This window comes from Phalangium opilio, unplaced genomic scaffold, assembly GCF_054372755.1.
Source record: "Phalangium opilio isolate 3A_F unplaced genomic scaffold, DU_Popi_V2 ptg000061l_1, whole genome shotgun sequence".
Classification (NCBI taxonomy): Eukaryota; Metazoa; Arthropoda; class Arachnida; order Opiliones; family Phalangiidae; genus Phalangium; species Phalangium opilio.
The window spans coordinates 6,400,561-6,471,890 of record NW_028324178.1 but is presented as its reverse complement, the minus strand read 5'-3'; the positions used below and the strand labels follow the sequence as shown (position 1 = coordinate 6,471,890).

Below are 71,330 nucleotides of genomic sequence, written 5' to 3'. Positions count from 1 at the left end.
GGTAACATAGTTGCTTTGTAGTTACCTTGTCCAAGTCCAAAAACTAAGGGACCACCACGGTAACATAGTTACCTGTATTACACCTTGGTAAAAAATGGTTTCCGTTAATAGAGAGTTTAAGCATCTCCCAAACGCGTACCTATAGCTATGTTCGACAGTGTAAGGTACCAATGCTTTGTCGAATAGGGATGCTTAATCTCTCTAATAAACAGTTAGCAGGGGAGATTGTCATAAATAGGGGAGGAAAGGTGAAAGGGGAAAAGAACTACTAGTATAAAAGAGCCGACATTTCTTTGAACGGACTCATTCGCGTCGGTACCAGTCTAGAAGCAAGATGACAGAGTTTCTTGGATTAAACCCTTTTTTATTAAAGAACCTTGATTTGTATTGCACAAGAAAAGAATACGAAAATGAGCCGAAGCCTCAGCTAACCGGAAAGCGTAGCAAAACAAGGGAAGGAGAAGACGTTCCTGGAACATCCACAAGGACAGTTGAAAAGGAATTTAAGAAATATGAAAGGATGGAAGATGAAGAAAAGTATTAGTAATGTTATAAATGTAATTTTCTTTCTTATTAAAGAGACCATTTTAATATAGCGCTAAGAAAGCAAAGGACTATGCAACGAAGTCTCCATATCTAATTGGAAAGCTAAGTTAAACTAGAGGAAAAGAAAAAAATCAGCAAGCACTTCGAAAAGTTGAGTCGAAAAGGAATCTAAAAGACAGAAAGCTGAAGAAAAATATGGGTAAAAATATGTTAAGAAACATACTGGGTGTGTCTGGTAAGCAGGCCATAAATGGAAGGGCGTGTTCTTTGTGCAGTTTTGAGTCGAAAATACTTGATAACGTTTTGCCGTCTGCGCCACCGTCTTCAAGTTATTTCATTAAACCCAAAAGAGAAAATTATCGTTGAACATTTTAAACTCGAAATTGCCAAAAGAACACGCTCTTCAATTTATCACGTGCTTATCAGAAACACCCTGTTTAACTTATTTTATTCTCTTCAGATCATAAAGAAAACAGTTGTACGATCAAAAAGACGATAGTAAAATCCTAGAGGCCGTCATTACAATTAATGGAACTCCCTTTGGAAAAGGACTGATTGGATTGGAGACTTGAGGAAAAATTCTTGACTATTGCAAAGACCGGAAAAGTCTGAAAAACCTTACTGCAATGGCCTTGAGAACAAGATTTTTAAAAAATATCCAACCAAAATTGAAGGTTTGATAAAGGAACTTTTAAAACTTACAGAAATAGTACATAATTAATTTATTAGAAAGAAAAAGATGAAGAAGCCACGGCGGTAGCTCAATAGACGGTGAAAATATATCTTCGGAAGATGAAGAGATGGAAAAACCTAGAAAAAAGTAAGATATAAAAGTGTGCCTTGTATTAATTCGTACGGTAATGTGTTCGTTTTAATAAATTTCATCTTAAAATAGAAAAAGTAGAACGTACACTGAGAAAGACGACGAAATTTTATTAAACGCTGTAAAGGCAATTAACGGAGATCCTCTTGGACCTTGCATTACGTCAAATTGTTTATGGACTGAATTAGCAGAATATTGCAATAAGGAGGACAATTTCAAAGCGCGCTCTGCTTCAAGTCTAAGAAGTAGATTCTTGAAGCATATAAAACCGAGATTTATGGTCAGTCAACGAAACAAGTTCATTTTAAAAATTTGGTTTTGAAAAGAAATTGTTTTTCATTTTAGAACCATAAACTTATAAAGCATGACTCAGTAGCCGTTGAAGAAAATTTTACGAAAATGAAGGCTTGCCAACCAACCAAACAAGAAAGTTGGACACGGGAGCGACGACAATAACCAAGTAGAATTGTCGGAAGATAGTGTTTCAGATGATAGCATTGCCCACAATCCTCAACTGAAAGAACTTTCCGAGAAATTCAACAAACAATTGGGTATTAATTCTTCGAATGAAGCTTCGTTATACCTTATAGATATTGCACTAAAGTAAATATTATACTTTATTTACAAAGTAGCACAATTTGCAAACTAAATTTTGATTTTAGGTCGTTGCGGATATTTTATTCTCAAGCAAAAACGCTTGCGAAAGAACCTATTGAGAATACCTTTCTTCTACGTTTAAGTGGAAGTAGGCACTATATGCTTTCCGAAATTGAAAGGCATAGAGTACAGTAATTTTTACCTCTCCGAGTGACGTATGTCACGGAGAGGCTCTAATTTCGACGTGTCTGTCTGTCTGTGTGTGTGTGTGTCAGTCTGTTGTTATTGACTTACACCCCAGGGAACCGCGTTCGCAGTTTTCAAATCGGAGTAAACGTTTTCCCAAATTCCGGACCGCATTTACAGTTCCCGGAAATTTGAAAAATTGTATTCCACTTACAATGGCTATTAACATTGCCTATCTAACACCACTATCCTCAGGCCATTTGTCCATCTTAATGACTTCTATAATCCACCTTCATCTGCTCTTTGTCATCCCACATGGACACCAGTCTCTTCACATTGGCTTCTAATCACCACCATCTTCTGGTCATTGTCCATCCCACATGGACACCAGTCTGTACACCTGGCTTCTAAGCACCACCATCTTCCGGTCTTTGTTTTTGTCCATCCAACATGGACACCAGTCTGTACACCTGGCTTCTAACACCACCATCTGTTGGTCTTGGTTTTTGTCCAACCCACATGGACACCAATCTGTACACCTGGCTTCTACTCCATCATCATTAAGGTTGAGACGAACGCGGCGATCGGCTAGGGTTACGAGAAACGTCTAGCCTCCCTAAGGTGGGGCTTCCACCAAAGGTTCACGCAATTGCGCTGTTCTTATCCATAGCTGCGATTCGAAACCCTTATATATTACCTTTTTGAGTAAGGCGAAGGAACCGGCGTATGCTTCATTTCAAACGCCAATATTAGTCAAGTCTCTCAAGAATGTTTAATTGTTCTTTTTTAAAACGATATAACGTTTAATAAGGCAAATAACTAACGAAGAAAATATTAATTATATTTATTTTAATATTTAAGATAATCTTGTTTCTCAATTGAAAATTAATACGGAAAGAGTTAAAAAGCAGTCTATGTTTTTGTCTGTGTGTGTCCGTCCGTTGTTACACTAGTGCGCTGCGTTAGAAGTTCGTTTTGTTTTGATGTGTAAAGAAATCCTACAGAACCATAATATTCCCTTTATCCTTAATATAAAGTGAATATGTGGATATATTTTTCGTAAATATGATGCATTTAGTACTTTTGTAGCTATAAAGCTCTGTTTCATTTTGATATTCCAAAGATTTTTTTAATATTATTATTTGAAATGGCTGTTTATATATTACTTAAGCTATACTACATCTGTATATAGAATAATCCTTGGTTTAGTGATTTCATGAAGAAAGCCAAGATCTAGACTCCGGCGGGTATATCTAGTATTACCCGCAATATGCTTAGTGAAATAAAGAGTACACCCATTGTGTAAAACATGCTTAGGAGGGCGTTTTTGTCCACTAGAAACTCCATAGATTAGATCTTGAGCAATTGAGTTTATAACACTTTGAGATCTTTGAGATATTGATCCTTTTTCTTTTCCAGTAATTACAAGGCGAAGAAACGACTTTACTGAGTCCGGAATGTTGATCGCATTTTCATCTAAGTCTGACGGTTGGGGAGGCCACATTGTTTCTGGTACTTCCGTTTTTAAATCAGATCGCATTTTTAAGCCAGATATTGTGAGCGCTTCTCCGAAATCTGGGTCCGACTTCAATGATTTTAGAGAACGTTTTAAGTTCAAATTCTCTTTGACCAGCTCATCTCTGCAAATGTTATCCGGAAAAACGATAAGCTTCCCTTTGTCGTCCGAAATAATATGAATTGAGTCTCTGAACTCTACCTCTAGTCTTTTACGTATTTGTTTTTTCAACGATGGCGTTATATCTTCATCGTTGTCAGATTGTAGTTTTGAAACCAAAATCTCAGTTAGTTCAATCATGTAGATCGCTCTTGGGCTCCGGAACAAATAATTTCTAATGTGCTCGAAAAGGCCCGCGTAAGCCTTATTTTCTGGTGTAGTGAAAGAATCTCTAAAAGAGCTAGAAGCCTCAGACTCGTTTTCCTTAATCTTTGTATAGGTTCGATAGCAGCTACGATGGTAATGGGCTTCGGCAGCCACAATATCTCGGCTGGTAATACTTTAAATCCGATCGTCGCATTTATTTGCAGCAGCTTTTCGTATAGTTTCGTCGGCCGCCAAGGTGGTGCACTGTACTAGTGGTTCACGAGTTTTAACACCCTTTACGCACTTGTTGGCTTTTTGACAAAATATACACTCTGCTTTATATACTAAAGAAGTTGTTGGTGCCTGGCGAAGAGATGTTCTGATCGGCGCTGGAGTTCCTTCTTGAGTTGAATCACCCTCGGAATGTTTCCTTTCAATAGACAGAAGTGTTTTCTTCATTGTGAATATGGAACGACATTTTCTATGGTATCTAATATCTAGTATTTCTCCCTCCAACAGATTATTTGATAGTTCCAAGATTGCTTCGTGTCGTATAATCTTAGCAGCGCTTAGTTACGATTCGCATGAATCTAAACCTTTATTTTAACAAGATTTTCTTCTCTATCTTCCACCGTCATATGTATAAAGCATTCTGTTTTGTTTACAGCGATTCGTCTATTCGCACTACCAAATGTATTAGTAGTCGATGGCTTATCCATTTTTTAGTTACACTAAACAAGGTAAATATAATATCGATGTGGATTTTAGTATAACGCGAGACAAATTAAATTGAAATAAACCTTACCTATCAATTCACTGTTGGAAAAAATGGCTTCCTCGCCTCGTGGCGTAGGTATTATTAAAACATCTTAGCGCCATCTATTATGGAAAACGATTAATCTGTATATTAACTAAATTTTAGGAAAGGATAACCTATTTAGGACTTGCATATTCGAATTCCCCGGGCAAAAATAATTAAAATGTATATTTTTATGACTATTTTTGGGTTAGGGGTTCAGGATTTATTAACATCAGGTTCTCAGCACCACCTAGCGACCAACTGGTAATCGACATAGATTTGAATATGCATAGAAAAGCCCATTAAATTCTGAGAACAATGAATATATCCGCGTTAAAATCGGAATTAAAACAAAAAAGCTACAAGCAAATGAAAAATGGCAAATTTGACCTTTTGACCTCTGTAGCTCAAAAAAACCCTCATCCAGCGGGTTATCATGATTAATCTTATAATGGGGTCATAAGGTATCAAGTGGCATAGTCAAAATTTGCCACCACGGAGGCTACTGGCAGCCAATATTTTATTTTCTGGCTCATGGACTAAGATGTTTCAGCGAATTAAAATCTGTAAATTAACTGCCTAAACTAACTAAATTTCATATTTAATGTAAACATCTAAAGCCCGTCATATAATTTATTTTTTAGTGTTAATATCTAATAACAATAATAATGATCCAAATCAAAATCTTAAGAAATTGAAGTTAAAACATGGCGAGAACTCTCTATTAAGCTTTGAGCCATAAAAGAAGCAAACCAGTCAAAACTCCCAAGTTTAGATAGAATGGTATACTAGATTTTAAGATAAGAATGCATAAATCAGTATTATAAGTCTGTCTATCGCTATCAGATTATAAGTTAAAGTGTTTCAAAGGCAGAGTGAAAAGGTGGAGGATTGTGTATTCATGGATAAAGAATGCGCGTGAGGAAATTTGTTTTCAGGATGGGCAACTCCTTATCTCGGACGACAGCTTATTCTGTATATACTCTGTTACAACATCGGTTGTCAGCACCCGCAAAGTCTCTATGTAACGTAGCTTTGTACGTGCTGTCAAGAGACGAAAAACTTCAGGATTAAAAATACCCGCGAGTTTTTTTAGCTCGAGTGCACTGACCTCTAGGCCTTAGTTCAAATACGTGTAGTAGGCTGTAGGCAATTTCATGCGTATTTGAAACAGAATAGGCTGTCGTTCGAGAAAGGGAGTTACCTATCCTATAGCGTGAAAACAAATTTCCTCACGCTTTTTCTTTATTCATGATAAGATATTGTTAGCGCAAGATGTCCGTACATAAGTATATGCTATAAGTTTAAGACTATAGGGAGCTAACAACTGGCTAGGGGTAAGAGATAGTCTGACGTCACGCAGCCCCCACTCTGGCTGGTATTTTTGCGTTATAAGTCTAGATCAATAATATGTCTATTCTATAAGTTTATGTTATAAGTCTAGGTCTATAATATGTCTATTCTATAAGTTTATGTTATAAGTCTCGCTCTATTTTAGAAATCTGTAAGTTGTCCGGTCATAAGTCTGTGTTATAAGTTTAGGTTTATTTTACAAGTCTATAAGAAGTCCGGGCATATAATTCCTGATAAGGCAAACAAAATGGCACCCATTTGTAAACGTAGCGAGCTTGGATTGATTCAGTCTTTTAAACAACAACATTCTATGCTTTAAATTGATTTAAGAAAACTGACCTAAGTCATAAATTTATTTGTACATGCTTAAAATATTTAAAGTTTTTACCTTAGAATGCTAAGATGCAGATTTTATCCTTACAAATAGGATGGTTGGTTCCACGTGGCCGGAATTAATAATTTGAAACACATTTTTATAAACAAATACCAAAGTAAGTAGTGTTCTACTAATTTAATGTATTTCCGAGTTAAATTCATGCAATTTCATTCCTAAATATAAGTAATAATCTATCATATAAATGAATATATTAAAAAATAAATTATCAAAAATCTGAGCTAAAGCTGGTGTAAGCGTCTAAGGCGAGTGACACCTTTCTCAACCAGTGTGGTCTCTTTAGCCTTTTGTGAGGTTGAGCGAAGCCCAATCGATTTTTTGGGGTTTTTTTTGTGACGTCTCCAAAAGAAAACGGGTTCAAACAGGTGAGAGGTGATGACTCTTTGGTTAGCGCGTACCTACGGTATTTCTATAAAATCACTTACGGAAATTTTTCCGATCTTAGTGAAATCTCAATACCAATGAGTCTCATCAGCAGACTTCAGTGTTACTATGCTCAACACTGTAAGAATTTGAAATGAAATTCATCCTTCCCGTACTGAACTCTACCTTGTTTGAAGTGACTTCATCTCCGCTATTGTGGTTCTTTAGTTCAAGGCTATATTTTTTTACCTTATTGTTAGGCTCTTAACCACTCTCAACTTTATTGTACACTTCAACTCTATTTAATCCATTGAATTGTAATTCATAAATGCGAAATACAATTTTGTTTGGTTCCGATGATATCATCATATCCGGAACCTGAATTACTCATGTCCCGATTTTAATTTAAAGTGTCAAATATTCGTATTTGTTTAACATATCTATAAACCGATTAAAGCATTATATGTAAACGATTATATTAAATAAAATATGCTCAGTGTTCTCATAATTATAGATAGAAATTAAAGTGGTATTTTGCCACCATATACGATTATGTTTCACACGTTTGATTCCGGGGCTATAATCAAACCTACTTTCCTATTTCATCACGATTGGCCATGCCACTTAGCGTAATCGGCGTTTACGACTATACTTTTGACTGTACTAACGCAATTACGAGTGTAATGGTTGCCCCGGTAAAACGTAGTGACCGGTCGCGAAAAGAAGAATCGTTACAAGACGCAAAACATAGGTGAATAGGCCTTTCTCGCGGCGTTATCTTCACCGTGGGAAATTTAGAAAATCAAAACAACACATACCTTTCATGCTCACTGTGAAAAATGACTTATTCAAAAATAGAACTCAATTTAAAGTTCGAAAAGGATGACGCGACTGAATACAAGTAATTTTCATAAGCGGACCCGAGCCTGGTCCCAGATAGCGGTGAGCGAAAAATGTCCGTGACAAAAGGGAAACACAACTCAACTAACTGTTGCTCGAAAACCGGTGTTATTTTTCACCTCGGTTTCGGTGCATAAAAAAAGGGGGAGGGGTGGAGAAGATAAGATAGACGGCTGGCGGAGCATAAGCAAATAATCCTTTTCCGCCAGTCGTCGTCTGCAACGGTGTCTGCTCGAGCCGTTGCACACACCCACACAGAAAAAAAGAGAAACGGGGGGCTGGAACAAAGCTCGGGTTGGTACAAAATGTTTTTTTTTTTTCAATGGGAGCCTCATGGGCTAGAGTAGTCCACGCGGGAGGTTTTGATACCCCGTTTACGGTCCTTCTGGACGAACTTTCTGGGACAAACCATGGCTCGATGGAAGCCCACTGCTTGGCATACGGGGCATTCTTACGTCGCCGCCGGACGAGTGATGTAAGGAAATCCTCCAGGGGTCACCGGGTATAATCGGACGCAGTCCGATTCGAGCATGCCTTCCTAGGCAATGGGGAACAGGGTACGGTTTGTTGGTGGGGCTCGGAGATACGGGAGATCCGGCACAAAGAGTCGATCATAATCGGAGACCTCATAGAGTTTTTCCTGAGGGATGCGTATGGGCCCATAGTCTTGATAAAGACGCTCATACTGTGTATAGAGCGGCAGATTGTCCCGAAACGTGACTGGGTGTCGATGGGGAGTGTCGTGGTTAATCATGGTGTAATCCTGGGCTGTACCGTCGGGAGTCGTGGCCTCAGGGCCGGGATTTTCAGCATGCAGATCCGCGGTATCGGGCACCGCATTCGCAGCAGAAATGACAGGCGTAGCGACCGCGTCGGGAACTGCAACAACGGCAGCGGCACTGGTCGGAACTAAGATGATAGCGTCAGGAACAAATTCAGCGAGGGTGGCAGCTGTTTCCGTAGTCGGATCAGGGGCTGGAGCTTCTCTCGGATTATCAGGAGCTTGCATGTACATAGGTGCACGAAGGAGGTGCGCGATGCGCTCCATCGTGTCCTGTAGGGTAGAGGCAGGAGGCAGCAACGATGTAATATTCACTCTCGGTTGGAGGTGAGGCCTATCTTCGTTACGAATTTGTTGTCCCGGCTCTTCCACGGGAGGTGCTGGTTCCAGTAGTTCTGTCTCATCTGGATGGATCTGTGAAACATCTGCCTCGGGAAGTGCGTCACGGAGATCGCGACGGGCTCGACGAGGGTGGAGGGGTTCAATAGCTTGGATCTGATACTGTACTTCTTGACGAAGTAGAGAGACAGGATCCGAAAATAGTCTTGCCGGAGGCATGGAGATCGTCGGATACTCTCTTGGGACTTGGTTTAGTAGGAATGCCTCCGGTGCACGAAATGTTGGGAGCCACGGGTTAACCGGGGTCTCCGTTCCCAGTGTGGGAGATGGGGTGAATCCATCCTAGGAATGATCATAACAAATAAAACAATTACATTTTTGCATAGTGGTGGCCACCAGCCCATTTTGACTGCGTCGTTCCTCTGAGTTAGACTGCCGTTAGAATAATTCTCCTTGGATAAGCTAACCGTACTCGTTCCCAAGGGGGGTTTGGCGATGGGCATTCTTTTAAAACAGAAGTCACTGGGTTTCAGATCCAGAATGCCCTTGTCTCTTAGATATTAACTAATTTCATTGGGGGACCGTAGCATCCAACTTTTCCGGCCTGGGGGATAATAATAAATGTCCATGTCCACTCTTCCGGGTTGGACCGTGTGGCGATAGCAAAACTCGCAAATCCAACCTTTCCGGAAGGGTTTTTCGAAATTGGTTGCTCTATGCTCCGAAATGGAGGGGGCTATTACGGGTCGATTGTCATCTCCACTACTCGAAGATTCAGATTCTTCTATTTGAGCGGAAGGTGGAGGATCGCCTTCCGGACTTGTCGATAAGGTATGGACCTTCTGCGTTTTCTTTCGGGGTCTTTTAGACGAACTTCCTGTTTGCTGGCGCTCAGACGCGTTTTCTTTTTCGTTCGATATTGGCAACCTGGGCAGCGTTTTAGGAGGAGGACGAACTCAATTCGTCCCGCACTTGAGCTCTTGGCCAGATTACTCGTCGATTAGACCTAATCCTGGGATCCTTGGTCGGTGGACTTCTACTGGATACGTTTCTTCTTTTGTCTAATGACAGACGATGTGGTTGTCGGGTGACTTCTCTTACGCAGATCGGGGATCTTAGATTCGTCACTCGTGAGGCTGCTACTTGACAATTTTCTCAATGGTCGTCGTTTTGTTCCTGGAGCCACGGAGGAGGTCAGCGGATGACCTCGTCTTTCCGGTTCCGGGTCGGATACTCTATCTTCATCGGTAGACGTGCTTAGTTTCCGAAGCTACTTTTTCCTAGGTCTGATTCCCTCTGTTGTCGTTGTGGTAGGATGAATTCTCTTTTCCTTTCCAGGCGTGGGTTGTGAGATAGGAATCTCTTTAGTTGTCACAGCAGGTAATTTAGGTCCGTGAGGCAATGGCTCGGTTTCTGGAGGCATCTCTTCCGGGGTGGCAATGTGCTCTCGTGATCCCTTATCCGGTTGACGTTCTTCCAGTTGGGGTACTTCTGCTCGAGGAGCGGTTTGAGTAAATACCTCTGGTTCCTGAGTTTTCTTTTTCGGAACTCGATCTACAAATCGGAATGGCCCGATCATCTCTACAACTTTCTCGAAGGACTCAGAGGAAGGTCGAGGTCTTTCCTCGGGTTCTTCTTGGGGTGGTGTTCCTTCTGGAGGTTGTACTCTTAGCCTTGGTGGAGAGATAATTTCTTTTGGCCGAGTTTCTTCGCCTTCCTGATTATGGTTCTCAAGTTCGGTTCTTTCTTCTCTTGAAGAACTAGACTCCTCGTTTTCTTCCAATGGGGCTTCTGGAGTTTGGTACAAGTTCAACTGGGAGATGTTAATAGGGCCCGTCTTTTGTCCAGAGATCATGTCTTCAAGGATGTATACCAGAGGGCTTCTTTTCTCGATGATCTTAAACAGGCCGGTCCATTTCGGGCAGAGTTTGGCCATTCGGCCAAGATTGGCGTTGGATAAAGGGTGAGTTACTTTCCAGACTATAGTACCGACATCAAATTCAAGATCTTTCCTTCTGAGATCGTAGTATTTCTTTTGCTTGGCTTGAGCCAATTTTGAAAATTTCTTTGTTAATTTCCATTGGTCCCTGAGGATCTTTAATGTATCGGATCGATCTTCAAATTCTTCGAGAGGCAATACCGATGTCTATATCCCAGGGGAGTCTTCGTTCTCTTCCTATGTTTAAGTAGAATGGGGATCGTTTTGTCGTCTCGTGGGGAGCGGAATTTATCGCAAAAGCGAGAGCATTCAGCGTTTCGTCCCATGTCCGATGATTATTTTCTACATAAATGGAGATCGTTTCTCCAAGGACGCGATTTACTCGTTCGGTAATGTTCGACTGCGGATGATATGGGGATGTATGAATTGGACCGATGTGGAATAACTTGCATGTATCATGCCATAGGGAGGACACGAACTGGGTTCCTCGATCGCTGAGGATCTGTTTTGGTGCTCCCCATCTACAGACGAAGTTCTTGAGGGCTAATGCGCAGGCGTCCGCAGTTATTCTCTTCAATGGTATTAGTTCGACAAACTTTGTCATATAGTCTGTGAAGACGAGAAGGTATTTGTATCCTCTTCTACTGACTGGAAATGGTCCCATGATGTCTACTCCAATCTCATCGAATGGTCCAGTCGGAACGGTGGAGATCATAAGTACTGGAGTTCTGCGGTTACTGGTCTTATATTGTTGACATAAGACACATTCCTTGACGTATTGCCTTAGGTCCTTATCTAGGTCGGGCCACCAATATCTGTGTCCGACTTTTTCTCGTGTCTTGTATTTCCCTCTGTGTGCGGAAAGCGGATGATCATGCAGAAGTCTTATTGCTTCCCTTCTCAAAGATCTTGGTAAGTAAATCCTTGCTGGACGGACTCCAGACGCCTTGCGGTAGATGAGATGGTTGACCATCTCAAAATCTGGATGTTCCGGAGGATTGTCTTGTTGTAAGAGTTCAATATTGTCGCGAATAACGGGGTCTTCTCCTTGAGCTGCTATGATGTCATCGCGATCGAAAATGTGAAAGTTCGCATGAGGATAAGGAGGGAGAACATATGCGAGGTGAGAATTATCCGATGGTACATTGGATTCTTCAGAGGACGCGCCTGGATTTTCTTCTTCTACAGAGGGGGCGACTGACATGGCATAAATTCCTATTGGAGCTCTTGAAAGGGCATCAGCAACGACATTTTCGACACCTTTCTTGTGTTGAACCTTGAAATCAAATGTCTGCAGATACATTGCCCATCTGACGAGTTTCGAATTTGGTTACTTAAGTCAAAAGAGCCATTGTAGAGCCTTATGATCTGTTACTACAGTGAATGGTTTACTATCCAAATAAGGGCGGAAATGTCCAATAGCCCAGTGAATCGCGAGACGTTCCTTCTTGGAAGTACAGTAACTCGCTTGAGCATTTCTAAGATTTCTGCTGGCGTAGGCAATCGGGACTTCGATTCCGTCTTGGATCTGGGATAGCATTGCTCCTAATCCTGCGTCTGAGCCTGAGGCCTCTGTTGTTTGGATGCTGGGCGGCTTGTACGCGGCTAGAGCGGGAGAGCTGCATATGGCTTCCTTAATCTTCTGGAAAGCATCTTCTTGCTCAGGGCCCCATTCAAATTTATCTCCCTTTTTCTTCAATTTGTTGAGCGGGGTAGCCATTTTCGAATATTGGGGTATAAATCGGTGATGCCATCCAGCCATTCCCAGGAAGTTGTTTCAGAGTCTTTGGCTGGGGATATTTTCTGATGCCTTCCACCTTGGATGGATCAATATAGATTCCTGTCTCATTTATGACGTGTCCCAAGACTACAGCTTCCGACTGAGCAAATCGACATTTCTTCAATTGAAGAGTAAGACCAGCGTTCTTCAGTTTATTCATGACGTATTCTAGAGCGTTCTTCTGTTCTTTCCATGTTTCGGAGGCGATAAGGATATTATCCAGATATACGACGATAGAGAAATTTTCTCCATCTCGGAAGACTTCATCCATCAATCGCTGAAAGGTACTCGGCGCATTGCAGAGTCCAAATGGGAGAACATAAAACTCATATTTGCCGGCGTGAGTTATGAAGGCAGTCTTGGGCGCGTTTCCTGGTTCCATCTCGACTTGCCAATATCCAGATTTCAAGTCCAGGGCTGTTATGTACTTGGGTTTTTCCAATTTGCTTAGCGTTTCGTCGATTCGCGGAACCGGATAGGGGTCCTTGGCTGTGATGGAATAGAGTTCTCGAACATCTATACAGAATCTATCCTTCTTCCTTCCGGTTCCAGATCCATCGTCTTGTTCGATGATAACTACTGGCGAAGCCCATGGTGATGTCGATGGTTTAATAATGCCATCCTTCAGCATCTCATAGATGTTTCGCTCAATATTTTTTTCTTATTTTCGCTCACACGGAATGGTCTTTTATGGATCGGCCTAGCATTACCGGTATGGATTTCATGTACGACCAAACTGGTTCGTCCAAACTTATCACTAAACAGTTCGGGGAATCGTAGAAGGAGTTCTTTCAACTCTCTTTTGCTTAAACGAGAAAGAGGTTGATTCAACTGCTTCATTTACATTAGAGATCATTTGGGGCGACGGAGGCAATTGATCTTCCGATACTTCTACTACTTTAAGGGTTAGTCCATCAATATTACAAGTTAGGTTCTCAAAGTCGATGACTGTTTTCTAGTCCTCGAGGAAGTCTTGGCCTAGGATTGCGTCACAGAGTAGGGAGGGGACGATGTGAAATTCTTGACTAAATCGCCTAGTAATATTCTGTTTAAATGTTATTTCGAAATCTAATATTGTAGAGCCTTTAGTAAAAGAATATTATCCGTTTCCCATAACGATACACTCGGATCATTCTGAGTTGGGCTCTAGTCTAATGTCCCCGCTAAACCTTTGTATGGCCGGCCCTCCATTGGTCTAAGCTAATCATAGAAACTTCTGCCCCATTATCAATTCTTGTAGGTAAGCTTGTATGTTCAAAGTTTATTTTTATTAAGTGAGGACCCCTTTTTGGAAGGCCTCTCCGTCGTTGAATTGTGGAAAATTGAAGGGGTAACCTTGCCTCAATTCCTTCGTCTTGGTTAGGGACTATCGAGATGCGGGAGGGAGACGTCCTCTGTGACTCCCCCCGGTTGGCGTTTCCCTGATTCGGACCTCTCTGTCTTTCAATTTTTGGTGGTGGACATTCACTTGCATAATGACTCAAGCCACCGCAGTTAAAGCAGGTGACCTGTCGGGCGTCCTGATGGAAAATCTGAGGAACTTGACTCTCCGGGTTCGAGTGACGTCTCGGAACTGGTGGAAGGGTTCGTTGCTGGGGTTGTTGTTCTCGTGGTTCATAGACAGGATTTCTTCTTTCGAAGACTCTAGTTTGACGAGGGTAATCGTCCTGTGGAGGAAGTGGTCTTCTTGATTGATTTCTTGAGTCACGGTGGGGCCTGGTTTAGGAATTTGGCCTCGGGAAAGGAGCTCGATAATTTTGAGTTGGGAAGCTTTGTGGAACAATATGGACGGGGTAAGGAACTCGTGATCCGTCCGGAAGTGGAATGTTAGAGTTCCCATGAGGGATGTCCATGTTAGTATAGTGTGTTCAAATATACGGGATATGCCCTGCGTTCGTTACTACCGGGAGATAGACTGCTGTTGAGGAACTACTTGGGGTTGAGGTGATTGAGGTTGCGAGACTACTTGGGTTTTGAGGAACCATATATGGGAAAACCTGTTCTCCAGCAACTGTAGGGTCTTGAGGGGCCTTATTCGGTGGGATAGCCTCATTTTGGGATGGGCTTGGCTGACTTAAGTCAAAGGTTTGTTATATTTTAAAGCAAACATCATGCAATTCTGCGATCGTATGGGAGAACTATTAGTAATATCTTATATTCTATCTTTAAATTTCGTTGAATCATGAGGAGCAGTTCATTTTCCGGTATTGGGGATGTAAATTCTGATTTACTCTTACGAAGTAGCCGAAAAAGTCGTCGATGGATTCATTTTGTTTTTGTCTTCTATTATGTAAATCTATTCGGACCTAAGCTCCCTCATCCTCAATCCTATAATGGCGTTTTAGTCGCCCCTTAAATTCGGCCCACTCCACACCTTGGGGGGAGCGAGCGAAACCAATGTATGGCATTGTCTCTTAACAGAAGGGGCATGAAAAGCATTTTATCATCCTCACTGATTTTATGGAAGCTCACGTATTCCTCGAATTTTCTAAGGAACTCGGGAACGCTTTCGTTCTATCTACCGTAAAACGCTAACCTCTCAGGGGGTTCTAAACCCTTCGCACCGCCCTGGTTGGATACCGCCATGTTCGAAAAGGATTAAAAGACTGACGCTAGGAATGCGGCCTGCTGAGCACCTCCAATATTTGGATTACTCTGCGGTTGAGGATTTGATATCTCGTGGGGTTGACTAGTACCTTGTGTACCTTGGGGCTGAAAGCTTGGAGGAGGCGGAGGATTTCCCTGGAGGGCAAAGGAGGGCTGACTAATTGTCCTTTGTGTTTGTGGTTGCCCTACTGGATTGGTCCTATTTTGTCTTATGGGGGCAGTCGTATTACTAACCGAACTACTTCGGGGAATGGTTCCACTATTACAAGTAGTCATTGTGGTAATTGAGAGGATTGTAGCAGTGGACGTAACAGGGGGATTTGATTGAACAGAAGGAGTCCAATTTTTCATGAATTGTTTGGCTCCTGCATAAGCACTTATCTCGGTTTGTGGTTTAGGTTTAATAGGGCTACTTCGAGGTGTTATTGTTATTGTTATTGTTGAAGGGGGTGACGCGTCGCCGCGTCGAGCACCGATACCAAGGGTATATTGTGCGCCCCGAGCTGGTTAGACTGCGAAGAGTCCTGTCGCCTCGATGAATCGGAGAATCCGATTGGCCGAGACAGTAGAGAACTGGTGAGGTTCCATAGTATGCATATCAAAATGCTCAAACCTCATGGCCGCGAGGTAGTCGCAGCTGCAGAGGATATGGGAGGAGGTTTCCTCTACCTCCCGGCAGAACCTACAGAGTGGGTCATCAACGATGCCCAATAAGTGCAGGTGTCTATTCAGCCGGCAGTGTCCAGTGAGGAGACTGGTGACCAGCCTAATTTTGCTTTTGGTGAGGGCAAGCAGTTCCTTTGCCCTAGTGATAGAAGGACCCGGGACAAACTCCTTGGCTTGTCTCTGCCCATCCATGTCAAGCCAGAGCTGCAGTTGAAGTGCAGACATCCGGCAGTGAATCCTATGGCGAATGATGCCATGGGGGATGGGAACCGCAGGCTCAGGTCCGAAGAACTTCGCCTCAGCCCCCCTTTTGGCATACATATCAGCCCTCTCATTGCCCAGATATCCGCAGTGCCCTGGCACCCACAACAATTGAACCTTGTTGCGGGCAGCCAAAGAGCCCAGCAGATCCAGACAGCTGAGAACAAGTCTAGAATCGACAAGGCACTGATTTAGTGCCTTGAGGGCGGCCTGACTATCCGAATAAATCTGAATCGTCCGTCCGCGGTAGTTTTTCTTGTAGCAGAAATCCGCGCATAAACAAATGGCCATGATTTCCGCTTGGAAAACACTGGCAAAGTTGCCAAGGCTCTCGTAAAAACCAAACTTCTTGGTCAAGCAGTAGACCCCGGCACCAACACCAGAGTCCGTCTTAGAGCCGTCCGTGAACCAGACGGACTCCCCCCCCAGTTCCAAGGACTGGGGTAGTCTCCCAAGTAGCGCGACTGGGAAAGTGCACGCTGAAGGGCTTGTCGAAGTGGTATGATATAACAGACTTATCTGAGACCATCGCATGTGATGGCTCAGAACTGCTAAACTCACTGAAAAGCTTGGTGTGACTGAAGTCCCATTGCTTGGGCTTCCACCAGCCGAGGTTGTTAAGCCTACAGGCTCCCATAATAGCTTCTTCCTCAATAAAGAGGTGAAGGGGAAGCATATTAAGAAGGATTTCCAGAGAAGCTGTGGGGGCTGTCCTCATGGACCCCGTGATACCGATGCACGCCAGCCTTTGAAGCTTGCGTAGTTCATCTTGGGCTGTCTTAAGGCGAACCCTGGGCCACCAGACAAGAGCTCCATAGGAGACCACTGGCCTGATGATCCTAGTATAAATCCAGTTTACAGCGCTAGGGCTAAAACCCCAGGACTTGCTGACTGAACTCCTTAAAGGCCAAAATAGAATTTTGGCCTTCTTGATGCTCAGATCAAGATGGGATTTCCAAGTAAGCTTGGCATCAAGAGTCACGCCAAGATACTTGACCTCGGAGGACTTCTCTAAAACCTGTCCAAAGAAGGAAATATCGTTGAAGAGGTCATTGGTCCTTTTCCGGGTAAACGGTATAAGGACAGTCTTGTTGGGATTGACGGTTAGGTTAACTCCCCTACACCATTTCTCAACATCATGCAGGACGGATTTCATCAGTGCAGCGATAGTCACAGGGAACCTCCCTGTAACAATCACTGCATGTCATCCGCATAGCCAAAGCAGTGACACCCCCCCTACCCGAGTCGACCCAGCAGCTCATCCACCACCAGGCACCAAAGAAGAGGAGAAAGAACCCCTCCCTGAGGACAGCCACGGTCGGTGGAGATCTCCAAGGATTCCCCGAGAAGAGACGCCGTCACCCTACGATGCGTGAGCATGGATTTAATCCAACGACACAAAGTGTCGTCAATACCAAACCGCTCCGTAGCGCGAAGGATAACTTCACTAGAGACCCTATCAAAGGCTCCCTCAATATCAAGGAAGATGGCCAAAGACATCTCCTTGAACTCGATGGCCCTATCAAGGCAGTTCAAGATGCCATGAAGCGCCGTCTCTGTAGACTTGCCTTTCTGATAGGCAAACTGAAAAGTGGACAGGGGTGTGTGGGAAAGAACACCATCCCGCAAATACCTGTCCACCAATTTCTCTAAAGTCTTTATGAAGAAAGAGGTAAGACAGATAGGTCTAAATGCCTTAGCCTCAAGATAGCTCGTCTTCCCTGGTTTGGGAATAAAGATAACCTTCGAGCGCTTCCAGATATCTGGAATATGCGCCAGAGCAATGCTGGCTCTGAATATCCTGCACAGATAAGGGCCAATGGCGTCTATGCCTTCCTGGAGGAGGGCGGGAAAGACACCATCTGGGCCAGGCGACTTATAGGGTTGAAACGAGTTTACAGCCCACTTATGTCTAGAGTATGTAACTATCTTATTGGCGATGCCCCAGTCCGCCCTGTGTGCTCTCCGAAAGAGCACGGGGGGAGCGTCGGTGCTTGTGAGGTCAAAAGCCTTGGAGTCCGCAAAGTGTACCTTGAGCATATGCTTAAGAGTATCAGTCCCTGAGTTGGTAAACTCACCTTCTGCCACCTTGATGGTGCTGAGCTGGTGAGTGTTATCATGAGCCAGGATCTTCATGATCTTGGCAGTAGCGGGGGCATCAGAGATGCTACCGCTGAAGTCCCTCCAGGAGTTCCTTTTGGCCTCCCGGATGGCTTTATTATACTTGTTGAGGGTCTGTCTATAAATAGTCCAGTCCCCAGTCCTCTTAGCCCTATTAAAGAGTTTACGAGTAAGCTTGCGAAGCTTGCCAAGTTCCGTATTCCACCAAGGAACGAGCCTCGGCCGGCTGGCAGGCTTCGCCGGACAGTTGTGGTGGTAGGAATTGATAATGGCTTGTTGCATGAGATCAACTGCCAAATCAAATTCCAGCACCGAGAAAAGCTTTGGAGTACTACCTCTGAGTAGGAGGCAAAGTTCCTCCCAGCAGCCGGACCAATCGGTCCGACGGGGGTTGCGCAGTTCCGTCTTAACCGAAGTTGACTTGACCGCGACCGAGAAGCAGATGTGCCTATGGTCCGAAAGAGACGGTTTATTAGACACATGCCAATTAGAGACCGACAGACTGATATTGTCTGTGGCCAGGGTGACATCAATGACCTCCTTTCTGTTAGAAGTAACGAAGGTTGGCTCATTGTGCCTGTTGAGAATATGCAGGTTCGTACCGACCAGATATTCAAGTAGTTCATCACCACGTCTGTTGCAGTCACTACTGCCCCACGTGACATGGTGGGCATTGGCATCACAGCCCAAAATGAGCCTGTCCCCTTGCCTCTCACATCGGTCGACAAGAACGACAACCTCCTTTGGTGGCGGGGAACCCGTGGCATCATGGGGAAAGTAAGCAGACGCCATGATAAGGCCAGTTGCCACTTCAGAAGAGGAGGGCATTACCTTAATCACAGCAGTATCCCTAGTGAGGTAGTTCGGAAGCGGAAGGATGTCAAGACCCTTCCTGGTAAGAACACACGCCCTGGGGTTGGGTGAGGTAAAGTCATAAGAGATATTACCTGCATTCTTTAAACCATGGATTTTGCCATTATGAATCCAAGGTTCCTGAATGAGGGCCACATCCAGGCAAACCTCCGGCATAGAACTGCCGAGGCTGCTTTGCAGTGATGCAGGTTGATCTGGATCACCTTGATGCTCATGTCTTAGGAAGAGAGGTGGCTCCGGCTACTTGCTTGGCGGTAGCGCGGAGTCCCGATCCAGGACCGGTATCTCCCTCGCCTCCACCAGCAGCACCCTCGGCCCCCAACTCCATCCCAGTCACAGGAGCGTAGGTCCTCTCGGTATCAGAGTCTTTCAAAAAGTCGGACTCTGTCCCGAGGTCTATGTCTGAGCCATCTGGAAAGGATGGCTCTAAATTAATACCAGCAATATTTGCTGCCAGCTTTTCACTCACGCTGGCTGCAGTATTGCCTTCTTCTTCAGAAGCCTCAGAGGCATTCTGGAGAGGGTCCTTTGGCGCATTCAGGACTTTAAATGTCCCGACATCCACACCAGTAAGACCCTCGAAGCCGGCCTCCTTGATGGCCTCCATGGAGGAGCCATCAATTAGGAAGATCCAACGTCTGGTGCTCTTCTCATCAAACGACTTCAGGCACCGCCAACAGTCGGTCAGAAACCTGCCGTTGTAGGCCTTCAATCGCCGGGGAAGAGCCGCCGGATCAGTGGTGCGACGGTCCTTGGTCCGGAAGAACACCTTGAACGGCTTCAGGAGTTCACAGGCCTTCATCACTGAAAGCCGTGTTCCCCCTATGGCACGCTCATTATGGTATAGCACCTTCACGAGCCATTCGCTGGTCGCAAAATCCCCACATGAGTAGATCATGGCCCCAGCCATGATGTGGAAATTGAGAGGACGCGGCAGCGAGCTTCCCGAAGAAAGCTCAGCGTCCAGTGCGTCAAGTATAGCGGCCTAGATGGGAACGACGTCCTCCTCCGTGACCGCATTAGTCGGATAGCCAACTTTAACGATGGCCATCTTGACAATACTGGCGACGTCGCAGTAAGACTTGGTCTTCTTTGACGCCGCAGCTTGTAAGCTAGGCGAGGGATCAGGGTCCTCCGCCCTAGCTCTCTTTCCAGAAAGGGTGGTAGCTTCTCTTGCACCAGGCGTAGAGTCCGTACCCGGGACGTTACTCCCAGCACCCGAAGGTACAGGAGTCCCATCTCGGCCCGTATCTCTTGCACCCAGTGCAGAGTTCTGGCCACCTTTTTGGGATTGCTTTCTTCGGCGGTTGGCCTTGCGCCTCCTATTAACCTCACTCAACCTGGTGGAACCCGATTGAGGAGCAGGAGGTGACTTTTGGCCTTCCGCCGATTGCGGGTGGGTGCTGCCGGAGGCAGCATCTCACCCAGAAGCAGGTTGGCAGTTGCCTCCGTCCCTGAGAGAAGGCTGGGTACCGGTAGAACCGGCTCCATGCCCAGGTTTGTCTTTGGTTTTTGTTATTAAAGAATCCATAAAAGATCCCACGAGTAATGAGGCAAGTAAAAGGTCACCACCCGGTAGTCCTCAACCCGGGTGGAAGGCTAATTACAAAGGGGTTTCGCCTGGTGCCCCGAGGGGATCGTTCGAGATACCGTAGATTAACTTCCCCGGTACCACACAGCCCTCAGCACGATACCTGCACACCTTGGCTTGGGAAGGGCGCGTATCAGCTCAGCCCACAAAACGCAGTGGTTGACCAGCTCTCACCACCGAGGAGGTGTGATACAACGCACTGTTGAGGACCCAAGCTGGCGGTCGCGCAAGCGAAAGAAAAGGCAGAACAGCAAGGCAAGGGGGGAAATTAAGCGCGCCATCCAGCTTGCGTCTCCAACTTCGAGGTGTTGCTAGCACCTTAGGGAGATCTGGAATACTCCCGTTTTTGGTTCGAATCGTTAATTTTCCCTGGGGGTAATGCCCTTGGCTTATGTAATTGAAGAGGGCTAAATTATCATCGCGCCTACGTCTTTCCGTCTCAACTACAGAGACATTATTTAGGTTATTGGGAGATGTGTCTTCCCGTTCAGTCTGTGCTTTTGAATAATAATTTCCTAAATCAAAGCTATCATCCCATGGGTGATCTTCCGTGGGATCGAATGCATAGGCCATATTGGTTTTAGTTAAGCGAGGGGGGCGTAGAAGGCTGCCGACCACGAGATTAGGCATAGCTAAATGAAGCGTGGATTTCGAAGATTCTGAAATTTTGGAGGAAGCCGAGGAAGATTCTGATTTCTGGCTCTCGCGATATAATTTATTAGTGAAAATTGGGCACGGTTCGGGTTCACTCATTCAATTATTAAAGATTCAAGCGTAATTGGTTTAATCCGACTTTAAGTGTTTCCCGACATTGAATTCCAAAAGTTCTTTATTCAAAACGGTGTATCCAAAGTAAATTATTACCCAGATTAATCTATTCCACTATAAGTTCAATGATAATTGGTAAAAATGCGGATTGAATGTGATAAAAACCGAATATCGGGACTACGCCTTAGAAGATTCTAGAACGGGAGTGCCCAAGATGGCGGCGGTCGCGCTCAAACTGAAACTAAAAAAAAAACGAAGCCGAAACGGGCCCGACCACCCCGTCGAAAAAAACTGGCGACGGCGAAATGAGAAAAGCAATAACCAAGGGTTCGAAAAGCATGGGCACCATTTGTAACGTGTCCCCTATAAAGCTAAGGTTCGGTCAGCCAAAGATGAGAGGTTCGCTAGAAGTAATGATGTGGGACTAATAATAAAATGCAGAGATTCGAGGAGACATAGGCCTATTCCCTCAAGCTTTCGTCCGGTTTGGAAATTAAATTAAGGATGAGACATATCTTCAGTTCATCTTGAACATAAGTAGATCTTTATTAGAATCACTTCCATACTTTATGATTTCCAATTGGATGTCGCGTTATTGTTCTAACAATTTTATAATCCGAATACAAAACTGACCCGAGCCTGGTCCACGGTTAATTTGCGAGTGGTCCTACTCTTTTACAACGAAACTGTATCTGTCTACTATTTTACGGGCCGGTGCTTCTTTACACCTCGGTTATACAAAAAAGGGGAGTGGTTATGAGGGATCGACGAGGACGGTGGCTGGCTGAACTTAAGCAAGGACACTTGTTCAGCTAGCCGTCGTCTGCAACGGCTTCGGATGAAACCTTTGCAGAAGAATGGTGGAATGGGTTGTTAAGATTGTTGCTTGATAAGTCTCTTCACTAAATTTTTCCGTCTATTGTGTTGCATTTTCTTGTATTGTCTTTAAAATGTTTTAAAATTCTTCTGTCAGCCAGTCCAGTCGCTCATCATTGACATCTATAAAGGGCAATTTGTTGGTGTTTCGGAAAAAGTATCCATGTTTTAAATTGCATACATCGTGTATTTCACACCACTTCCGGTACTGTTCCATCAAAAAAATGGTAGCATCTAGATTTTCTATTTCCTTTACATCGCAATTTCTAAGCGTGATGATGGTTTTGAGGGCTGCTGTGACTGATGGATGAAATAGAGCTGCAGCACGCCCAACATTCATCTTTTCCAAGTTGGTTGGATAGACGTGTTTTCTGGACAAAAATCTTATAGGCTTAAAGGGATAGAACCATAATGTTTTGTTGCAGTAAAAATAAATAATTTTAATATCTGTGATAGAACAATGGTTATATATATATATATATATATATATATATATATATATATATATATATATATATATATATATATATATATATATATATATATATATATATATATATATATATATATATATATATATATATATATATATATATATATATATATATATATATATATATATATATATAATATACATATATATACATATATACATATATATATATATATATATATATATATATATATACATATATATATATATACATATATATATATATATACATATATATATATATATACATATATATATATATATATATATATATATATATATATATATATATATATATATATATATATATACATATATATATATATACATATATATATATATATACATATATATATATATATACATATATATATATATATACATATATATATATATATACATATATATATATATACATATATATATATACATATATATATATATATAATATATATATATATATATATATATATATATATATATATATATAATATATATATATATATATATATATATATATATATATATATATATACATATATATATATATATACATATATATATATATATACATATATATATATATATACATATATATATATATATATATATATATATATACATATATATATATATACATATATATATATATATACATATATATATATATATACATATATATATATATATACATATATATATATATACATATATATATATATACATATATATATATATACATATATATATATATACATATATATATATATATACATATATATATATACATATATATATATATATATATATATATATATATATATATATATATATATATATATATATATATATACATATATATATATATATATATATATATATATATATATATACATATATATATATATATACATATATATATATATATACATATATATATATATACATATATATATATATATATATATATATATATATATATATATATATATATATATATATATATATATATATATATATATATATATATATATATATATATATATATATAAATCAGAATTTACTCGTGTGATAGTCGCGATAAGCTAAGTACGAGAGCAATGGCAACTAAGCCTTTGCCTCAAACATCTAAATGTAAGCGAAAATGTGCCGTGCCTGGTTGTTTTAACGACGATCGAGATGAAACACACTATTTTCACTCATTTCCAAGTAATCCTTAGATCAGAGAAGAATGGATTAAAAGTGTGAAAACACACATTTCGCCATACTTTTATTTTAAGAAATCCATGAGTATTTGCTCGGGTCATTTCCAAAATGAGTGTTTCGAGAGAATACCTGATGTTGTGACAAAACTAAAAGTCTTGCAGCATTGTCCCAGATAGTAGACCATTTTTAATTAAAGGGTCAGTATCTCAATTTTTAAACCCATTCGCGAAGAAGCTTCCTTAGGACGGAATCCACCATTGGAGCCTAAAAATATATCTTTGGCAAAAGATTCTAACATAGAACTGGAAAAAAGAGGCGAACCATGGTAAGGAAAACATTCATTTGAACATTTACTGAAAATTAAAGTTTATTGTCTTCAAAACTATCATAGGAGACTGACTGAAATTGCAGTGCTGGTAGCCAATACATTCAAACGCTACCAACTAAAATGCTGGGTTTTGCTGTAGATGCCAAAACACAAACGCCTCTTAAGCAGTTGGGCGTAAAAGGTAAGCCAATACTGGCAACTCTGATGTTTTAGCTAAGAGTCATTTCCTTTGGTTTGCCATAGGGTGCCAAACGGACCCACCCATCAGGCGTGATCAAGCAACTCAGACAGATAAAATAACATATGAAACTGATGAAATTGAAATGAGCGAAAGTGAAGAAGTTGAGAGCTTTTTGGATAGTCAGCCAGATGAAGGAATTTCTTCCAAAAATAAAACATCTGTTTGACTGTTGGCACATGGTGAAATGTAAGTTGCGTTCCTGGAAGGGTTTTGACTTTCTAAAAGAATTGTGAAAGATGTTACACGTCGTCTATTATAATATATAGCTCTAAAGAAAAGAATTCATGCTGCAGCCAAAAAGGAATATTCAGTTCTTAACGAATGGAACAAGAGTATACAGAATCCTCTTTATTGGAGCGCGACTTCTAGCAATGGAAAACCTAATCTAATTAAAGCTAAATTTATGTCCGTGCTTCGCCGTATTGCAAATTTCCAACAAGGGCATGGCAAGCCTTTTCCAAAATGCAAACACGCAGATCTTGCCTTGGATGAAAAAGAAAGAGAGTGGCTTATACCAGGTAAAACTACGATATTTTTTTGAAGTAATTTGATCAAAAACCAGTAAATTACAAAATAACCGCGGTAATAAGCTGTCAAAACATAAAATTACGGTAATTTTTTTAATTTCATAATTTCAAACGGTAATTTTCTGGTAATTTACCCGGTAAATTACCATATTTAAAAATTACGGTAATTTCTCATCTCTGGGTAAGCCACATTCAAACTTAATTGCGAATATTATAATTATTATCTACAGGATGCAAATTGCGGCGCTGCATTTTAATGAGAACTCGGATAAAATTCAAGCAAAAACCAAAGACGGAAAATTGAGGTGGAGCATTTACTTTCCAAAAGCTAAAAAGGGAGAATATTCTGTGAAACCTATAATGCAGGCTTCAACGTTTGGTAAGAAAGTTGAAATGTAGTGAGAGTTTTCTTCACAGAATTTTTTGTAGAATATGTTGAGACACTGCTGGCATAGCTACTCCTAAAATGCCAGAAAACGTATGAAGAAGGTTACAGTGAAAGCGAAATGGCTAGACCTGAATCTGACACTCCCAGACCATTATCAGCACAGTTTGAAAATCTAGACAAGGAAGAAGCGGTGGAAGGTTATAAAAAGAAGCGAAGATTTACACATTAACCAAAAAACTTAAATAAATTTCAAAACATTGTTCATGTTTTAATAAAAATATTTCAAGCAATTGTACAGTTTTGATTATTATTATTATTACAAATTTACAATAGTGTGGAGCCTGCTGTAACCCTCAATAGAATTTAACTAAATAGGGAGATTCTCCCGAGGGCCATAAAAATGAATTAAAGACAACTTACTTCAATTATCCAAAATCAACAACAATTTTATTTCAGTTAACTGATATAGGGATAAACCCATAACTGACTAGTACAATATCCGTCTTAGGAGAAATCACAACAAGAACATATAGCAAAATTCTAAATTATTCTATATTACAACTGTGGAAGGGGGAGTGGCTTGTAACGTGGAGGCTAGATATGCCCTGCCAGAACCAAGGAGTGGAAGCTCCAAAGATTCTGGCAGCCATGTTACATCCCCTCTCTTTAGGAACTTTTGTTTATAATACAAGAATATAGAATAGAAATATTTTTTTTCTCAGTTAAGGGTTTCCCCGAGGAACCCTTAAAATCATTAGCAGGGGTATAGGTATTTTTAAGTTCGTTCACAAAATGTTTTTCACAGAAAAATGATTTTTTCTTCATTGGTGCTGCATGAGTTCTGTTCAATCTTCATACCCGAAGGGCTTCCTTTTTACTGTGATATTAGTCTCTCCTTACGGAGGATCAAAGTATATGGGTAGTGGACGTCCTCCTTTGGCCATCTAGAATGATACTCTTTTAGTACCCCCTCTTATTTGCTTGGAAATAAATTTCCAAGGGAAAACAGAGATTGGCTCTATGGATAAACAAAAATGTTCCCTTGTTAAGTTCGGGATCTTATTATTTTGGAGGTAAACTTGGACCTCATATTTCGACCCTAATCGTTTATTATCAGGAGGTCGATAATAGATATCGACTTCATAACCTCCTGGCTGAACCGTCGCCTGTTTACTTACCTCTCGTCGCCATCCCAATCGAAATGGTTCTAAATAAATATCGGGTAAGGTAGCCCTGTTTAATCTAGGAGTTCTCATAGACTCTGATAACGTGGTCGATGAACTATGAGGCACACGCAGCGATTTGGATTGTGATTGAGGAATCGATTCAGGTGCCAAAATTTCCTCCGAAAAGCCAGAAGAAGGTGATTGGTGTAACGCTGGTTCCGATACTAATTGTTCAGAAGACGTTTAATTGTTTTCCGGCGTTAGAATTTCTTCTGTAAAACTGGAAATTGACTAATGTAGCTCTGGTTCCGCGACTGATTTTTCATGATCAGACGGGGAAGCCTCCCCTGCCGCAGAAGGCGGACTATCCTTAGTGGGATGATTGAGCTGAAAAGCTCGCATATCATGAAAGGTATGGAGTAGGAGAGGATGGTCTTCGAAAAGGGCCATGCCCGGTTCACTATCAGAATCTGTTGGTGGATGTGAATCATCTGGAATTGCTGGAGGGATCTGTTGATCCGCTGCTTGATCTTCTAGAGTACTTGATGTTGACGTAGAAGGGACATCTGGAATAGCAGGAATTGTCGGTTGATCGACATCCTGACCGTCCTGAGGCGGTGACGGTGAAGTAGAAGAGGATGATGATTCAGATGAAGTAGTTGAGGAAGTCGCCGTAGGAGGGTGGTCCATGGTACCACCGTTCTTTGTGGGACTAGGCTCAGGATCATCTGCAACGTTTGATTGTGAAGAGGGGGCCTTTTCGGCATTATCGAAGACCGCTAAATTAGTCCAGTAGAGTTTCAAATGCTCTAAAGGCCTTTTCAGACGATACAACTTTTTGACTAGCTCGATGGGTCAAAAAGTTGTATCAACTTGCCCAATTTTTGGAAACGAAAAGCTGAGTAAATTCTTCCTTTTCACATGACTAAACTTTTACCGCCATTTTTTTAAATCCATTTTTTAAGAGCCAATAAAATCAAAGCACTGGTCACATGACCCTAAAGGGTAAACAAACAAAACCGACCGATATACCTAGATTTACCAGTTAATGAGTTATTATTTGTGAAATTTGTTTATATAAAATTAATTCATCAGGATATCTAAAACCATGGCATTTAAAAGAAAAGCTGCTGGTGCCTTAATTCTAATAACATTACTTGACGATGACGAAGAAGGTTCTGAACGAAAAAAGAGAGAATTTTGGGTTAAGCCTTGGTTGGCCCGTCGAAAGAAGCAAGGCACTTCGGAGAATTTAATTAAGGAATTGAGACTTGAGGATAAAAATAGTTATAGAAAATTTTTGCGAATGAATGAAGACGCGTTTGTTTTCTTGCTCGGGAAAGTTAAAACCTTTATTGAGAAAAACGATACTGTAATGAGAGAAGCGATAAGTGCTGAAGAAAGGTTGAACGTAACCCTACGATTTTTGGCTTCAGGTAAGCATTAATATTAGTTTTAAATTTAAAGCGCTTCCATAATGTATTTGTAACAAAGTGAGGTTCAATTCATTGCGTTAAATCTTGATTTTAAGGTGATTATAATAAAAATTTTACAGGTGAGATCTTCACGTCACTTCATTTTCAGTTTAGGCTGGGGATAAGTACTATTCACGGTATTATTTATGAGACATGCAAGGCCTTATTTCAATCTCTGCGAGATGAGTATGTGAACAAGTCTGAATTTTAAGTATTTTTCTATAACTTGAGATTTCTCTTCCCTCTATATAGATATATCAAAACACCTACAACATCCGCGGATTGGCTAAATATTGCCAAAGGCTTTGAAGATAAGTGACAACATCCTAGATGCTTAGGAGCATTGGATGGAAAACACATTTCTATTTATCCACCCCCTAATTCAGGGTCATTTTATTACAATTATAAAGGCGATTTCAATCTAGTTTTATTGGCTCTTGTCGATGCTGATCTCAAAGTAATGTTTTCATGTTATCTTGAAATATGTAAAGTAATTTGTGAAATTTTTAGGCTATTTATCTTGATGTTGGAACTAATGGGCGAGCTCATGACACGGCAGTGTTTACAAAGTCCAAGTTGGGCACTATGGTTGACCAAAATAAGCTTAATCTCCCTAAAGCCAAGGCATTGCCAGGTATCAAATATGTTTTGAAGCAGGGCTGTTCGAGTCATGATTTTAGGGGCTCGAGTCCAAGTTTGAGTAATAGAAAACTGGACTTACCGAGTATAGTCTAATTTTTAATTACTTGTTCGAGTTCATGCGCAAATTAGGTTGCTGTGATTCATGGCACAGAGACTATCGGTTTAGTGTTAACTTCGTAGTGTCTTGTTACTTATGAAACAACCAAAGATATGTTTTAACTTAAGGCAGATAACAATTAAACCAGGGCCCTTCAAACACATTTTAAGGTCCCTTTAAACAATTAAGAATAATACGGCACTTCTTTCAAATAGGGCAAATCAAACCAACAAATTACGTAATAGTGGCTGATGAGGGTTTCCCCATGAATCCACACCTTCTGCGTCCATATCCATTACGTGAAATAACACGGTATAACTCGATTCACAATAAACGGTAACTATTTTCATATACTCATGAGTATGAAGCTATTTCGGCTATTAAAATTAAAAATGAGCAGTTCTCGGTTTAAATATAACTTTGAATTTTTCGCCAAAAAAAACTCTGAAAATTGGTAACTTCAACTTCTTCTAGAATATTTATCATAAGCAATAACGATTAAGTAGTCGAATATTTATCGAATTGTAAACCGCGAATAATAAAATCACTATTTGATATTCGCTTGAATATCTAAAAACATGCCAAACAAATACGGAGACGATTATTCAGCTCGATATATTGGATCATGTTCTTTGTTATAGCTGAAGCATCGCCCATACTAAATTTATCACTGTAAGGATTAATGCAATAATTTATAATTTTATTTACAGCCACTCTCGTGCTAGACGTGTGTCTGAAAATTTTTTTGGCATCCTAAATAATCGATTTAGAATATTTTTAAAGCCAATTCAAGCTCTACCGGACAACGTTGTGACGATAGTTCTTGCGGCATGTACCATGCACAATTTCCTAAGAGCCACAGTTCATGATTATGCACCAAACAATAGTTATGAAATTGTTTCGACTAGAAGCCTACAGCCCTTATCCAAGTTTGGGGTCAATAGCACAAAAGAAGCACAAGAAACAAGGGAAAATTTGAAAAAAAATATTTCCTGACAGTAGGGGCAGGGAGTAAGGAACGTTAGAGGGAGTTTTGATCTAATGCTAAAAAAACCGTCATTCTCTCTCTGCCGCCAGCTTCCGCTTCTATCGACTGTTGCCCCACTCACTCTGTTCAACCTAGGTTCAACCAAAAATCAACGTCTGTTGGGAGGAAACCGAGGCTTAATAAAAATGCCAAATTGTTTTTGTCGAGGGGTTAGTCATTCTCCAAACTTTTGTACACCTGATTTCTGATTTCTGAATTTTTATGTGAATTCCGTTGATTACTGAATGAATTTCTTGATTTCCGTGATTACGATTATTTTAGGTGATTTCCATAATCTTTACAATGATTTCCCGTTATTGCCGCAGATTACTCGTGATTACTATTTGAATTCCACTGATTACTCGTGATTACTATTTGAATTCCACTGATTACTCGTGATTGCTATTTGAATTCCACTGATTACTCGTGATTGCTATTTGAATTCCACTGATTACTCGTGATTACTATTTGAATTCCACTGATTACTCGTGATTACTATTTGAATTCCACTGATTACTCGTGATTACTATTTGAATTCCACTGATTACTCGTGATTACTATTTGAATTCCACTGATTACTCGTGATTACTATTTGAATTCCACTGATTACTCGTGATTACTATTTGAATTCCACTGATTACTCGTGATTTCTATTTGAATTCCACTGATTACTCCATTTCAACTGATTACGATTTTTATTTTGGATTTTCGAATTCCTCGATTGATTATGCGTGATTATTTGACGAAATATGTGATTACCGAGATGATTACAAAAGATTACTAGGAAATCATGTGATTATTTCTGATTCTCTCAATATTCCATGTGATTTCCAGTGATTATCGGAGATTTCTGATTACTCACAAAATTGATTATGATTACTTATGATTTTCTTAGAATTCTAGAAATCAAGTAATCGATTTCGGCGGTTTTGTACACCTGATTACTCAAGTGACTAGCCCCTCGGTTTTTGTAACGGTTGTAGGAATGATTCAAGGTATTCGCTTGAAAAAGTATGAAAGGAATATCTTTCCACGCGTTTCCAAAGCCAAAAACCCAGATAAAAAATGTAAAAGATGGATATTAGCTAGTGGAAGACCGATTTCCACTAGCTTCTATTCACTTTCAATAAATTTCAAGCTTTGTTTTTGGTTTGAGAAATGGTTTGAAAACGAAATTTACCATGTCGGGCCTTGTTAAATACTTAGGGTTACTTGAATAATTAAAAAACAACACTTCTTATAGTTAACCATGGCAGAAATTCAAACACGACCTTCCCCTTCTAGTTCAAAGCCGGTTTTTAAATTTGACGCATGCGCGCGGACACCGCCATGAGTCCCTGAGTCAGCGCCAAAGAGAGACGATTTTAGCCACGAAGCGAAAGAACGCGCCTATTCACTTTAACACTCCCTCTCAAGTCTCTCCTCCCTGCACTTAATTAATAGTGAAAAAAGTGATTAACAATTTTAATAAGAAGTGATTAAACAAATGACCAAATAAAGGTATTTAAATGGGGTAAGCTGGGGTAAAAACATTTTCAGAGATGACCAATTTTCATAATTATTTTTTCATAGATAGTTCATATTAATGGCTATTAAAGGCAGTTTCCCAGTGTTGCCAGGCCATTGGTGAGTCAAAAGAATGCATAGATAAAGGCTAGCAGTTTAGTTTCACCATAAGTTTATAAGATGTGTTCCATAAGTATGACACTAGCTATACGTTGTAATTCTATAGGCTTACTGAGAGCTAGTTCGAGAACGACGCGAGAATTGACTACACTCAGTTTTGCAGTCCATCTTCCTACTTAGTCTTTACTAAGCCTTTGACAGCGCCTCACCAGGCGTCGCTTTACGAGAATCTATGACGTTTAACCTACGTCACTTCATGACAAGCTCTCATTAATCAGTGACACACTTATGGAACATATCTTATAAACTTATGGTTTCATTCGGTACATGACCGCAACTTAACTCACAGAAGGCCTGACAACACTGCACTGAAGTTTAAGCCTAGATAGGGTAAGGAATTTTATGCAACCCCTTAGTGAAAACTATAATTAAGATAATTAGATAAGTCAGTTCAAAGGTCACCTCATCTCATATATGGTCAAGGGCCTCTCTCTATACTGAAGGTTATTTACCCCTTTTTTACACAGAAAAAGGCTTATTAAACCAAACCATTTAGAAACGCATTTCAAGAATTTGCTAATAATTTCAAAAGTCCACGTGGTAGGCCTAGGCCAAGGTAACACCTGCAGGATGTTGCCCTTAGCGCTGCCTCTTACTCAGAACGTAAAGGGGGGGTTTACATAAACACATGTTTTTCTGCACAAGTAATTCCCAAGTGTTGCTTTGCTTTTACGTTCTTTTGTAAAAAGGAAAACAATTAAAACATTAAGATCTCAATTTCTCAATGCAGGTCAAAGTTGAACTTGGTCCGATAGCACTGCAGCAACCCTTTCTTCCATAAAAGATAAGGGAGCGAGTGACCCGATACTGAAAACAATGCAATTGTCTCGAGCCCAGGTCCGGTTAAAGGGGGGGGAAGTACCTATAACCGAAAACAACTTGACCTTCGACCACTATTTACTATTCCTGGTAAAAACCCATCTTCGTAAGTAAAGCATCGTTCTTATTGGACCATTAGAAAAAAGGGGGCGTGGCGATTGTAGACCATTTATCTATTTAAGTCCAATTGAACACTATGATCTTCCATCATTCTTTTCTATACGAATTCCATAGAACAGTCATGAATATCAACCGACACCAAAGTAAACCCGAACCCCGTCACGGGGATTATCTCCCGATCTGGCAACGGTGGTCTGGGACCACAGGCCGGAATCCATATTCCCTCGACCATCGCCCCGGAGGCCAGAAAGCCGCGGCAACACCAGTCCACGGTCCCCAACCAAACGGGTACCGTGGACGAGGTCGCAATCCCCGCGGAAACCCATACCAAGGAAGAGGTAGGGCATCATACGTCCTAGACAACAGGACGAAGACCGCGACGAACAAGACTACGGGAGCACCGTTGCCACCTAGTGGAGCAGCCGTAGGGGACGTGAATGTTAGATTTTTCAAATGCTTGCCACTTAAACTTTTGCGTTTTTCGGAAATAACATTTCCAGCTCTTGAAAATAAACGTTCAGCTGAAACGGAAGTACCCGGAATTACTAAATAATTTAAAGCTACCGCAGCTAACTCTGGGAATATTAGTTCATACTTAGACCAAAACTTAATTGGGCATTCTGTTCTTTCTATTAATGGAAGGCTCAAATATTGTTTCAATGATGGATCAATTTCACCATCAGAGTAAGAGCGATCTAAATTAACTTTCGAACTTTTAATTAAAGTTTCATGAACACCCCAAACGCTTTGAGGTTCAGTAGTAGACGGAGGTTTACGTGCAGCTAATTGTTCTGTTTCAGTTACAAGAGTATTAATTTTCATTTTCCTGTCAATTTTTCCATTTTGGAAAAAGCCAATGGCGACTCAAAATGTGTTTTCTTAAATCTAGGGTCAAGAATTGTTGAACAAGCATTTAGTTCATTTTGCTCTAGAAAACAAAAGCGCTTGGAAATTTGTTCCAATAGTTTTGCTCTTAATGAAATACCACACTCCGTTTTACAGTCTTGTTGCGAAATGGAAATTTTTAAACATCTACTTAATGGAATTAATTTTGAAAGAGTAGTATGCTTTTCTGAAGAAGTCCCTGTAGTTACCTCAAATAAAGGTATCAACAAAGATTTCAGTTCTAGTAGTTCATCAAGTTCGGATGCCGAAATTATTGGCGGTGCTTGCCTACTTTTAGACAAAGCTACAACAACGTAACGTTTCATCATTAAATAACAAGAATTCCAAAGAGTTGGTACCTCTTGAATAAGTTTTAAAATTGATTTCCCTGTTTTGGTCTGTGCATCATTTAATTGGGAAGTAGCTAAAGGACTAGATTTAAAAAAATGTACAAGGGTTTTGACTTTTTTAACTAAAGTCTTTGGTTTGTCGAGAGATAAACGATTCTAGGGCCACCAGATTTAACGTATGAGCAAAACACGGTAAATGTTTAAATTCACCAAAGGTGTCTTTTACTGCCCTAACAATATTGGCTCCATTGTCTGTGACACAGCCTACCACTTTCATAACTGATATATTCCAATCAGCTAAAATTTCAGATAATTTCGTTGCAATGGCCTCCGAAGTGTGGCTACCTGGGAACTCCTCTACAGTCAAATTATGCGATCTATGTTCTTCCTCAAAAATGTTATGAACCGTAACCCCAATAAAAGAGGTGTTAGAACAACTTTCCGACCATATATCGGAAGTTAATGAAACATGTTCTACAGAATTTATTACAGATTTAAGAGTTTCAACTAATTTTGTGTATTTTAAATCTAAACCAGCCGTTACTGTTTTCCTACATGGGAGTTTATAACGGGGGACTGCAACTTTCATTAAATAACGAAAGCCCTCTCCGTCAACCACACTAAGGGGCAATATGTCTCGAGCAACCATGAACTGAATAGCATCAGTGAGTTCAAAATTCTTATTGCCTCCCGAATTAAATGCTGCTGCTCTATGAAAACTTTCGGTTAAAGTTAGCTGGTTGTGAGTTTCTGAAGCTACTTGGATGCTAGGTATTTTTTAACGCTACTGATTCAGTTGAAGATGTACTTGTACTTGGTAACGAAGTCGCGGTAGGGTTTTCATTTTCGATTGAAGTCGCGGTTCCCAATAATACAGAGTGTATCTGAAATGGACGTAGGAGCGGAAGTATTTGGGTTCCTGGGGCCAATATAAGACGAAACTGTTCTATGACATTTTGTCGTACGCCAAGCCATTTGGAAGTTACTTGAACCTAACACTTGCTAGTTTGCATAAATCACAGCATGTTGACATCGTCTAAAACAGTAGGAATTAAGTTCAAGAATGATGATTATTGCAAATTAGTGGTTGCCAGCTAAATGAAAAAAAGCCTCATAGCCATAGAGTTTATCGTAAATTTTTAAGGAGTAGAAAGTTGTACAGTTGGTGACTCATAAAGGAACATCAATGTAAAACAACATGTTACGATTTAGTGTGTTGAAACTACTGACCGATACTAACGGTAAACTGACAGCGATAAGTAGCGCAAACTAATATGGAACACCGACATTTTGCTTCATTCTTCAAACAATCGAAAGGTTGCATTTAGTTTAAAGATTAGGTTAATGTTGCAACTTATCGAAATCGGTATTCGTGAATAAATGTTAGTGGGCGAATGTTTGGGATGGGATGCTGGGCAACGTCTGTTAAAACTGAGCAGTAAAATGCATAATTTGCAAAAATTAACCCTTATAAAAATCAACAAATAATGATGAAACCTAAATGTTGAAAATGAATTAAACCCTTATAAAAATCAACAAATACTGTAGAAACCTAAATTCTGAGAGAGCGGTAGCTCTCTTAGATAAGACTTCATACTGCCCTTAATGTATAAGGGTGGTTTTTTGATTGGATGTAACTTTTTTTGGATTTAGTTTACTGTTTTGAAAAAAATCCACAGAACTACAGTTCGGGCCCTTAATATGTGGTTAAAATTTCAAAAAGATCCATTCATTAGTTTTTCTTATAAAAAATAAAGTTGCCAAGGGTGGTTTTCATTTCCATAAAATTCATCACACCTTTTTATGAAAAACAGGAATTTTTCCCATAGAAATAACATGGGAAATTTTTGAAAAAGAACCGTCCGGTTAATCCGATGTTAGAAAATCTATACGTTTGTTAGTTTTGGGAACGGTCTTAAATGAAAGGTAGAACACTTCTCATTCCGCTAAGCGATTTTCATGGAAAATAATTATGTTTAAGTATTAATTTTGATAACATTTAGAACATAACTCGATTTGCGATTTTATATCATGGATACACTAATTTACTAGAAAATATCAGCGCGACCAAAATTAGCGTATTTTAACGTTTAGTTGCCTCATAATAATTTGAGAGTTTCTTCATAATGCTTTTTGGATGAAATGGCCTATAGAGAGCGGGATAAAACGGCTTTAATAATGCCGCGCAGCCGCCGTGACGTTGAAACGGCGATAGCTTTAGTCGGCGACGCCATCAAAATACTAGAGTCTAAATCGTCGCCTTAAATAGCGTTTATGAACTTTGTGAAGCTTTAGGAAAGTAATTTGGTCTAATTTTAGTATTTTTAGTTGCTAAAACTTAATATTATTTAAATATAAAACGCTTAAGGTAAAAATTATCATTAAACTTGTAAATTATTGTAAATTAATCTATTTCATTTCACTAAGCCTTGGTCAAAACAATCTCCGTAGCACCTAGGGCATAGGATAGGCAATCCTCCTCTGTTCCTAACTTCGAAGTCGTATTATGCTATGATTTTATGCTTTGTTTATTTCGTCAATATAGGTAACAGTAGCGCTAGTTAATTCAGGATACCGTTATCTAATTTGCTCAAATCAGGGTAGAAAAAACCATGTAGTCGTGTTCTTTAGTACACATCTGCTTTGACTGCACACCTTATAAGTAATGACTGCAGACCTTATTTTGTTAACTAATAATCCTCATTTATTATAATTTTAGCTCAAAGTGCTTTAATTGACACGCTTTTAACAAGTTTTATTAATTGTGATTGTATGAATGTAACACTTGATGGATGAAGTTCAGTTTGGTACGACGCCACTTAACGCGAGCCACCCAACGAACAATGGTTTCTAACCAAATAGACTATTGTGAGTAAATCAAAAATAGTAAATAATTTCCTAGAATGCTGCTAGTATTTTTCTTTTATTTCAACAAAATATTTCCATCAGTTTGGTGGAGAAAATTCTGCGTTAGCGTTAACATAGTTTTCTCAACAACGAATACTGGAATGTTGAAATCAGTATTTAATGCCCAACATTTGTTATTAGGTAAAAATTTAATTATAAATAAATTATTTGCGTGTCCAGTCACTGTCCATAACTCAGTTTAAAAAACCCAATGTTCCTAATGTTGTAAAATTGCAGAAAAACAGTTTATTTTGCCAAGGTTAGCGGAGCATCTAGTGCTCTAACAGAAATTTTTTTTTTGCTTTGAGATGTGTGGAAATTTGTTATGTGGACAAAATTGTTAACGCTAATTTATAAATAAATTGACAATTTTTAATAGATATTATTAATATTAGACAACAGTAGCTAAATGACTCCATTCATTCATTCATGACATGATTCATTTATGTCAGTATACATGTTTGTTCATTATTTTCAGTATAAATGATTCATTTATGTCAGTGTAAATAATTCGTTTATGTCAGTGTTAATAATTTATTTATTTATTTATTGAATGTGTTGTTCACAAAGTCAACAATATGACGTATGTGTGAACATCGGAATTCAATACATTAGGCAATTTGCGGAAAGACAATAAAGGAGTAGAGTAATACGAGAACAAAAATGGATAATGTAATTTAAAAAAATAATAACAATACATAGTTTACAGGCGTGGAGGATTCATACCATTTGCACAAGTAGACCTGGCAACATAGAGTGTAAAATAGCAGCCGATTTTACACTCTAAGTCGCTTGGTCTCCTGGTGTTAATGCTAGGAATCCTCCACGCCTGTAAACTATGTATAAAAACAATGTCAGTTAATTAGGAATTCCCTGCACATTAATGTAATTTTTTAAAGTAATCATTTAGGTTGAAGGGTGAAAGAAGTATAATGCTTACAATTTAATACAAAAAATGTCTAATATTTTAGGACGAAAATGGAATTTATTAGTTACAATGACGACATGATTCAGACAGGCTACAGCACATGCAAAGTGTGTTTGTCCGAATGTACTTGGCACCCTACGTTTGTCTAGGTTATGTATAATATCAAAAACTAATTATATAAAATTAGTTTCGTAGCTCGAGTGCACGGACCTCTAGGCCTTAGTCTCAAATGCGTGTTAATTTACCTACAGCCTACTACACGTATTTGAAACTAAAGGGCCTAGAGGTCTGTGCACTCGAGCAAAAAACTCCCGGATATTTTAAATCCTGAAGATCAGAAGTTTTTCGCCTCTTGACAGCACGTACAAATCTTAGTCTCTATGTAATCTAGCTTTGCGAGTGCTGACAACCGGTGCTGTAACAGAGTATATACAGATTAAGCTCTCGTTCGAGATAGGGATTTGCCTATCCTGTAGAGTGAAAACCAACCGCGAAATACCAGCCAGCGTGGGAAATAAGGCGTTGGCACAGGGCAAATGACCAGTTTAAAAATTGCGTGGATCAGTTTAAAAATTAAATCGCAGGGGGGTCAGTGGTCCACAAGACCACTAAGAAAATTCAAAGGTTTCCAGAGTCCAGACATTAGCTAATATATTGTAATTATCCACTTCTTCAATTTAGCAGACGACGCACCCTGGTCATTGGTCATGGATCAGTTTATTTATTCCAGGCTAGAGCGATCGCTGGCCCAATGTCCAGTTTAAAAAAATCCTTATTTCCCACCCTGATACCAGCAATCTTGTTTTCCCAGTTACGACGTAAAGGGGACTTAAATTCTTTTTTGATTGGTTGTTTGGTAATAGGAGAATTTAGGGAACTCTCCACCAGTCTGGGAAGTAGGGATAATTCTTAAACTAGTCCTTGGGACCAGTGTCTCCCCTAGTGTCCTAAATAATAAACTGGTCTCCGAACTGGTCCCAGCCTTTGTTCTCCTACAGATTTGCAATTAATAAACTGGTCCCGAGGACCTGTAACCCCCACTTTTTGAATTAAAAAACTAGTCAAAGCAATTAACAAACTGGTTTTGGACCAGAGAAAGTGTGCTATTTCCCAGATTGCTCTCGACGACTGTCTGTATAGTAGTTTTTCACTCATACTGGGAAGCAACGCATATGTGAGAACACTTTTGTAAACAAAATTATGATTTTTCGTGTTTATTATTCACTGTTCTCTTAACTCTTGGTTTCGTTGTAGAATAAGGATGATAGCGATTTGTCCAATTTGTTACCTTACGCTTATGGGTCTTGATTCTGGTTTTTAAGAGAATGCCATTCTCAGGCTTTTTATTTTATAACGCTGTTTAAGGAATTTCGCTTAGCCTCGGTCAAAATAGCGTTATGATAATGATAATCATGTTAATGTTGTTGTTATACGATAGGCAACATCAACTTCACTTATTTGGGGTAAAAGCCAGTCATTAAGATTACTGTAGGTAGGTTAAAATAAATTATAAACAAATTAATTATTAATCTTACTGGTAGATGAATCAATTACTACATTGTTTTCTGTGACAGCTAGGACACATTACTATAATCTGTAAAGGTTACACCTCCGCTACCGAAACTTTGGCGATAACTTTTCAAGGGAAATTATGGCAAACAGAACTGTATACATTATTTCATTTAATAACATTTTAAATTTGCATTATTTACATTAAAATTCTTCATTAAATGTAAAAATTATTGCGGTTTATTGAGTTCCCAGTTAGTTTTATACTCAGTGCCACCACACGGAATAAAATCAAGTAAATAAATTTTTATTTTAAATACAATTTTAAGTTTTTAACAGTAGTAAAAAGCACATTATAGCTTGGAAATTACGCATGACGTTAATGATGGTTTTCCTATAAGCGTTAAGTAAGCTTAACGATAAAAACAAATAGAACATTTCTACTCAAATTTTGGTGTTGAATATCAAAGATATTGTAGTTTTCTAATTAATCATTAGAAATACATTATATTTAAGAACATGTTTTATTAAATATTACAATGATTAACTAATGTTGAATTAATATATAAAATTGGATTAAATCATTGTAAAACTGCACACCATTCCCCCCCCCCCGCGTATAAATTAAAAAATTGGAATAATAGACCAAATTTAAATGATTAATAGAAAACGGATATTTTAATACTTTTAAAACAATGTAATTTTAAAACAATGAAATTTTAATGATTTTTACAAAATGAAATTAAAAAAAAAAAATGGTGAATAATGATCCTATATTATAAAACCAGAAGAAAAATTATACTCTAAGAAGAATTTTATTGGAACACAGGAAATTAAATTAACCATATAATACTCATGGATTAACTAACGCGTTAGTAAATCCATGTAATACTGGTAGAAAAGCCTGTAACAACTAATTATAAGGCTAGTTTGAAGTTTAAATTTTCACGCATGTTATCAACAGGTCCCTTCATTGTCACCGACAACGTCCTGGCTAATCCATAACTATGAGACTTTACTCATAATAATACATTTTAGCCCTAACCAAAGTTTTGCCTATTCTAGAGAAATATGCTCAGAGTTTTAGGGCTTAAGGAACTATATTTCGTCATTGATTATATTTGTACCTAAATTTTTTAATATGTTATATGATATTCATGTCTAACACATTAAAAACTGTTAACATTTTTTCCAGTGCCCCAGTTTAATACAATTCTTCACATTATTTCTAAGAACTTTAATTATTTATTTTACTTACAAAAAAAAATTAAACGGTCTGCTTAGCGACACCCTCCTCGGCGACGGCCTCCTCCTCCATTTGGATGACTACATCCTCAGGGGCCTTCTGGGACGCCCCCTCTCCTTTCTCCTTGCCCTCCTCCTTTTTTTCTTTTCCAATAATTTAAATAGGCTATTAACTATCTTTATCTTTATTGAATTTAGAGTATATGTTTGTTTGCTAAACCATTCATTTGGTCTCACAATTATTACACACAAGGAGGATTCATACCATTTACACCTGAAGGCCAGGAGGCGCTTGGAGGAAAAAATGTAAAATGGGTTTTTGTCTTCCAGGTAGCCTGCCCTCCTGGCGTAAATGGTATGTATGCCCTATATGTGAAAACTAAATATAGTTTAGGGACTACACTAGTCATGAGAGATAGAGGACAGAATAAAAAGTGTTGTGCTGCCAGTCTTGAAACCACGGAGTTGTATCATTTCTTAAAATACATCTCCGTGCTGGTAGTAACAAGAGTGAGTTGATCTTATTGATTAATTGGCTGTAACTTGTTATAATATTTAAATGCCACATACAGAGCAATTAATTAACTATATGCCCGGACGACAGCTTATTCTGTATTATACTCTGTTACAGCAACGGTTATCAGCACGCTCAAAGCTAGATCTCTATGTAACGTAGCTTTGTACGTAATGTTAAGAGACGAAAAACTTCAGTATCTTCAGGTTTGAAATATGCGCGAGACGAGAATTTCTTACCTCCAATGCACGCCTGCACGGACCTTTAGGCCTTAGTTTCAAATACGTGTGAAATTGCCTAAGGCCTAGAGGTCCATGCATTGCACTCGAGCTAAAAAATTCGCGGATATTTTAAATACTGAAGATCCTTATTTTCCTCGTCTCTTGTCAACGCGTAAAAAGCTACGTTACATATTGAGACCTAGCTTTGGGCTTGCTGACAACCGATGTTGTAACAGTATATATACAGAATAAGCTGTCGCTCGAGATAGGGAGTTGCCGATCCTGTAAAGTGAAAAGAAATTTCCTCACGCGCATTCTTTATCCATGGTCAAACTAACAGCATGGATGAAGGATGCGCGTGAAAAACATTCGACGCTCTACAGGATGTGCAACTCCCTATACTAAAAAGTAGACAAGTCGACACTAGCGCCGCCTGGCTACCAGCGCTGGAAACCCTCGCGGGAAAAATAAAATATACTGGACACGTCACGCGCTACCGTCGTTTTTTTTTCTTAGCGTCGTCTGCTAGAACCAAAACAGTGTTTTTTTTCTTATGTCCAGTATTTTTTATTTTTCCCGCGAGGGTTTCCAGCGCTGGTAGCCAGGCGGCGCTAGTATCGACTTGTCTACTTTTTAGTATAGGGAGTTGCACATCCTGTTGAGCGTCGAATGTTTTTCACGCGCATCCTTCATCCATGCTAACAGCTTCTAAAAAAAGGATCCCTACCTTTGAGGGCAGGGCAATTCATAATGAAATGCCCTGCTTTTTTGCATGAATAACAAACGCGCGGACGCCGCCCCCCACGTTTACCGCGACCGCCTCGGCCGCCTCGACCACCGCGACCACCACGGCCGCCGCGACCATCACTATTATTTGTAACATACACGTTTCCTGTTATATGCCAGCTGTCCATTTTGTTAAGCCTTGGCCGGTTAACAAGGAATTAAAAAAAAAATCACAATTAACGTTAGAAAGTGCTCACTATCAATTTTCAAACTAATTCATATAAATAAACCTTCAGGTTGTTAAATATATGACTTAGCTTAAAAACAAATAAAAGGAAATTAATTCTTAATAAATTTTGACATAGAACTCACTTTCGTTTCTTCAAGTTTGAAATTGGTACTGTAACTATAGCCCACTCAATCACGCACTTCACGGTCGTGGAGCGCGTGATCGAGTCATTCGAGTGGGCTATGCACTGATAGTGTAAAATAAAAGAGAGGAATAATAAAAATCATAATATATAAAATTTTAAATATTTATGTAAATGCTGAGCTACATAAAGGAGCCGCCCTGTTTCTAAAGGGTGTATACATATGACAAAAATTAAACCTGTAACCAACTTTGCACACTCCAGTGGACAATGGCCCATAAATGTTCCTGTGCTTATTTTCGGCCCTGTACTGTACAAAACTTTATCTCTTTAACTAATAGCGATTTCCACTGACTGCTCGCGGAGCGCTCCCATGGAGCCATATAAATGGGAGAAGTAGCTCTCGGCTTCGTTAAAGACTGTTTTTGCTAAATCAGGGTCTCCTATATTTATTGCTCCATGGGAGCGCTCCGAGAGCAGTCAGTGGAATTCGCTATAAGCCTATTTTTATGTTAAGCGCCTCGTTTTCGGACGCCTTTTGGTACGTATTGAATTCTCCTACTCGATTTTCTCTGCTACTACTAAGACTTACAATTAATTTAATTTCTAATTAATCTTTTAATGGCTAATAACTTTTATTAGTTCCATTACTTTACAACGTCTGTATTAAATTATTTACATTTTTTCTCTTGTTTAATTTTTATTCTTTTTTCCCTTCACGTTAAGCCTAATACTTTTTATTACATTTCACTGTATGTTATTTTTATTTAAGAGTGTATATAATTGTACTTCTTTGTGGTTCCAAAGTGTTCTTTGTGCAACGCTTTATTGGATAGCTTTGTGGTTCCAAAGCGTTGTTTGTGCAACGCTTTATTGGATAGCTTTGTGGTTCCAAAGCGTTGTTTGTGCAACGCTTTATTGGATAGCTTTGTGGTTCAAAGGTGTTCTTTGTGCAATACCTAATTTGGGTTCTTTGCAAACACAAGTTGAAAATTGCTGTGTGGAATTAAGATCTGTTTCAAAAATACAGAACTGTGTTATATTTCTTTACGAATATTCGAAATGGTTTCTCGAGAAGAACAAAAGAAAATATATATGCGCTTAGTGATGCAAAAGAAAAGAGCGGAAGCCAAGTTAAAATCGCAAGTTCAGAGTAAATCATTGAAACATGATAAAACTAACAAACTTAAGTGTAAACAGTACTATCTTAAAAACAAGGCGTTGTTTAAGAGAAATAGTGCAAAAAACTATGTGGAGCGTAAATCTCTACTTGAGACAGGGAAAAAACCAAAGAGAACTAAGCCGCCAGGTGGAGACGCTAATTTGCGCTCAAAAAATAGAAAACCAAATAAACGGGATAAATTTGTCTTTGCGAAAAGACTCCTTAATGCGGGGATTTTCAAGACGAAAAACAAGAAATTTATAGCCGAAAGTTACAAACGGTTTCTAGTCACACGTTTAACTGAAAGGCTGGCAGTATTGAAGTCTTTTGACGGTGAGACTAGTAAAAGATGCACCAAATTTGTCTCTTACAAGCTAAAATGCCAATTGTTAGCTGGTAAAATATTGCATTTGAAAAGGCAAATGTATTCGGCATACCACGCCCAACTATCAGGGATGGTTAGCGAATTTAAGGATTTTGTCAAAAAAATCAAAGAAATTGGGTCAGTCACTTGTGACAATTTGACGGAAGTTGTGGGTGGGAAAAGGCTTCACAGTAGCCTAAAAGAAGCCTATTTTCATGAAATTACCTATTATGCAATTGGGAATAATGGCAGAATACTGAAAAATGACGAAGAGTCACGCTATACCAAAATTTTTCAATTGAATTCTGATGGTAGTGTACGGAAGGTTCTGAGAGACCGTGCTTCCAATTCGACTAAAGAACTGTTTGTTGATGAAATGGGAAATTTCGTTGAAATAAGAAACAATGACAAAACTCATGTCATTGAACGAGTCTTACAAATTAATGAGTCGGGGGTTGTTACGAATCTTTTCAACGTTGTTGAGAATGAGGAGAAGAACCCCAAAGCAAATTTAGTTATCAACGAAGATGGGTTCATTGAAACCCAACCCAAAACAGTTTATTGGGAATGCAGTGATATTTGTAATGTTCGAACTCGAGCCATTGCAAAAGTACTAGCTTTCATAAACACAGTTGCCAATGCTAATGAAAAATCTTTGACTAAAATTTTTGAGTCTGATTTGGACCTTTGCGAATTAAGAAAAGAATTTTGCAAAAAATCAAACGTGTTTATACCACCAGATGGAGACGAAATAGTGGTGAGAATAGTTCCGTTCCTAGGACACACCTCTTACTGCGCTGATAGCGAAGAGTGCCAAAGTAATTTGCGTTCTTTCGCTGAATTGGCTCCACATTATTCGGGAATTAGAAGTATTCTGAATAAGATCTATCAAATCAAAGCGTTGCTCAACGCGTTAACTAAAATTTCAACTGAAATTGAAAGTGGTGATTACGATTCTCTGACAACTGTCATGGCGAAGTCGAGAAAAATCTTGGCCACACGTGGGAAAAATTTAAATAACGAACAAAATAATGCTCCCACAGGAAGCATTAACGCTCCTCGACCGACTCTCGATGAAAGTGAAATCTTGAGTCTTTACGAGAATCAATTCGCTCGGGCAATGCTAAACACCAACGAGTTTCACGACACGCCCTGCGACTGCTGTTTTAGATTACTGAAAAAAACTGATTTAAGAGCTGTAGAAAAACTAGTTAACAGTGCTGTTTTTGATAACGAGGCCTATCTGATTTTAAGAGCTGGCTGGATAATGAATAATTCGGACGCTAGAGAAGCGGACATGCTTCTATGTCGTTACTGCGCTACGGATTTGAGAAAGGGTAAAGTTCCCATTAGATGTTTTTTGAACAACTTGGCGGTTGACAATCCTCCGCCAGATGTCACTAATTTAAACATGTTCGAGAAAGTTTTAATTCAACTTGTGAAGCCCTTCCACACTGTGGTGCGGTTAGGCACTAAAACCAATTCGAACGTGAAGTTTGGTACTGTTAAAGCTTTAAAGGGAAGAGTAATTTATCTTCCAATACCAGTGGAAAAAAATTTGAAAATGATTCCCAAGACGTTGCCTAAAAACCACGAACTGCATATCTTGGTGAATGGCGTTCCCACAGCGGACAAAAAGGTTTGGCAGCAGGTTGTTTGCCTGGAAAAAGTGTTGAAAGCGTTCAGTGTGCTGAAAAAGATAAACCCTTTTTACAAAGACATTGATATTTCGACAATGAATGAGGAATATATTTGTGGCACGCAAGAAATTGATGGAAATGAAAATTCATTGACTCCCGAAGAATTACTGAGCGTAACAGATCCACTTGCGTTAATTAATGATGGATCTGATGCGTTGACACGTGCTTCCGCTGCGCTTCCAACAGAAGGACCAGCGGATAGTAGTCACGACGTCCAAGTTGACCAAAACGCTTCGAACATGCAGAAGCAGGATGAAAATCAGTCTAGTCTTGCACCAGGCGACGCCTACAAAATCCTAACACAGCCCGAGGCTTTGTTGCGAAAACTATCTGAGGGTGAAGCCAATGATCTGTACGATCATTACTCTATTCATCCAGTGAACGTTCAACCACCGAAGGATTTATTGGGTGCTTACCAAATGAAGCGCGTCGAGGCCGAGCCGGTTAGCACTTGGGACAAAAAACTGGAATACATGAGCTTCGTTCATTTGTTCCCTCGGGGTCGCTTTGGCAAGCACGATGATAGACCATTTGGGAAAATAACGGAAACCGAGTATCGTTTATCCCGTCTTTTGAACAAAAGTCCAATTTTTAGACGAGATTACGCGTATTTGTTCCATTCTTATCAAGAATGCGAAATGAAAGCGATTTCTAGCAGTTTGAACTACGTTCTTCGTGTTAAAAAACCCATGCCAATTGGTGTTGAAAATTTGCTCAATCGAGTTGAATCTGGCGATAAAGAACTTGAGAGTAATTTAGCTACTTTCTTGGGTCATATTCGAGGAACGAAGGACTACTGGTATAAAGTTCTTAGGGACGTTCTAGCGATGATTCGGGAATTCGGTCCTCCAACCTGGCTTTTAACTTTTAATCCGGCCGAGTACGATGATATGGAACTGCACGATCACTTGAGAAAAGTGAATTCAGACGTTCCAGGAGTAGAGTCGATGACGGTGGCTGAATTGTTGAATTTAGACCCACTTAGCGTCAATTTGCACTTTCACAACAAAGTGCGGTCGCTGTTAAACAACTTTGTCTTGTGTAAGCAAAATCCAGTTCTTGGCATGATAGAACATCATTTTTGGAGGGTTGAATACCAATCTCGAGGTTTACCTCACTACCATATGCTTTTGTGGGCCAAGGACGCTCCAAAGATTGGAACTTCTTCGACCGAGACTATTTTGGATTACGTGCAAAAACACGTCACGTGTTCGATGCCAAGAGCATCGGTAAGTCCGGAACTACACCGGCTGGTAAAAAAATTCCAAACTCACAAATGCACCTCCAGTTGTTATAAGAAGGTGAAAAATTCTAAAAAAGGATTGAAAGTGTGTCGTTACGGTTTCCCTCGAAACGTAACAAACATTGCCACTATGAATTCTGTTAGATCAGTTACTCGTCACCGTAAAATGAAAAAGGTGCAGAAACGACTGTACGACTTGCCGAGAAAACAGCACGAAGTTTTAATCAATGATTACAATCCCACGCTACTTTTGGCTTCCAAAGCCAACATGGATTTGCAATTTGTCGCTGACAAATCGGAAATAGTGGCAAACTATGTCACGGCTTACGTGACAAAGGGAGACCGGGCTGACATGGACCAAACTTTTGCCGAGTTAGGCAACGAAAGTTTGTCCAAAAAATTATTTGCCTATAGATTGAAATCTTTGACGTGCAAGCAAATAGGAATTTATGAAGCTCTCGATATGATGCTGGGCCAAGACCTTTACAACAAGTCTGACAGCACTAAATTTATAAACACTAACTTGAAAGAAAACCGATCGAGAATTTTGAAAGGTTTCAAGGAACTCGCTCGTTTGAGGGAAACTGACCCCGAAAGCAAGGACACTTGCCTAAAAGGGTTCGTCGACGACAAATATCCGAATCGTCCTGACAGCTTGGAAAATCTAAGTTTGCGGGAATTTGGTCAGTTTTACGATTATGCGATGCGCTCTGAGGGTGTCGAGAAAAATGCGAATGTAATCCAGTTGAAAAACAATCTGGGTTTCATGAGAAAGAGAATTAAGCCGTACATAATAGAGCACTTTATTCACGACCCGATAGAGGAGAAAGAACAGTATTGTCACGCCCTACTGATCCTGTTCAAACCGTGGCGTGACGAAACTGAGTTATTGGGCGAGTTTGAAACCTACGCCGATGCTTTCGAAAACTCTCTTTCAGTGTTAAAAGAAATGAGAGAATATCACGCGAAGCTCTCTGTTTCCAAAGAAGTTGAAAAGAAACGGAAGGCTTCTAAAAAGGCGAAAGAGTCAGAAACCATCATTTCGGATGTGGAAAGCGACGACGATGAAAATGCTCTGCAAGGGAAAGAAATTGTTATCGAAACCGAGCATGCAATGGCTGATGTGGAAGCTGCCATGGAAATGAATTTCGAGGCTGATGTTGACAATGTGGCGTCACTAAACTCGGATCAAAAGAGAATTTATGATAACATCATGGATCACTTCTCCCAAAAGGGAGAAAAATCTGGAAACAAGTGCCTTTTTGTGTCAGGACCTGGTGGCACTGGGAAATCGTTTCTCATAGACACTCTCGCCAATGCCGTAAGGCGTCGCTTTCAAAATCCTGCTAGCGTAGCCATTGCCGCGCCAACGGGTTTGGCAGCTCTGAATGTTAATGGCGTAACGTTACACAGATTACTAATGCTACCGGTAGATCATGGGCGTATCGCCGAATACCATTCCCTGAGTTCAGACAATATGAGCATTATGAAAGAAACTTTGGGAAACTTAAAACTGTTAATTATTGATGAAATTTCTATGGTCTCATCGGTTTTACTGACTCACGTTCACTTGAGACTGAACGAATTTTGGGAAATGAACCAACCATTTGGTGGAGTGGTCTCTATCCTTGTTTTGGGAGACTTTTTCCAATTGCCTCCGGTTCAAGGGAATCCCGCGTTTATCAAAATCACTTCCGAAGAAGCCAGACTTAGATTCAATTGCATCGGAGGAAGTGATCTTTGGAAGTTTTTTAAATACGATGAACTAACGCAAAATGTTAGACAAGCCAACGACCAAAGTTACGGCGACATTTTAAGCAGAGTTAGAATTGGAAATATTTCCGAAGCTGATGTTGCAACCTTAAAAAGTAGATTGGTTGCTGACGGACAACACATCGAGGTGGCTATGGATCTTTTCATTAAGCTGTCCAATGAAGGGTTTCACCCAATTTGTTTGATGCCAAAATTAGCGATGTGCGAAAAATTCAACTGTGAAATGCTGCGAAAAAACGGCGAGAAAGTTGAAGTCATTCCTTGCCAGGATAGACTCGCTGACTACGGCAAAAAAATGAATAAAAACATTCTCAGGAGACTGCAAAGCCTACAAAACGAACCGTCCAAAACTGGCGGTTTGGAGAGCGAGTTAATTCTTTGCGTTGGCTGCCGTATAATGGTCAGAAGGAATATTAGTTTTGAAAAAGGCGTTGTAAATGGTACGATGGGTTTCGTAACTGGATTCAAGAAGGACGAACAAGGAAACGTTGTTGGCATTTTTCTCAGAGTAGATCGCGAACCGAATAACGACGACGCTAACACTGACTTTTTAGTTGAGAAAATTTGCGTCAAATTTTTGCTCATGACAAACATTTACGTTAAGCGCTCGCAGTTTCCCGTCATCCTGGCGTACGCTATCACGATACACAAAAGCCAAGGAATGAGTTTAAAATGCGCCATTATGGATTTGGGTCCGAATTTATTTGGAACGGGCATGGCGTACGTCGCTTTATCGAGAGTGACGTCCTTAGCCGGACTTCATCTATTACAGTTCGATCCGACTAAAATTAAGGCGGATGGACGAGCCATAATGGAGTATAACAGGCTTCGCAAAAAATATAGGCCAGATCTGCCTGTTTTGAAAATAACGGAGTCGAAAGAAAGGCCAGGTGGGAAAAGAAGTGCGCCTACACTATCTAAAAGCCTTTTAGAAGGCGAGGAAGAGAGATGTGAAGAAACACCGAAGAAGAAAAGGAAAGCCCAACAGAGTTTGGATAGTTTTCCCTTGAAGGGTTTAGCTAACGATGATCAAGTAACGTGCTATTCTAATAGCGTTTTGCAACTGCTCTTATTAGTGCCGGAATTAAGAGAATTGGTTAAGTCTTACAATGGATCGTTCGTTGAAAAACCAGTTTTACGGTGCCTTCATAACACGATAAACGACATCGAGAGTTCTCAAGGAAGTTTCAGTCGTAAAGGGTTGGAACTGAGAATGGCTGTTGGAAATCATTTTACGCAAAACGATCAACAGGACGCCAGTGAATTTTTGATGGTCCTCTTGACGACACTAAGCCAAGAAATGGAAGCCGATTACTCTAAGGTTCTAAAAGAACTTTTTTGGTCAAAGTCGCGAAACGTTACCAAATGCCCCAAATGTCAAGTTGAACAAAATTCGGAAAATATTGTTGAAAGCAACATTTTCAATCTTCCACTAGAAAACCGAGATAAAATTGATTGGAAATCTCTAGAAAAAAGGATGAGATTAACAGAGATGCGGTGCGTTTATTGTAATAATCCAACAATACAAGAGCGTGATGTATTGATATCCAGCGGAAAGTACGTTTTTCTGTGCCTTCTACGGGGCGATTACAGAGATGGTCGACCAATTAAGATTTCGACTAAAATATCAAATTTTGAAAATCAAAATGTCACTTTGAGCAAGATTCTCTTTAAAACTAAAGGGGTGATTATTCATAAAGGTCAATCGTTGGCCGAGGGACATTATGTGAACTTTGTGAGAAAAGACAACGGCTGGTACGAGGTCAGCGATGCAATGATCAGAAAAAAGGAGAGATTCGTCAGTAGCTTGACTGACGTCACTGTTTTGCTCTTGGAAAGAGTCTAAACACTTTAAAGGGGAACTAACGTGCCTGAAGTCCATATTAAATTTACCCCGAGTAAAGCCTAAAATTTCAATAATCGTACCAGAGAGGAGCATCATATCTGTCGAAGATATTCTAATAGTTTCATATTCCCTTTTAAGTAATTTATGCTTGGGTAAGATTGTTGGCCCTCGAGCATGTTTAAGGTTTACAATGATTAGAGATTAATTTTGATGTTGCCCAGACTATAATAACCGTGAATGGGAGAGGAGGGAGGATTGTAGGGCCATGCTATTGTTATGAAAAAAGGCGATGATTCTTGCATTAATTTTTAAATTTTCTAGTGAAGGGTTTTTAATACTCTGTGTTAGTTTTGCCCCAATGGTATTTTATGTAAAAACAAGTTAAAAACGTAGCCCCTGTTGGTAATGCTATGTGATTAAATATAATTCTTTAATAAGCTGGTGAAACTATTGAGACAAACTCATATTATTAGTTAACATTGAACAGATTTTTGGAACTGAGATTTAGACACTCGTAACCAAATATTAAATAAATACTGATTAAAATTAATATATTCGAAGAGTTCTCTAAATATCAGTTTCGCAACTACCATATTTTCTCTTTTAAGCGCGCTATATTTTTTTTACATTAAGACGCTTATAAATTTTTTTGCATTAACAATTTCAAACCGTTCCAAAAATTCCACGAGATTTTATAAACTAAATTAATTTAATCTAATATTATACTGTTTTAATTTCAACCCCCTGTAGCGAAGATTTTGTGTTTAAATATTATTTATTAATATAACCTTTTCTTTGTATAACTTATCAATAATGTGTACCCGACCCAATCTAATACCACTTACAAAAATCCATTTTTAAACTATTTAATGGCCATATGAACTAATTAATTTGTCCCACTAACTAATATCCTACTATTGTTGGAGAATTTGTTTTTATAAAGTTTGAGAATTATTTCCCCAATTGCGTTTACCAATATATATATATATTACATTACCCTTGTAAATAAATAACTAAACCATTTTTTTTTACAATTAATATTCCAGGAAGTTTTGCATATTCTCTATGTGTTTCTCACCAGCTGGAGTAGTCTGAGTGACGGGTGGCATTGAGTAAAACCAACAGGGGTAGAATGTGCAAAGCTTTCTGGAATACCTTTTTTTCTTCAAAATTTAATAACCTTTTCATTGTCCCTTTGGTAACCCACGCGCAAAACAATAATTCTCATGTCCTAGCAGCACTGTTTCCAATCTTAAAGCTAAGAGTTGCCTAACAAAATTTTAAAAAATTGACCCTCAAAATCTATTTTTAAATTAACATATAATAGCCAGTAAATAGTAAAGTTTTCTTTCGCCTCCTCCCCCTCCCCCCTTTACATAACTAATATAACGAAGAACAAAATTATTTCGACATAAATGCTACAAGCAGTGCATATTTTCAACTTTGAAACATGCAATTTAAAGACTATTTTCGTACAATTATAAGCGTATTGTATCAACACGTGCCAGCTGCTAAGCTTCAACAGAAAGATAATTCATCATAGCCTTTACCAGTATAATAAAAGGTTAAAACTACACAGCTAAAAATATGATCATCATCATTATAAAAAACAACACCACAAGGCTTCGATAGACAGATCAAGAAATATAAATATTCAACTTCTATGCCGAAACAACAGACACTTTAGACTGGCGTGTTCAAAGAATGAGAGCGACTTTGGATTAAAAAAGCAAAGATATCAAAGAAATAACCTTCGTATTGGTTGAGCGAGTGTCTATAGAACGTCAAGCTGTACCAAGGCCAAACAATACATGTCAATTATTTGGTTTCCCTGCATAATTATACAACGGCTTGGCAAGCCTTGCCTTCAAGTTCATCAACACAATAGAAGTTCATAACAGATATGAATTCGCTAAAAAAAACTTTTTTGAACAAAAGTTGCTTCAACGTTATTAAAATTTAGAACAGCAATGGTTTGTTACTAAAATTATGTACTTTACTATGTTGGGAGTTTGGGCGCACTCCTGTAAGCGAAGCTTCTGGGCGACAAAGTTTTGAGGGAATAAGGGACTTGTCAGCATGCCTACCCTACAGGAACTGACTACCCCGTGTCCGCGGGTGGTGAAATACCCCAAATCCCCCCTCCTTCACCACCCGATTAAACCTCAAGTACTTCACTCGTAACTCTAAAAAACCCAACTGTGATTAACCGCATAATCATCTTGGACTCCATCGAAACGCCTTATGAACGTTATTTTACGGACGTTTACCAAACAAAACAAGCTGGATGGAATTAGTAAAATAAAGCTGCCAATTAATGACGTTAAGCAGTAATGCTATCTGAGTTCAAAAGTAAAAAATATATAAAAAAATAAAATGGACTGGAGACGTCGCTAACAAAACAAAATCACGCGCGATGGAGCTAGTAAAAAGCTACCGATTAATGACATTAACCACTAACGCCATCTTAGTTCAATAGTGAAGCACAAGGCTCCTCATTAACTGTGAACTAAACTGCAGACTCTACATCAATAAAACAAAACCAAGCATGATGGAACCAGCAAAAAAAGCTACCAATTTATGACATTAACCACTAACGCCATCTTAGTTCAATAGTATTAAATATTGAAAAAATAAAAATCAACTGGATTGAAGATGTCACTAACGAAATACAAGACGCTTCATTAACTCTCTGAGCTAAACTGCAGATTCTACACCAACAAATCACTACCCTTTTTAAAAAGCATCTTTGAGTATATTAGCAGTATTTTAACAAACTCCCCCTTCCCTTTTTTATACCTAAAATAATTTAACATTAAAACCCATGCTTACTATTTTTCTGGCTATTATATATTCTCAATTTTACAGTCCTAGGATTAAATGTGTATAAATATTTTTTCATCATTGAATTATTCACTTGAGAGATTAACAAAATGATTATTGGTGCTCTAACGTTAATGTTGAACTTTTCACACTTTTTAAGTCCAACCTTCACGTATGACTGTCTTTGAACATTTTTTTAATCCCTCTCATGTATTCATAGTGAAGCTTACATTTTAGATTCAGTTAAAATTAATTATAGCTATTCATAGCTTTTCCCTGTTAAGGTCTATTTTTTGCCAGCCAGGACGCAATCACTAATTATTCTCAAAAGCCTTTCTGGTGTCAAAAATAATTTTCTTTCTAAAGTTATGAATGAAACCCTTAAAAAAAAAACGCAACTATTAGCTTTGAACGTGAAAACAAAATTTTTATTTACTGGAAAATAATTATAATGAATACCATAAATAAATAACAACCAGGGAAATTCAATTCCAAATTGCGTGCTATAAATAAACGTAGCAATTATCAATCCAAATGTGTTTTTAAAATAAATCTTTAGCACATTCCAATAAAATAATCATGCGTGTTTAAACCTTGACAAAAAGTTGAACCAAAATATTCTTAAAGCAATTACTGAACAGCCATAACTTTAAAAAATTACAATTTATATTTTAACTATTATATAAAATAAATAATATTATTAACCCTAACTTTTGTCATCAATAAACTACTGTAACTCTCATTTGACTTTATTTATCAAAGGTAAAATAGTTACCATTAGTTTCATAAATACTAGTAAATAATTTGTTGGTCCTGGTATTTCCTATATTCAATGATAAATCTAAGCACAGTTCCATTGCCAGACTCCCCTAGTACGCTGGCTAATCATTTATCATCTATCCCAATGGCTAAATCCAATTAAGATTGTACTTAAGGACATAGCTAAAATTAAAATATGCCAAACTACCACACTATACAGAAGAGAAAATCTTTTTAAGACGCGCCAAAGGAGGGGCCCTTTGCATTAAAACTGAATGGCTAAATGTATTCCTGTTATTGTATATCAAGTTATTATGAAATTGCCATCTTTTCCAAAATACTACAAAATATTATATTGCCAAATTATTGCTAGTTGTCTTATTTAATCATGTCATTTTTAACAAAAAAATTTACCATTTTATTTTCTTAAATTAGGTTAAAGTTAGAGCACCACAAAAGATGGTATTCTATATGTTGAATCTTGTGTAAAGGTTAAGAGAAATATCCGTTCTGAATAAGATGTTGTTGACACAATGACATTGGAAATGGGGTTCAAAATTTGCCTGAAAGCAACTGGTATATTCTGGTCTGGGTTCATCACAAATAGTCAATCTTTGTCATGACATCACACCCTCGTATATCTTACTTCATCAGCTCAAATTAAGATTAAAAATATTGATGTGACGTCCTATTAGCTACTATTGAATGACAAACTATTTCCTTTTCTGCAGCATGCGGGAATGAGCACTGAAATAAATTTACCACCACTTGTACGCAAAATTAATAAAAATTAAGACCGAAGTAACAGATATTAATCAAAACGCGTCTTGGATTTAACCAAGACCTAAAAAGTATCGATAAGAACAAGGTTAATCACTTGACTGAATGCGCAGATATTGAAACTTTTTTTTTAATTAAAACTTACATGCTTAAGAAAGTATGTTCCATCACCCTATTCCATTGAATAAACTTACTTTACTGGTAGTAAATTTTTTCCCTCTCAATAATTTGAAAAATTTACTTATCTCGGGTTTTCGAGCACAATTCCATTCCCCGAAAACATTTTATAACTACATTTATTATCACTTTTAAGAGTTTTCGTGTGGAAAAATACCTTATAACTAGTAACTACACGTAACAATGACAAAACGATTTAGGGTAGTCTGCTTTAGCTTCTGCTGCGCCCGATACGAACAAGGAGGATGTATAGTTGTATGCCCCCCTTGATAGAAGTACGCCTTGTGCCATTCTCATGCCTTGTCTTTCGCTGGCCTCGTCACCAAGGCAGTAGCCCACTCAATTACGCGTTAAGCTGCTCGAGAATTCTGTGTGAATTACTTTTTAAGGTATTCGTCAGCAAATAGTAATTGTTTTTGAGAGCACTCCTCGCCTTGAAATAGGACAACTACGAAATAATTAGACCAAATTGAAGTTTAAATATTCGAACAAATGTTATTTTATAAATATCTTCTACCATTTCAATTTCTATAAAACTGTTCTACCAAATGCATAAAGAGTGCTACCAGAAGTCTCTGGGGCTACTAGAAATACAACATTTACCATAGGAAGATTCGCAGCGACAAGTTTAAAAATCCCATATTCCTTTAAAAACCGTTAATGCATTATCCTTGTTCCTGAAGATATACAGACTAAGTAGCAGAGTCGAGCCACAGCGTCGTTGATCACGCGACTCGGTGAACGCGGGCTATTTTTCAAAATAACCAAGTCATAATTTTCAGGCTACGACCACGCTTAAGTTAACAATTACAACAAAGAAAATCAAAAAAATAACGAATATCATGCACGCCCCTACTGCTTGCGAACCATAGAAACGCCATGGCAGAACCGTTTGACCATTGTCTGTCGTACCGTTGCTATAGACCCTTTTTACGTAAAAAAGAGATGTCAATCCTTAGTATCGGGACATATGGGAGGGGGGGGGTTTGACCCCTCGCCGTCTCTGCTCTATTTATGATATTTCCATCGACTCGACTCACTCGAGCGAGATGGAAGGCAAAGTTTTACCCCCGTGTCTTTCCATGTCGAAGTGGTCTATTAACATAAGTCAGTTTAACCAAGAGTAAAAATCATAACGTCCATGTTGAATGTGCTGCCATTGTTGAAATTTGCACTAAAATTAACAAAAGGTTTCACTATGGAGCGTTCAGGGCATGAAAGGGGATATGTTAGCAAGCTATTAACGACACAATGTCATACACGTACTCTCTTAAAAGTGATAATAAATGTAGTTATAAAATGTTTTCGGGGAATGGAATTGTGCTCGAAAACCCGAGATAAGTAAATTTTTCAAATTATTGAGAGGGAAAAAATTTACTACCAGTAAAGTAAGTTTATTCAATGGAATAGGGTGATGGAACATACTTTCTTAAGCATGTAAGTTTTAATTAAAAAAAAAGTTTCAATATCTGCGCATTCAGTCAAGTGATTAACCTTGTTCTTATCGATACTTTTTAGGTCTTGGTTAAATCCAAGACGCGTTTTGATTAATGTTGAAAATGAATTAAAACTTTTTATGGTTCAAAGTGGCCAAAAAAGGGAACATTCTCCTTTCTCCAAAAAATTACAGTGAGGGAGTAATGGCATTTTTCTTGGTGCCTCACCCGTAACGCTATGTTGAATAGCGTACTTAGGAGTGGGCTTCATAAAACCTAGCATTCCTTCTCAAGGTCACACACTACTAACTTGTTCAAGAAAGGGTTGAAAGGCTCGTGATTGGCCTACACTGATTACGAGGTACCACCAAAAGTATTAGCATAGGTAATAGGAGAGAAAACATTTTAAGAAGAAATTTTCGTTCTTCACCTCGGAACCGAACGGATGACCGCAAATAAAACTAAAGATAATTTGAGAAAAAACCAAAAGTGGAGGGTTAACTTATAACTAAGAAAAAACTTCGCAAATAAATTAATAAACGAATAAACCTTAGTAAATTTGCAGACCACCCTAAAACTTTAGACTTATGACGTTTACTAACTGGTAGCAATCCGCCAGCGTTGAGAACGACAGGAGACATACGTGCAATGCGAGATGCAATGTAATGTACCCATAAGAAAATGTACATTCTTACTCCTTAGAATTATTCTATGAAAATTGCCATTAAAAACGGTAAAAAAGCTACTTCTTTTAACGGTTCAAAGTGTTGTAAAGCATGTAAAAAATAATTTACTAATTTAATGGAAACAAGACGTCGCCGGATATGTAGTCATGTACACAAACCAAAATGAACGCTTTTAAAACCTTTCGATTGTTTGAAGAATGATGCAAAATGTCGGTGTTCCTTATTAGTTTCGGCTAGTTATCGCTGTTAGTTTCCCGTTAGTATCGGTCAGTTGTTTCAACAAACTAATCGTAACATGTTGTTTTACAATGAGATTCGTTAAGATTCACCAACTGTACAACTTTCTACTCCTTAAAAATTTACTCTATGGCTATGAGGCTTTTTTTTGTTTTAGCTGGAAACCACTAATTTGCAATAATCATCCTATCTTGAACTTAATTCCTACTGTTTTAGACAAAGTCAACATGCTGTGATTTATGCAAACTAGCAAGTGTTAGGTTCAAGTTACTTCCAAATGGCTTGGCGTACGACAAAATGTCATAGAACAGTTTCGCCTTATATTGGCCCCAGGAACCCAAATACTTCCGCTCCTACGTCCATTTCAGATACACCCTGTATAGTGGGGTTTTCATTTTCGATTGAAAGTGCAGTAGGGGCTTTTGGTACTAAAAGGTCAGGTTGGTCTGCCTTGGATTCAACGTTTAGATGATGATTAGTTCGTAAATGTTTAAGTAAATTACTCGTGTTACCAGATGTCGAAATAAGTTTGTCACAATAATTACATGCCGCAATATTTTTAGTTCGTTTAGTGAAATGATCCCATGCTGCACTTTTTCTCTTAATGGGGGCCATTTTGGTATACCAATAATTTATGGTTGGTTATACAATAAAAATACTAAATACTTCTCAACCACATTATTAACTATGAAGAGGGTCTACATCACTCTTGTCTTTGCAATGAAACAAGTGTAAAATGAATCTAACCTAAAATGGACTATAAAACTTCCACTATAAATTTTAGAAATAACAAAATTGACTTTCTCAAATAACAAAATAACGAACTTCTTTAAGGGAATTTAGGTGTGGGATGACTTTTAGATTTCCAAGGGCAGTTGCAGCTTTCCCAGGTTCAATACTGGTCAATATCCAAGTTTCGAACTTACAGATTTTCAAGCGGACTTTTCATAATCACATATTTCTTTGCTTTAGAGATGTAAACGTAGAAGTCTTCAAATGTACATAAATGGACCAAAAGTAAATGAACCAAAAGTGGAATTTTGGATGGACTTCAAATAATAGATGGTCAAATTGCATTCAAGAAAATGGTGAATGCCTACTGAAAATAATTAGTGGTAATTACATACAGCGGAAAGGACAAAATATTGCAATTATTTCAGTTCATACCATTACACAAAAGACAGAACTGAATATTGACTCCGCTTGACTAAGTAGTAATTATAATGCAAAAATAGCGATGGCATCCTAGGATTGTCAGGCTCCAAGAATTTGTAATTAAACTGCATTGTATGTGAATGCCTAAAATACTGAAAATAAATATTGGTTACTAATTATATACAGCAGTAAGGACAAAATATTGCAATTATTTCACTTCATACCATTACACAAAAGAGGACCTTGAATATTGACTCCCTTTGACTAAGTAGTAATTGTAGTTAACTAGTAGATTCATAAATTCAATGCAAAAATAGTGATGCCATCATCAGGCTCTAAAAATTTGTAACTAAACTGCATTGTATGTGAATGCCTAAACTACTGAAAACAAATAGTGGTTACTAATTACATACAGCGGAAAGGACACAATATTGCAATTATTTCACTTCATACCATTACACAAAAGAGGACCTTGAATATTGACTCCCTTTGACTAAGTAGTAATTGTAGTTAACTAGTAGATTCGTAAATTCAATGCAAAAATAGCGATGTCATCTTAAGATTGTCAGGCTCTAAGAATTTGTAACTAAACTGCATTATAAATAAAATAAAAATCAATACATTAAATTATTTAACTCACAAGCTTGATACATAGTATTTCAATACTTACTTTTAATTAAACCAACGATTGGTTACTGACAATCGACAAATTGAAGAACTGGGACGAAACCCAACGCGGAATGTCTCTATCCGTCATAAAAAACGAGTAGCCGCCATGCTTAGCTTACTATTGCTTGATTTCGTTAAGTCGTTCTCACGCCGCCGCGCGACGTCGCGTTTTCCCGCTAAGCGCAAAGGCTTAAAGTTTTTAAAAAATAATAGCTAGCCGCCATAGCTTATTATGACTAAATGTGGTTTTCCGTGTCACTTATTTTTAGTTATACTCGTTTAACATTGTTAAATTATTAAGATTAATTCCGATTAGGGGTTGGCACTTGGGAGTTTAAACTTACAACAGCGACAGACGATTTAAACAAAGAAGTTGAAAGAAGAACAGAAGAAGAGAAGAAGTAGAACCTCATCGAGTCATCATCGCATGATCGCAGATAATTAATGGCGGCAATTTACGGCGTAATAGTCCTGCAGACTGACTGACTGACTCGTCCGTCACCCTCACCCGGATCCGCGAGAAATTAGGGGAGGCCCGCCCCTGAGCGCATGCGCCGTGGCCACGGTGGCCAATCACTTCGCAAATTGCGCATCGGATGACAGTGACGTCATGCAACACGCGGGTGCCGCATGTTGAACAAGCCTAGACAGGAACGAGTGACGTCAGTCAAGAGTCAACTCAAGGAACAGACGATGGACCCTCTTGGGACTATGTCGATGAGGGAAACATTCACGTGATAAAATATATAGCAAATGATTGGCCACAAGTTATAAAAATGAAACCTTCCTTAGATCGCAGGGGGGGGGGAAGATAGGGAAAAAAGTACTCGATGCTTCGGATTTTTTTAAAATACTCGATACCTGTATCGGATCTCAGAAACGGTACTCGATACCGGTATCGAAAGATTGAAGTACTCGATACCGGTATCGAAAGATTGAAGTACTCGATACCGGTATCGAAAGATTGAAGTACTCGATACCGGTATCGAAAGATTGAAGTACTCGATACCAAGTTGGCATCGAGTAGTATCGAACAGCCCTAGTACAAACGATATAATGGGGGAGGAAAGCGGAGATGGATGGCATTTTTCCCTCCGGCGTTTCTGCGCGCGCCCCATGTGAAACGTCATTTTTTAAATCGCCTATTATACAGTCTCCTAGGTCTCCGGCCTTCTATCAATTCACGGTAGTAATAGCATGCGCTTGAGGAAATTTGTTTTCACGCTATAGGATAGGCAACACCCTATCTCGGACGGCAGCTTATTCTGTATATACTCTGTTACAACATCGGTTGTCAGCACGCGCAAACCTAGGTCTCTATGCAACCTAGGTTTATGCGTGCTGACAATAGACAAAAAACTTGAGGATCTTCAGGATTTAATATAAGCGCGAGTTTTTTTAGCACGAGTGCACGGACATCTAGGCCGTAGTTTCAAATACGTGTAATAGGCTGTAGGCAATTTCACACGTATTTGAAACTAGGGCCTAGAGTGCACTGGAGCTAAAAAAACTGGCGGATATTTTAGATCCTGAAGTTTTTTTCTCTTGACAGCACGTACAAAGCTACGTCACATACAGACGTGGGTTTGCGCGTGCTGACAACCGATGTTGTAACAGAGTATATACAGAATAGGGTCTTTGCGCGTGACGTCAAGTTACCTTCCCCCTTTCCTCTACCCTTGCCGGCTGCCCGCTCTGGCCACGTTAGGACGCCATGTTGACATCCCCTGAAAACCGGTTTTCGCCCCCTATTTCTTCTCCCTTTTTACTCTCGCGGAAACACCCTATAAGCTGCCGTCGGAGATAGGGAGTTGCCTATCCTGTAGAGTGAAAACAAATTGCCTGGTTACCAGAGAGAACTATAGAACTTGCAAGTGATAAATTTCCAGCATAGAGGCCGTGAAAATTCGGTTGGCTTTCCCATTTGCCCTATAAGAGGTGAGATATACCTTAGGCATTTGTGATTGAAAGAAAACAATGGAAATCTACTAATTACCTTTGCATGTTTTCCACCTGATCCTTCGCAACAATTCCACGTATAAATGAAGGCGGTAGCTCGCCTATGAACTTTGTAGGTGATGGCTGATTTGCAATATTGGCACTTTGTTCCAAAAGCTTTTTGAACAAGAGATGTCAGAAAAGGAGTAAACACAAAACACATAGGTTCCCTTATTATTTCTTCAGCCGTTAGATGTTTAGGTTTTTGCGGCACAGGCTTAAAAGAGTAACATATAAGTATTAATTTGAAATTATAAGAAGATTGAAGAATTAAAGTGGGAGAACTTACTTCATTGTACTCAATTATTAATTCTTCATAATCAGCATCTTTATCGTCATCTTCCGTAAAATCATTTTCAAAATTGAGATCATCACATTCTCCTTCATTACTATAAGTGTTTGCGGAGATTTAGGAAAATTTCTAACAAATTAATTAAACAATATTCCAAAAAATATTACTCTAGATTTTCAAGTTCGTCTCCCAATGCCTCCTGCTCTAGTTCATCAGCGTCTCTTTCCATTTCATCTCCATCTTCCTCCCTGAATTAAGGTTCCCCAAATTAGAAAGAACCAAGACTGTAGGATTGTTTTAAGTTTAACACAAATGAAAAGGGCATGTTTACTTTTCAAGCTCTTCCTCCTCTTCCATTTCCACTTCAAATAAAGTACGTTTTGCCCGTTTTGTTGGAGTTCTTTTAACAGGCTAATACGCCAAACCTAGCCTCTTATAGGTAGGAGTCTCTGGTTTATCTGCAAATAAAAGAAAAAATAAACTCCCGGGCTTAGTTAGGTAAATAAAGCATTGAATATCTACCTTTTGGTGTCACGCGCCGATAATGTCTTTGAGGAGGAAACCCTGGAGATTTCATCATCTCAAATGTGGTAATGGGGTCAGTTTGAGTAATTTTCTCAGTGGTATCAAACACACTTTGGGTCCATTTATGACACATTTCCCCCTGGCTTGTTTTCAATAAACATAGAAATATATATTAGCTAACAGCATAATAATTACTGTGAAAAAGAGGGTTGGGGGCCTCAAAAACTTACTGCAGTTTGTCAAGTAGGAATGTCACAAATTTATCATTTTGTGATCCTATTCCCATACCCCACCGATTCTTCTCCGTTGTCCATCTTTCAAAAACTGCTTTACTAAGCTTTATTCTATGGATAGGTTCTGCAAAACATAATGGATTTCTAATTTGTCAGACAGTAATTGGTTTAGTTAAATTTTTTACCTTTAGTCGCCATAGTAAGTTTTCTTATATATATGTTATAAATCAATTTCCAAAGCCAAAATTTCCAAGTTTCCTAAGCTTTGGTCAAAACAAACGTATCTTTCACTGTGATATTTTCCTAAACTACAAAATTTTTTCTCATATTTCAGTTACTAGTACTATTAATTCTTAAATTATGTTATGAAAATTATAATAAATGTAACCAAAAATTATAAAAACAGCAACAAATTCGTGTCAACTTTATATTCAAATCGTAACGAACAAGTCTAGTACAGCTCTCTACGACAGCAAAGTTAGAATGAATTTCAAACTTAGAAACCGTTGCGAAAACCGGATGAAACCGAATCCTGAAAGAAAAAGACGCGACAATATACCCTAAACGGACGCTCTACGCGCGGGTTCTAGCAAGCCATGATTGATATTGTATTGGACAGTCCAGAATGGGGTCTTTGTATGACGTCATATAATTCAGCCAATCGTGGGGTATGGACTTTTTTGGAAATCCTATACAACACTGTCTTCTCCTGGCGCCATCTAGCGTTCCAGATCGGTAATAAACGGCGCCGATGTAACCTTTAAGGTATGTTAGAAACTTGGAAGGCGCTTTAGATCCTATTTTCGTTTTCGTAAAACCACAACAAATTTGATAATTCCCGTCATCTGTTTAAACCAAACACTAAGCTCACAAAACTCCTGGCCATTCGCTAAGCCTTGGTTAATTTCATCAAATTCGCTTACAAAATTATGAGGATAGTAGACATGATTGGCTTTAGAAAGAATAAGCGAAACTTTTCACCCTTACAGATGTACTCCAAATTCACTAAGTACCTTCTTAATTGTTATTACAAAAATATCCCGAATAATTTCCGGACCCTCGCTTTTAGACGGCTCCATTTTGAACCCCTGTGAAGACGCTTATCTGTACAACGCAAGAGGGGTCGTAGCCATAGCGACAGAGGTAAACAGGAATTACGTATTTTTGGCCCTCCTTGTCAGCAACGTCACCAATACGTAGTTTTAGTGAGCCAATAAGATAATTTAATTTTTTGGTTACGTGTTGAAGGAAGGGGCTCCATACTCGGCTATGAGTCGAACTGAAGTAAAGGCCAAACGTTGTCCTTTCCGTCTTAAAAAAATAAATCTATCCCTGGTTTTACAAATCAAAATTTTTGCTAATTACAGAAAAATTAAACATTTAACACCTATTCCCTCCATTTTTTAGTAGTTTGACATGCTTGGCGCAATATTTCCTACCTTCAACCCGATTAAACTTAGAAGTGATATTAAAAGTTCGTCAGATTGTCTTAAAAAGCACTATAAATGTTGCATAAATGCTTAATTTGGCAATAATATTTGTAAATAGCGTGAATTGAATTTTCTGTTAAAGATCATTGGTATGTTTTTTTGCTGGTTTAAACCGGATTTTATTAGGGCTTTTTTTAAAAGAAGAAAATTATTCTCTTGTGCATAAATTGGGCACATTTCCTTAACTTTTATTGCGACAGTTCTCTTCTGCTAGGCTGTCTGATTAAAAAACATTTTGGATGCACATTTTGTAAAATATAATCGAATGTTTGACATATTCCCCTGACAAATGCAACAAAATCCCCCGGAAAATATCCCCTTCAGAGTAAAAAAGTACGTAATCCTCTGGAATATGCGACAAAATCCAGACCCCAATGCACGGTATAAAATCGATATGAAGGTTTATAAGGAAAGAAAACATAAAAACATGTTTTATAATTGAATAATAAGCACTCCCCTTCTTCATCAATAAAAGCAAAATTATTACAGATGCTACAATTTTACTAACCCAATCAAATTTAGTTTCTGACTAAACTACACCACGGAGAGTTCCAAAATAGTAGTGAACTAGTTGGGAAACCAAAATAAACCGCTCCGAGTCGAGACGAGGGCTAACATTTTCAGTAAAAAAATACTTTTAAAACAAAAGTCAATCGGCCAATGAGAAAAACCGGAAATAAATATCATAAATCACATATTGCCAAGTGCATTTGTAAAGGTTGAAGTGTCAAATCTTTTACAACATAACCACAATAATCCCTTTGTAGGACATAATATCTAACACTTAATTGTGTATTTAACATTCGGCTCACTCTATACCGTTAAGGCCTCCTAAAATGACATGAAAGAAGGCCAAATTCATAGACCAAATCGTAACAACACTTATTTAATTAAAGATACAGTATTAACATCCATGTTTTCAGTGGAGTCTAAATTTACGTTTACACTATATATAAATGTAGTAAAGTTGAATTAAAATTTAAACACCAAATTTGAAATATTAATATTGAAAGATGGTCCTGGAATATTGAGATGAGATAGAGCTTTATACCTACACAACTACTTAAAGAATCGTAAGGCAGAAACATATTAAAAATATTTTCAATTAGAATTCTGCAGAAACAAATTGTTATCGTTTTGTAAGAGATCTTTTCATCGTACTCGCTTTATATTAACTTTGATACGCTTATGGTGTTAGATTCAGATGCAATCGTCATTACTCGTTCTATATTAACATTGATATGCGTTTAGTGTTTCACAATTCAGGTGCAATCTCCATTACTCGTTCTATATAAACTCTCACTTGTGTCATTACATAGAAAGAAGTTTATCTTAAATAACTAAATAAATATAACTGATATTAATTATTTTAATCGTCAGAATTTTACATTAACTATAGATAAGTCGATTTAAGAAACTTTATTCCTAAAATAATTTTAAACATAGTTATTGTTAGCGAACACCTATTTCAGAACTTTTGAAAATTTAGAGTATATATGGTGATTGATTCACGTTAAAGAATAAGAAAATGCGCAATAGACCCAACCAACAAATCCTTTGAATTTTTATAACGGCTCAGGTCTCGTTCTCGGGTTTTGGGGCGAGAAAGGGATAGCCCGATTGGCTTGATTTTGCCATGCGCAGAACCTACTTAACCCCAAGAGTCAAACTCTGTCGTCTGCCTGAACGAGGTCGTCTTGTCTCGAATTTTGTCAAAAGTGAACGACAATTTTGGTGAGTAAACTTAATTTCTAATTAGTTGCTAGTTTCTGAAACATAAGACTATAATAATATCACTCTAGGTTACTTCATAAACAAAGCAGTTGAAAATGGATGTTCTTACAGAAGAGAAAGAAAGGTTTGTGGTATTTTATTCTGACTATTTATAACTAGACAGCAAAGGCTTCGGAAAATTTCAAACTTTTTGTTTATGCAATTCCTTGCAGATCACCTTTTAAAGCCATTTCGGCAAACAAGTCTCTTTCGTTACCAAAGAGCAACTGGACAAAGCAGTTGAAAAGCGTTTCAATCAACTTCAACGATAGTGTTATTCACAATCACCATGGTTCTACAAAAAGTCAGAAACATAAAATTAAAGGCTACAGAATGTTTAAAGCAAAGAGTTACAAACGTTTTAATTTCTCACGACAAATCAAATAGTTTTACGCATGTAAAATCAAAGGTTCATGCTTCGTACAAAGTACAGAAGATTTACAATGTTCATGTTGACTTGGATTCAACAAAAGGGGATGTGAAAAGTGGATCATGTGAATGCAAATCTGGGAGAATAGGAGTTTGCTGTCATGTTGCAGCTACTTTATGGTTCATCCAGGACTGTGTTTTGGAAGATTTTAATAAAATTTAGTACTTTAGATTTTGTTAAATTTACTCCGGGAAAGAAGGATAGCAATAAGAAACCAAGAAAAATTTGCCTTGCAAATAATTATTTTTCTTTACCTAAAGAATCACCATCTTCGGTAGAATGTACCGAAATTCAGCGCTTTTGTGAAGACCTAAAAGCTGTATGAAAACGTAAAATGTGGCAACAAATTTCACAGGAAGAGAACTACTCGGCTTTAGAATTGACACCTATTTGTTTTAACAAGAGTAATGATATTTCCATGGAAGAGTCAACAATAGAAAAATTTCAACGCATTCCGTTACCCACGCAAGACATTGTGATCAATAATGAAATTGAATTTCCAGATGCATTGAAAGTTACAATGGAGGAAGCTATATTAATAGAACAAAATACAAGAGAACAAGCTGCGTCACAACTCTGGAGAACAGAGAGACAAAGAAGGTTGACTGCATCTAAATTTGGACAAATTGTGAAAAGACGGGCTAAAGTCACGTGAAAATCTATACAAAGTTTGAAAGGTGCTGTAGACATCAGCAGGATGAAGTATGTCAGAGAGGGGCTTGAAAATGAAGCTGCTGCATTACAAAAATGTTGCTCATTAGTCAAATTGAACAAGGTGCATGCGTTTAAAGTGGGATTAGTGATTAATCCTGGCTTTCCAGTAATAGGAGCATCTCCGGATAGCCTTATCTATGACGAAGAGACTCAAGATTATGGTCTTTTAGAAATTAAAACACTTGCAAAAGTAAAGGAGTTACATCTAACAATTGATGAAGCAATTACTAAAAAAGATCTGAAACTTAACATCTGTTTGAAAAAAGATGCTTCCGGAAACATTCATTTAAACCGTACACATAATTACTACTACCAGGTCCAAGGCCAGTTAGGAGTAACTGGATTACCATGGTGCGACTTTCTAGTTGATGCTGGTGAAAATATATTCTGTGAACGGATAAATTTTGACAGTGATATGTTTTTTAAAACCATGATGCCTAAATTAGATGAATTTTACTTTAGTTTTTCATGGCTAGTGATACTACATAGTTCCTAAAGTATTTATGTTTAAACCAGTTTTGGTGTGATAACTTTACGAATGGAATGCCAAATATTTTTAAATATAATGTGATAAGTTCATTTTAATAACATGTTTTAAAATTGTTAGAAATGTTCATATATTTTCTTACAAAGAATAAAAAAATGGATTTAGCACATTTTGCAATTTAATTTTCGTCTCTGATATCATCTGAACTCTTCCTGTCTAGTAGTGGCTCATTAATGAAATTTAAAAGATAGCAGCAAATGAACCAAATTTTTTCTAAATTTGAATGCGAAGAATTTGAGAAAGTGTATTTCAGAATGCGAAAAGTCTTTAGTTCTTTAATGACTCTTTCAACATGTATTCGCACACTAGCTATAGCTCTAGTGTGTTGCTCATCAGTTTCTGATAATTGTGCCCGGTCTCCTAAGAAAGGAGGAATATTCAAATTCACTCCTTTGGCAGCGAGAATATCATGGATTAAGAAACCACGGTCAGCCATACAAGAATCTCCTTCATCCAACAGTTCGATAAGTCCACTTTTGGCTGTTAATTCAGTGCCAGACTCTCTTCCAGGAGCTAATGGAGCAACAAATGAGACAAATCCATTTGGAGCAATGCCTATGAGACCCTTCGCTGTTGTGTGTCGCTTGTAGTTTGAATAAGTGTCGCACTGAGTACTGTAATCAGATGGTATCTCTATAAAAAATTCAGTACAGTCGATAATGACTCTCGTAGAACAGAATTTTTCTTTGAATTCCGGTGGCATGTTTTGATCCACAACTTGCCTTGATGGCCAAATAGGTATTATTGTTAATTTTGCATATTGTAAATCTAACCACGTAGTGATGTAGTTGCTAATTGTAGACAGACTAACTTCAAAACGAAACGCCAAATCTCGGTTTAACAAGCCTACTCGTAGCTTACAAAGAGTCATAAAAAGTTGTTCCTTGAATTCTAACGCCATTGGCCTTCCACGAGAGGATTCATTACGATAATTACTTCTTTCGTTGCCTTTCCCATTATAGTACAATGAAACTTTCGGTAGGGCTGATTCAACATGTTTTTATAACAAGTTGAAATCATCGATGGATGCAAAACCAGTGTAAAATCTCAGATTTTCTGGGTTTCGTGACACGTTTTCAAGTGTAAATTTATGTTTTTTCATTTCCTCGTCTTTTCCTTTCTTTTCCTTTTGATGATGTTGAATTTCATTCTTCAACTGAATGTTTTCAGTTTGCAAACACTTAATGGTGTTGTGAGCTTCCAATAACTCTCTTTCTAATTTCTTCTCTTGCAACTCCATTAGCTATATCTTCTTTAGAAATTGTTCTGCGAGGTTCTTTGTATTCGAACAATATGTGTGATCTTTCAAGAAACATATTATTTAATATTGATTAAATAGTTGGTTAAAAGTGTGTACGTTTGATAACTCACCTAAATGTGGTCCCACTGCTTTGAACGTATACACTTGGGGGTTGGCAACTCCTCAACCACACCTACTTCCAAGGCAGGCGTATTCGGTGTTGGGATTTTACGGTTTACCGTTCTAGCTACCTCTCTCGTCTAGCTCTTTTCATTGACGTCATACGTGGGCGCCAAAGAATACGCGAGCTGTCTTATATATGAGCTGTTTGTATGTCCGGAAAAAGGTGAACGACATTAAAGACCGCTATATACGTGTAAACACGAAGGTTTTTTTCCATTCAAAATTGCTAATGTTCACCGGTATTTAGGATAATTATAATGTACCCATAGTAGACCTATATTTAAAATGAAAAGACCAAGTATTTTGTAACAAATTTTATTTCAAGTAGTAACTTTTTTCATTTTAATTTTATCATCGTCAGCTTTGGTTTGTTTTGAAAGGTGATGTCAACAATTCATTCTTATAATAGTTCGTAGATTTGTAAAACCTTACATTAAATTAAAAGTTCATGACGTAAATAATATTTACCTTTCAGAAAGAATCAGTCTGAAAGCAACTAAAGGCGAAGCGCAACGCGCCGTTACCGCCTAAGATTTGAATTTATAACGGATAATCGGCCTCGCCCTAAACCATTGAAAGTTAGGTAGGGGTGAAGAAGAAAGGGGGTATACAATTTTCGAAGTAGAGAGACGTTTTCTCTCTCTGTCTCTGGACGCAGCTAACGCGGATACTTGTTTCTCGCCCACGTAAGACGTCATAGTAAGGGAAAAAATTACTAGAGCCCCCTACTACAAAAAGGAGAATCTCCCGCTTACCACCCCTGAAGGATGCTCCGACCTAATAATGCGAAGCGGTATACAGACCTTGACCTACTTCTACTTCTGCTCCAATATTTAATAAAAATGTATCGTTCCTTGGATCAAGAAACTTGGTAGTTGAATAAAAGATACTTTTCGACAACTCATGACAGCCAATGTGTATGGAAACCTTATCAAGAGGCCCTTTTTTACCATTCTTATTAAAATGTAGCCCACAAACAAGGCTGTATTTCTTTGGATGAAATTTTCTTCTCTTTGAGTTTGAACCATCACGCCTATCACTATTGTTATAACTTAGGTGTATTCGGGCTATCCATTCATTACGAAGAGCATAGTCTTTGGGGAAAGTATGAATGCTGATTTTCTTGTTTATCAAGTCACGATGATTCCTCGTAAAACTTTTGCAATTATTTACGCAACAAACGGATCCTCCTTGTAAACTCATTTTTAAAATTACTTATCAGTTTATCACAAAAAAGGAAATCCAGTTACGGCCGTTCCTCGTTCGTTAGTCGTTACCCAGACCCAGTTCGTAAGCTAAGCCTTGGCTTGTTCCGCGGTTCATAGTGAGCCTAACAGAAAAAGAAGAGATTTATTTTCGTCGCTCAACAACAGATGGTACTAAAGTCAACTTCGTTAGTCACGTGATCATATCCCTTAAATTGAGACGAGACCAAGCCAACTTGTTTATTTGTTGGTTGGGTCTATTCGCTTTTATACTTTAATTTTCTTACTAATTTTTTATTGCTCACTTTTTAGGTAAAACATTAGCTGTATTTATTCCGTTGCCCATTGGCCAGGAATAAAAAAATGGTTCGTGTTATTGATCACAGAAACGTGAGAAATGTCCAAGAGTTGTTGGAGGCTGTGCAAAATGCTTGGCGAGATCTAAAGCTGAATGAGGAATTATTCCAATCCTACAATGAATCAATGCCCAATCGAGTAAGAGAAGTGTTCGATAATGGCGGTTACTGTTCGCATTATTAAGTATAAATTGTAATATTAGCAAATGTGGATGAGAGGGAAAGTATGAAAATGGCCATAGAGCCTGTGTTAAAAAACGCGGACATAAAGTTTCGCCAATAACTATTTAGTTTACTAGTGACTGATGGACTTGCAAACTCGCGACTGAAAGTAGTTCAGACATTTATGCTCCTTGGTTTAACCATAGCCCACTCGATCACGCGCATCACGACGCAAGCTGCACGCGCTATAGCTAAATTACCGAGATTTATTTTAAACGTATCTAGTTTTATGTGCTCTTCTATTGCTTCGATAACCTTACTTAAATCCATATTATACCTTCAAATACCTTTTAAAACATTACCAGCTACTCTGTCCTAACATCAAACACAAATCGAGGAAGGTCTAACATACACAATAGCAGACGACGCTAACCGCGTAATCGCGAATTAACACAAGACCTATTTTAAGGGAGTGAACAGGCCCAGTATAGCTACGCCAATAAAACGGTGAACTACGGTGAAACTCTAATGACTCGCGACTTTTGGCCATTTTCATACTCTTCCTCTCATCAACTTTTGATATTAGTTAATTATTAACACTGATTCCTTTAAAATGTGCCAAATGGTTATCTTTGAAGTAGAAAACAAAATATAATTGAATAAAAATTATCATTATTTTCCAACTGTGTTATTTTTTCTGTCTATATCTAAATAAAGCATGCCCACAGAACCGGAATTAATTAATTAAAACAGATTCCACCAAACTGATTTTACACATTTGCAATATAAATATATAGCGGCCACATTATATTCTGCCAAAACAGAATTGAGTTCGATTTGGCCAACGTTATTATCACCGTTTCTTCTAATCATTGAACCACGAAAACACCCTACTGATAAACATAGAAAGACGGGTCAAAAGGAGCCGCGACTGACTTGTAAGAAGAGATCCGTTTTGAAAGCGGAATACTACACCAGCGGAAACTCAATCCTACAACTCTGCAACGGCATGCGAATCTTCTTTTGAAATTAATCTATATCCTTAATTCAAGTAGCTTTGACAACAGACTAGTTGTTCAGTGCTTTCGACTTTTCTTGTTGATATGGCAAGTAAAC

At 38.5% G+C, this 71,330-nt stretch overlaps 5 protein-coding genes and 2 long non-coding RNA genes across 11 annotated transcripts; 3 read left to right on the top strand and 4 right to left on the bottom strand.

Annotated features, from left to right (window-relative positions):
• The first annotated feature begins 24,494 nt into the window (after window positions 1–24,494).
• Window positions 24,495–25,564, top strand: LOC149664112 (uncharacterized). The gene is made up of 4 exons (XM_089842128.1): window positions 24,495–24,593; window positions 24,656–24,839; window positions 24,920–25,171; window positions 25,411–25,564. Exons 2-4 carry the CDS (start codon window positions 24,782–24,784, stop codon window positions 25,482–25,484), a joined length of 384 nt encoding a protein of 127 aa, XP_089698254.1. The 5' UTR covers window positions 24,495–24,593; window positions 24,656–24,781; the 3' UTR covers window positions 25,485–25,564.
• A 7,085-nt stretch (window positions 25,565–32,649) lies between these two features.
• Window positions 32,650–34,484, bottom strand: LOC149664111 (uncharacterized). The gene is made up of 4 exons (XM_089842008.1): window positions 34,046–34,484; window positions 33,586–33,789; window positions 32,802–33,391; window positions 32,650–32,697 (listed from the first exon to the last, which is right to left on the bottom strand). Exons 1-4 carry the CDS (start codon window positions 34,482–34,484, stop codon window positions 32,650–32,652), a joined length of 1,281 nt encoding a protein of 426 aa, XP_089698134.1.
• A 1,585-nt stretch (window positions 34,485–36,069) lies between these two features.
• Window positions 36,070–40,368, top strand: LOC149664110 (uncharacterized). Of its 4 annotated transcripts, none has more exons than XR_016368354.1 (6): window positions 36,070–36,203; window positions 36,381–36,497; window positions 36,555–36,703; window positions 36,785–38,844; window positions 38,925–39,162; window positions 39,245–40,368. It is a non-coding gene; the product is annotated as an uncharacterized LOC149664110 (long non-coding RNA). The 4 variants fall into 4 exon arrangements; XR_016368353.1 differs by having other exon boundaries at window positions 36,263–36,497; XR_016368352.1 differs by having other exon boundaries at window positions 36,070–36,497; window positions 36,785–36,883; window positions 36,980–38,844.
• A 2,700-nt stretch (window positions 40,369–43,068) lies between these two features.
• LOC149664109 (uncharacterized) lies at window positions 43,069–49,810 on the top strand. Its single transcript, XM_089841918.1, has 2 exons — window positions 43,069–49,531; window positions 49,632–49,810. The coding sequence occupies exons 1-2, from the start codon at window positions 43,319–43,321 to the stop codon at window positions 49,656–49,658; spliced, it is 6,240 nt and encodes a 2,079-aa protein (XP_089698044.1). The 5' UTR covers window positions 43,069–43,318; the 3' UTR covers window positions 49,659–49,810.
• A 4,479-nt stretch (window positions 49,811–54,289) lies between these two features.
• LOC149664108 (uncharacterized) lies at window positions 54,290–56,251 on the bottom strand. 2 transcript variants are annotated; one of them, XR_016368350.1, is made up of 2 exons: window positions 54,852–56,251; window positions 54,290–54,673 (listed from the first exon to the last, which is right to left on the bottom strand). It is a non-coding gene; the product is annotated as an uncharacterized LOC149664108 (long non-coding RNA). The 2 variants fall into 2 exon arrangements; XR_016368351.1 differs by having other exon boundaries at window positions 54,901–56,251.
• A 2,949-nt stretch (window positions 56,252–59,200) lies between these two features.
• On the bottom strand, window positions 59,201–62,312 carry LOC149664107 (uncharacterized). The gene is made up of 11 exons (XM_089842007.1): window positions 62,300–62,312; window positions 62,112–62,238; window positions 61,879–61,991; window positions 61,782–61,814; window positions 61,688–61,718; window positions 61,524–61,604; window positions 61,354–61,453; window positions 61,063–61,281; window positions 60,909–60,995; window positions 60,047–60,169; window positions 59,201–59,242 (listed from the first exon to the last, which is right to left on the bottom strand). The coding sequence occupies exons 1-11, from the start codon at window positions 62,310–62,312 to the stop codon at window positions 59,201–59,203; spliced, it is 969 nt and encodes a 322-aa protein (XP_089698133.1).
• A 4,874-nt stretch (window positions 62,313–67,186) lies between these two features.
• On the bottom strand, window positions 67,187–68,308 carry LOC149664106 (uncharacterized). Its single transcript, XM_089842006.1, has 2 exons — window positions 68,104–68,308; window positions 67,187–68,052 (listed from the first exon to the last, which is right to left on the bottom strand). The coding sequence occupies exons 1-2, from the start codon at window positions 68,306–68,308 to the stop codon at window positions 67,187–67,189; spliced, it is 1,071 nt and encodes a 356-aa protein (XP_089698132.1).
• Window positions 68,309–71,330: the final 3,022 nt, after the last annotated feature.

Bases quoted from the DNA above. Each gene is read 5' to 3' on its own strand.
- LOC149664112 (XM_089842128.1), top strand. From the start codon at position 24,782: ATGAAGGAATTTCTTCCAAAAATAAAACATCTGTTTGACTGTTGGCAC. The intron at 24,840-24,919 runs GTAAGTTGCGTT...TATAATATATAG, and splicing joins CTGTTGGCACATGGTGAAAT to CTCTAAAGAAAAGAATTCAT. The intron at 25,172-25,410 runs GTAAAACTACGA...TATTATCTACAG, and splicing joins AAGAGAGTGGCTTATACCAG to GATGCAAATTGCGGCGCTGC.
- LOC149664111 (XM_089842008.1), bottom strand. From the start codon at position 34,484: ATGGTTGCTCGAGACATATTGCCCCTTAGTGTGGTTGACGGAGAGGGC. The intron at 33,790-34,045 runs GTGAATTTAAAC...ACGTTGTTGTAG, and splicing joins GGCAGTAAAAGACACCTTTG to CTTTGTCTAAAAGTAGGCAA. The intron at 32,698-32,801 runs GTCCCAGACCAC...GAATTCGTATAG, and splicing joins AATATGGATTCCGGCCTGTG to AAAAGAATGATGGAAGATCA.
- LOC149664109 (XM_089841918.1), top strand. From the start codon at position 43,319: ATGGTTTCTCGAGAAGAACAAAAGAAAATATATATGCGCTTAGTGATG. The intron at 49,532-49,631 runs GTAACGTGCTAT...TTGAAAAACCAG, and splicing joins GTTTAGCTAACGATGATCAA to TTTTACGGTGCCTTCATAAC.
- LOC149664107 (XM_089842007.1), bottom strand. The intron at 60,996-61,062 runs GTAATTAGTAGA...CACCTCTTATAG, and splicing joins CAGGTGGAAAACATGCAAAG to GGCAAATGGGAAAGCCAACC. The intron at 60,170-60,908 runs GCAATTTGTTTT...GGGCGCGCGCAG, and splicing joins TAGTTCTCTCTGGTAACCAG to AAACGCCGGAGGGAAAAATG.
- LOC149664106 (XM_089842006.1), bottom strand. From the start codon at position 68,308: ATGGAGTTGCAAGAGAAGAAATTAGAAAGAGAGTTATTGGAAGCTCAC. The intron at 68,053-68,103 runs GTTTTGCATCCA...ATGTTGAATCAG, and splicing joins AAATCTGAGATTTTACACTG to CCCTACCGAAAGTTTCATTG.